The 72089-nt window shown below is 40.0% G+C and overlaps 2 long non-coding RNA genes across 2 annotated transcripts; one reads left to right on the top strand and one right to left on the bottom strand.

Moving 5' to 3' along the window:
* The first annotated feature begins 9478 nt into the window (after positions 1 to 9478).
* On the top strand, positions 9479 to 13062 carry LOC103466735 (uncharacterized). The gene is made up of 2 exons (XR_533978.2): positions 9479 to 9702; positions 12716 to 13062. It is a non-coding gene; the product is annotated as an uncharacterized LOC103466735 (long non-coding RNA).
* A 28643-nt stretch (positions 13063 to 41705) lies between these two features.
* LOC145551872 (uncharacterized) lies at positions 41706 to 71733 on the bottom strand. The gene is made up of 3 exons (XR_014087730.1): positions 71602 to 71733; positions 54248 to 54351; positions 41706 to 42621 (listed from the first exon to the last, which is right to left on the bottom strand). It is a non-coding gene; the product is annotated as an uncharacterized LOC145551872 (long non-coding RNA).
* Between the last annotated feature and the right edge of the window lie 356 nt (positions 71734 to 72089).

The following is a 72089-nucleotide window of genomic DNA, read 5'->3' as shown; positions in this document are numbered from 1 at the left end:
TGGGGAAACAGTAACACCAGCATTGTGAGTAGTTTCTTCTTCTTCTGTGGATTGTAGGAAGCAGCTATGTTTTGCGTCATACTGAAGAACAGATCCGTTTTCTCGGTTTACACGACAACGGAAAACGGTACGTTTCAGAAACATCGCACTCTGGAACCCGTTTTTAATCTGTGCCGTTGTCAGAGAAAACATTCGGTGGTTTCGTGTAAATGCGCACTACAAACGCAACAAAACTCTTCCGTTTTCCCCCGAAATCGTTGTCGTGTAAACGGGGCCTGAGTAAACCCAAATGAAAATACAGAGACTACTAATAAGAGCAGTTTAAATCAAAACAGAAGCACAAACTGTCGATTATTAATCAAAATATAATAATTATCATGGATCAAAGTTCTTCTTACTGCAGACAAAACCATGTAATCAAACTCCAGTCCGTTTCCTTAGAAGGTCAGGTTCGTTTGGTGAGAAACTGAACTAAAAATCAAATTGTTCTGCCTAGAAAACTCAATCCCAGTTTGGTTAAGTGAACTCTGGTGCCGTTCCAATGCAAATGTGACCGGCGGAGACCGCTCCAAAAGCAGGAAGTGAACTAAAGCACAGGGCATTCTGGGTAAATACAACCAAAACAAACATGCTAGTAGGACGTATGGCTCCTGGTCGTGCAGAAATCCTACAGGTGCTAAAATCTGACACCACTCCATTTTTGTTAATGTTTCATGAAAAAGGAAGTTGCGCTCAGTGTCTTCTTCAGAGGTTTTCGCGTCATTTTCTTCAGTGGTTCTTGGTGCAGCGCCCCCACAGGCGAGGAGGGGAACCGGTTTTTCAAACGGTTTGGTTGGTTTGACACAGTGCAGTTAGAAAGTGAACCAGAAAATGTAACAAATGTTTCAATTTTGGTCTCAAGTCGAACCAAATCCACTGGACTGTCAGTGAATATCGGTGTGTAAATCTCTTTTATTTGACCTATTAAAAAAATACCTATTCCATTTTGTAATAAAGATGTTGTACTATCATAAATAAATCTTATCCATTCGTCACTGAACAGCACATAGCGCGGTAAAACCAACTGCTGGGTTGCTAGGTAACGGGGCTGGGCTGGCTGTGGTTGCTAGGAAACGGCGCACTGCCTGTGGAATGTGACATAACATTCTGGACGTTTCTTAAACGGCTCACTCTCATAAACCAAAAAAAAACGGCTTGGTGTTTAGTTTAGAAACAGTAGAAACCAAAATGAAAATATACAAACATCCATAGTTAATTTCTTTTAAAGGTCTTTACTTATAAAAGGTACTTTTAATTTGACAAACAAGCTTCAGTGGAACAAATACTGTTAATTTCCTGAAAAGGACAGAATGTGAAATAAAGAAGTTTATGTCTGAACCCTTTTGGTTTGAATTTAATGCACCGAAACATCGAGACACAAGCTTGAGGCGGACAGATCATCTGTTTGTTGACTGGAAGCTATCTGACCTGTCTTTGCTAGACTGCAATTTGATAAGAAATAATACCTTGTGTGTGTGTGTGTGTGTGTGTGTGTGCGTGTACGTGTGTGTGTGTGTGTGTGCGTGTGTGTGTGTGTGTGTGTGTGTGTTCATCAGCGGCAGGTCTGTTTCCAGGTTGGTGGCGTCGCCCGGCCTGGGCCCCATTACCGCCTTGTCAAACCAGCTCACATCCGCCACAGGACAAACAGATCCAGCAACACATTTAGGAGCCGACAGACAAACGAAAAATGAGCGAAACGAGTCGAATTCGCTCACTTTTTCCCCTTATCTGTGTGTGTGTGTGCGTGTGTGTGTGTGTGTGTGCGTGTGTGTGTGTGTGGTAAACCTCGCTCCGATTTGTTGGGGCGGATTAGACACAACGGCTCATCAGTTAGCGCTTAGCGCCACACCCACACTCCTACAGCTGAAATCGGTTAGACTCCCCGAGGTTCATTTGGAGCTAGCTCATTCTTTCAAAGGTCATTAACCACAATTTACACACACACGCACACACACACACACACTTCCAGCGCAGATTAAAACCTGCAAACACACTCACACAGACACTCTCAAACTTCCACACCATTAGGCTCTTGAACCAGGCGAAGGACATGTCAACTGCTAACGCGAGAAATTAATTCCAGACAAAACACTCGTCGGTTGGCAAATCAGGGAGGTATTTAAATGTTTAATTTAAATCCTAATATATTACACCCACGTGCAGAATTAAAGCACTCTTCTTTGTTTCCAAGGAAGAAAAGACACGATATCATCCAGCGGCATATTTGCTTTTTTTTTTTGTTCTCAACAATAACACTGGAAGTTCTATAAAACCTGAATAAACACAGATTTTCTGTTTGGTTGTAAATTGATTTTGCACCTGCCGTCACGTCGCAGCCCAATATCAGGGCTGAGAAATGTTTCCGTTGCCATGGCGAGATCAGACTTGGCTGGAGAAAGGACACGGCGCCATCGGCTGCAGGCTCCAACAGGATGCTCCGCGGAAGAGGAAGGAAGTGATGCAATAAAATCTAATTGTTTCGTGCATTTCTTCTGTTTGGTCTTTTATTCTAAGTAAATCCAGAAACATGCGTATGTAAAGCAAAGTACTCCCTGAAAATCAAACATTTCAACAAACTTGACTCCAATTAAAATTCATACCCTCGTTCCATTCTTGATTTCTTTATGTCTTGTGATGTAATTTCTAGTATTTTAAAACTTTCTTGACAACGTTTTGCTGAAACAGATACTTAGATTCACAGAAATTTTTTTTTATTTTTTTTCTCACTTTCTGAAGTTAAATCCGTCCAAACTTCTCCTGTTTGATGTTAGTTAAAATCATTCATAGTTTCTAAATGCCAGGAAACATTTTGGAGATTTTGTTGTAGCTACAAGGCGGAGCTAGGTCCAACCAGGCGTTTTGCTCAGCTGAATGGTTGCCATGGAGATTAGATGATTTCCCAAACACCCATGAAGGAATCAAAGCGACTCTCCAGGTTTGTTTCTGGTGAGGAAATAACATTATAACATGATGGAAAGCTAAAAAAAAAAAGCTGATTTTACGTACAATTACTGACTAAATGTATCTACACTGCAAAAACACAAAATCTTACCAAGTAATTTTGGTCGAGTTTCTATTGAAAATATCTTAGTGCAGTTGGAATAAGAGAAAACTAACATATAAATAACTTGTAGCTTGTTTTAAGTCAGTATTTTATTAATATTGATGGAAAAGTTCTTGTTGCACTTTCAGATTATTTCACTAAAATATGTTGTTATAAGTGAAATAATCTGCCATTCCAATCAGCACTGCTTTATAATCAATATCATATTTCTTGTTGAAGTTATTTTTAAGTTAATTTTGTCTTATTTCACTCGACCAACATGCTTTTGCAGTGCAAACTTCTGAATACAAAGAAAGTTACAAAAAAAATATCTAAAAATGTTCTTACCAAGTTTAGCGAACAGAAATAATTTTGTTAATTCTGCCTGAACTAAAAAAAAAAAAAAAGTTTGTTTTTGATTTAACTTCCGACAGTAAGAAAAAAAAGAGCCTTTTTATCCAGTTTATGTAAGCAGTAAGGAACATGCAGATGCTGAAGCCAGATGTTAAGTTCAATATAAATAAATAAATTTGACGTTGAATGATGTGAAACAACTTCTGGAGAAAAAAAACACAACTTCTCCTTTTTCTAAAACGGAATGATGTTAGTTCTCACCGTCACTGGAGCCGTTATGAGCTGCATTCATGTCGACGTTTCTTTGTCTTCATGAGGTTTTACTTATTCAGTTTTCAGTTTTATATCTAGCAGGTTTACACACGTCAGCGTGAGCTCAAACGTTTTTTTAATGATGGACCCGACCTTTTCATAGTTCTCTCTGTCTGCAGTGAAAAAACATCCTTGGGTTGAGCTCTAAATGAGAGAAAAACCTTCCCCAGGTTGAGCTCAGAGGTTTTAGAGGAATAAAGTCTTACAAAGTGAAAACCTACAAGGGCGAATTCCACCTACTGATGAATTCAAAGCTGAAATTGTGTGCAAGGTTTCCTGACAAAGGCCGTTAATGTGTCACACAGCACATCGATGTCCAAAGGAGGAAAATTAAAGCGACACGCATTTATGAAAAGCTTCTGAAAAAAGTCCTAGAAGTCGTAACTCTTAAGCAAACCGGAAAGAAAAGTTACCCAGTTAGACGAATTTTCAGAAAAGGACGAAGAATGTGGAGAAAGAAGACAGAGAGACAAAGGCATTACCTCCCATTTTCCTGAGCAGATGACAAGGATAAAATAATTATTATCACACAAACAATAATCCGTCTTTCCGGCGCCGTCTCCCCGTAGTCGCATCCATAGCTGCAGGCAGATAATATACTGGACTGCCTGAGATGCATTTGAATATTTCTTTGGCAGGAAATCACATTACTGGCTATTAAAAAGTAATTATTTGTACATAAATTCCCTGCAAGTTTGAGCCTAGACTTGGCAGATGCTTGTGTGTTTTGTTATGTGTGTGTGTGTGTGTGTGTGTGTGTGTGCGCGTGTGTGTGTATGTTTGAGCTCAATGCTAAGGCAGTTAGCGTGTGAGGCGTTGTGGTGTTGTGTTTATTAAAAACGCAGACAGCCTCTCCATCATCAGCAGCAAACACACACACACACACACACACACTCTCACACACACACACTGTGTCAACGAAACTATATTTCATAGGCGCATGATAATGTAATTACCAATACTTAGCATAGACTCAGAGGAAGAATGGAAAGAATAGCTACAAAGAGGAAGCAGAGTAAAAAGTTTTAAGTGAGACGTTGTGTGAAGAAAATGTTGCAGAAATGATTTTGGGTAAGAAATTTTTAAAAAAGTTCTTAATTATGAGTTTTTGGTTGTTCTGAACAACAATAAGCTGTCAAAGTTAGCATTAGCATTAGCATGCTGGTGTGAAGGCTAGTCCACACACGTAGCTGGATATCTGGGAAAATAGATAGATTTCACATGAAATCTCTAAACATGATTATAAAGTTATTTTAATGTCAGTTTCCACTTTGACTTTAAAGCATAACGCAGATAGACTATAAATCGCGTCTTCAGGCGCCATTTTATGTTTCAGTGCAAGTTGTGACATTTTGGGGTAAATTCTGCAATATTTGAGCTAAAATCGTCTCAGTGCTGCCCTCTTTGGGTGGAACAGTGGCTACGTCACACAATCCTGCATTCGTGTGTAAAACTATTTTATTTAGACACTCAACCTGAGTTGGAATTATGAGCATTAAGCACAAAAATAAATAAAAACGTCTCCCGTAACACACACCCCTCTGCGTATCTTGGCTCCGCCCACTTTCATGAACATTTCCAATGATTATCTGTGGGCTATCCTTCCACAGGGAATTTAATTAACTTTAAAAAAAGCCTTTTAATCAAAAAGGCCAAATTTTGTTAGTCAAAATTTATTTGTAGAAGCAATAATGGGTAAAATATCTAAGGGTTATTTGTATTATGCGACAGAATATGGTGTTCCTCAAGGTTCTGTTCTTAGTCCCTTTTTATTTTCTTTAACTTTCTCCTGGTTAAACAACATCAGGAAACGTGAAGTGTTGAAACCAGCTTCATGTCCATCTACAGCAAAAACCTCTTAGTAAAAACGTAATTTTTTTTTTAATTGGTGTGTTTCTGTTAAGCTAATTTATTTTCATAATTCCATCCATCCATCCATCCATCCATCCATCCATCCATCCATCCATCCATCCATCCATCCATCCATCCATCCATCCATCCATCCATCCATCCATCCATCCATCCATCCATCCATCCATCCATCCATCCATCCATCCATCCTTCCTCTTATCCGGGGTCGGGTCGCGGGGGCAGCAGCTTCAGAAGGGAGGCCCAGACTTCCCTCCCCAGCCACTTCTTCCAGCTCCTCCGGGGGAATCCCAAGGCGTTCCCAGGCCAGCCGAGAGACGTAATCCCTCCAGCGTGTCCTGGGTCTCCCCTCCTCCCGGTGGGACGTGCCCGGAACACCTCACCAGGGAGGCGTCCAGGAGGCATCCTGACCAGATGCCCGAGCCTCAACCGGCTCCTCTCGACGTGGAGGAGCAGCGGCTCTACTCTGAGTCCCTCCCGGATGACCGAGCTTCTCTCTCTAAGGGAGAGCCCAGCCACCCTGCGGAGGAAACCCATTTCAGCCGCTTGTATCCGTGATCTCGTTCTTTCGGTCATGACCCCAAAGCTCACGACCATAGATGAGGGTGGGAACGTAGATCGACAGGTAAATCGAGAGCTTCGCTTTTTGGCTCAGCTCTCTCTTCACCACGACGGACCGGTACAGCGCCCGCTTCACAGTAGACGCTGCCCCAATCCGCCTGACGATCATAATTCCAATTTGTGCAAATATATATAGCGAATTGAATCGCAGGTTATGTTGCACCTCCAATAAAAACACAATAAAAGTTACTTAAATCTCCTTTTCTCCACAATTTTGATTCTTGATTTAAAGTCCAGGATGCAGAAAATACTGCATGATTCATTCAGTCGCTGCCATATGATTGTTTTTGTTGTTGTTGCTATTTGAGCTAATTAGCAAATAAACACCTGTACCTGAAGATGTGTAAAAACTTTCAGCAGATGTTGAACTCAACTTATAACTAGTAATAACTAATAATAAACAATATTTAAAGAAAAAGCAGTGAAACTTGTCCGTCTTTCTGCGTTTTGTGTTTCCTGGCTGTAAATCAGTGTCATGATCCGTGTTAACATCTCCCCTGCACACGCTAACGTTAGCGTTAGCGTGTTCAGATGAATACAGTTCTTTCTTCTCGTCACAAACCTTCCTGACCTACACGAGTCGAGTCATGGTGGTTCAGCCTCACAGGAGCTGTTTTTCTCATTAAAATCTGTTTGTTGCTCTCTGGTGGGAGGTTATTGCAGACAGATTGTGCACAGCCTGCTTTTTCTTTGCCGTCTTTGTTATTAGGTGTCCCTCCATCTGGACCTCCCACATTAATAGCCTTTATTAATGTTTAATAGCGGGATTACTCTGGCTGGCTTTATTTGGCTTGGTTTGGGCCCAAAATGAAACTGGACTGCTTGTGTTTACAGTGAACTTTGTTGTCCTGAAATGTCCTTTAAACTCGTCGGCTTTTTCAAAAGGTTTCAGCTCTGAAAGCTGTGAAGATGCAGCAGCAGAAGGACGAGAAAAACAAAACAGACTCAGAAAAACGCCAGGGAAACCTGAACGTGAAATTTTCTGACAGAGAAAAAGAGCCATGATAAAAAATAAGATTACGAACTTTATTATCATGTTACTTTAAGTTTATTGCCATATGACTTTATTATTATAATTTTATTGCATTCATTTTCCTAGTGTGGCACTAATACTCATCATACATCATAACAGAGAAAATGATTAGGACTTTTGGAAAAAATGAATTCCAACTTTAATCTCTGAATTTTGACTTTTTCTCAGAAGTTAAACTTTTTTCTTATGTTTTTAATTAAGTCATGACTTTTAGTTATGCCTAAGCTCTGAATCTTTTCTCATAATTATAATTTTAACCTCATCATCCTGACTTTTTTCTCAGAACAATTCTTTAGGTTTTTCTCAGTGGCTCTAATCCTTTCTAAGTGCTCGAATCACTACACTACATTGTAAACTAATTTGTAGATAGACTTTTGCTTCATGTTTTATAGATTTGGGTTTCATCTGTGCGAAGAAAAACCTTCATAAAGATGAGAAGACAACAGCAAAGGCCTTTGTAGACGCCATTAGCAGCATGAATGAAACGAGAGGATAAAGGACAGTAAATAATGGAAGTGGGGCAGCGAAGGAGTGAAGGCAGAGGAAGACGGAGGCTGGCAGTGTTTATCATCAGGGGTCCTGTTGGATATCATTCAGTTTGGAGCCATAAGGCTGAGCTGGCAGCGAGCTGGATGGCTGTCACACCGCTCTGATTAGGAGCTCGCTGCTGCATGAGAGATGGACTCTCATGGTAAATCGGCTTTGTTGGGATAATTACTCGTTCCTTTCATTTCATCTGGAAATAAAACATTGTGTGTTGCTGCTGCATATGAGAAAACTGATCTTCTTGTGTGTTTTTTTTAAGCAGATTTGAAGTAAAAATGTGTTTAATGGCGAAGACCAACAGTGAGACGAGCAGCACCAACTGACTGGACCTCTGTTAATTAGGTCGGTCAATGAATGTCAATGCTACCACACATTTTATGTTACATACTGGGAAACGGCTAACAGGACAGATTTTACTGACCCTAAGTGGTTGCCATGGATACGTATCGTTACTGCTTTTACCTGTTACATCTACTTTATCAAATGTATTGTCTGGACATTAAGTTAAGTTGGTTGTTGCTGTTGCTTCATTGCTAATATTGGTCACTTTTAGCTTCAATGCTAACGTTTGTTAGCATTTTGTTTCAGTGTTGGGCTTTTGGTTTTGTGGCTGTTAGCTTCGGTGCTAATCGTTTTAGCTCCATCATCAGTGCTGCCTTTAATTACCTTCTAGCTTTAGAAGGTAATTATTCAATGCTAATGTTCTCAGGATGTAGCTTCAGTGCTAATTTTTTTACCATTTAAAATGAATACAGTTAGAATTAAGACTCAGTGCTATTGTTTTAAAGATTTTCTCCGGGTTTCTTTATAATCTAACGTTGTCTCATCTCGCAGGGTGTTGCTAGGTAACCACAGAATAAACAAAGAAAAAATCTACCGTTCTTTAAAATTAATGCATAAATTAACCACTAGGAGTCACTGTTGGCCCAATGAACAAGGAGAATTTTCCAATTAAGCAGTTATTTACATTTTGCATCAACTGTCATTATGCCGTAAAAATCAATTTGCATTTTGACATTAAAGGGCAACTGAACCACAAAACAACTGATTTATGCGGATAAACTGTATAAATTGGACCTTCGGGATGCTGTCTTTAAGTTTCAGTGCAAGTTGTGACATTTTTGAGTAAATTTGTTTAATTCTGCAGTATCTGATCTGAAATCGTCTCAGTGCTGCCCTCTTTGGGTGGAACGGTGGCTACGTCACACGGTCCTGCGTTCAGCCATGAAACCATTTTGTTTAGACACTCAACCTGAGTTGGAGTTACGAGCATTGAGCAAAAGTCTCAGATAATAGAAAAAAGTTTCTTTGCTGCTCGTCGCGTTTTTGAAAAGATTGTCTGAAAAGTTGCTAAATGTAGCAACAAAGTGAGTAAGTTGGCAACAGTGCTTTCCCTCGTCCTTACTGGGACGTGCTGGGCGTGGCCGACAAGGGGCGTGGTTAATGCATGACCACGCCCCTCTTTGACTCTTGGCTCCGCCCACTTTCAAAGATGATCTGTGGGCGTGGCTGAGCTTCCACAGGGGATTGAATGCAGGAGGCAGGGGGATTTTTTGAGTATAAAATATCACTTCAGACATAAAATTAATAATTAATACAGATAATCTGAATAATCTTGTGGTTATTTTGGGTAAATAATCATTTAATCTCCACATAGATGGAGAGCAGGCAGAGTGGGGATCCGGTACCTGATGCTGCAGCACGCTGACCGGATTGTTTGAGCTGATTGGACTCTGGAGATTCTGGGTTCAGAGGCTCGAGGACGGGGACGGACGGGCAGATGGACGGATGGACACTGGATGTGGGCAGATGTACTGAGACCTCCAAAGACCCTCAGAGGAACCGAGGCGGACCCAGAGGCTGGCAGTGTGCCGCAGGTCAGCAGGTGGGAGACGGATCGGCACAAACGGTTATTTATCAGAGAAAACAAAAGCTCATCGTTAGCTGGGAAAAAGGAGACGTCGCTTTAGATCGCTTTTTTTCCCAAGGTTCCAACTGGTTTGTTCAGTTTATCAGCATGCACTGATTCAGGTGAAGGAGGTTTTAGTGATAAATACATGTTAGATTTCCTAACAACTTGCCCACATGCACAATTGGGAGGTGTGTGTGTTTCTCCCTGTGATGGGAGCCGTATTCCAGAAAGAATGCATTAGGTTTGGTCTAATCATTGGAACAAATTTTTAGCTAACCAGCTTTTGATTCTTTAGAATCAGAAGACTGATTCTAATGAGACTAAGGCTGTTTTCCAACCTTATTGCCCACAAGACTCAGTTTGATTGGGGATCAAAGTTGTAACATTTGTTGCTACAATCCAAACTCTTTGAAAAACCTGTTCCCCTCCTCGCCTGTGGAGGCGTTGCACCAAAAACCTCTGAAGAAAACCTGAGCTCAACTTCCTTCTTCATGAAATGTAAACAAACATGGAGTGCCATCAGGATTTCTCTTTTGTCTTCAGCAAAAGACTACGAGCCATTTCTCCTGCTAGCGTTAGGCTAGTGTGTTTGTATTGGTTGTATTTACCCAGAATACCCTGCGCTTTTGGAGCGCTCTCTGGACCACTTCTTGTTCACATATGCATTCAAACTAAACTGAGACCGAGGTTTTGTAGGTGAACCAGAGTTCGATTATGCATTCACAAATCCCCAATCGAATCTGACTTTCTATACAAACCGACTAGAGTTGGATTAAAGAGGACTAAACATGGCTGGTGTCAATGAACTCCATGTTTCTTCCAGAAAATCTGCGTCAGAAAACCCAAACATGACAAACAATCAATGTTATTGGATTGTGGGACAAAAGCCTGAATACCTGGAGAAAAAGCAGACAGGAAAGAGTGCTAACAGCTTTTGTTAGCAGTAAGCTAACAGAAGGTCTAACAGCTACACAGCCTGCGACCCTTAATTAAGTTCTCCAGAGACAAATCCAGGCCATATCTCATGAATAAGTTTCCTCTGATGTTATTATGCAGCAACCAGACGTAGAGCCAACAGGATAACGAACCGTAATGGGGCACCTGGTGTTCATAATGGATACCAGAACACGTCACCATCCAGGATCAGTTTTAACTTCATTGTGTGTTCTTTGATGACGCGCCTTCTTACATCAAACCTTTTGTTTTTACATAAAAGACAAGGAAATACATTTATTATAAATAAATACCTCGTGTTTCTCAGGTTACCTGCTGTTACTTTGGGTGAAACTGCCACCAAACTCTCCTGATGGTGAAATATAAATACCATCCACCGTTTCTTATTTTTATTTTTCTAACAGAGCAAAACAAAAGTAGAAGCAGACATTTATGTGTCGCCCACAATTTTGATCTTCAGTTGTCGTCAGACCTCTAAACATTTCCACTAAAATAACTTTTGGACTCTATAACTGAGAAGGTCTCAAACCCTTTTCCTTTTGAGGTTTTTGGAAAGCAGAGACATCGTCAGTCTGGGCTGGTTTCCTCCTGTTGGCATCATTAGGCAAGAGAGAGACAATCGTTCACGTCTTCCTGACAAGGCTTGGACGGCTGTCAGAAACCGAGGCAGAGATTGGAGCTCAATCTGAGTTTTTTTTTCCCCATCTAGAAAGTATCACAGAGACCTGCTTAATGATTGTATGACCAGAATAGACCAGAGACACAGTGACCCTGTCGTCCGTCCCAAAACACATACATTTGGCTGCTTCAGACAAATTATGCAAAATTCATATTTTCCACAGTTTTGTACTTCCATTCAGCCCAGCATTGAAAAAAAAAAAAAAAACAGCAAGCTGTTTTCTTTTTTTGCAATAAATTAATGTTTTTTGGTGTCTGGAAAATCAGCCGTTTCAGAAACCTCTGGAATGTGATGTCACAAATCAGCAGGCACTGCCCCGTTACCTAGCAACCCCAGAAGGGTTCTACCCATCACCTAGCAACCCCAAAAGCGTTCTGCCTGTTACCTAGAAACCCCAGCAGAGTTCCACTCGTTACATAGCAACACAGAACTCCAGCAGCTGGTTTACCGATGGATGTGCTGTACAATGACTGCTGGAAAGACAAGTGTTTTGTTGTTGACTTAATATCTGGAAACCATTTGCTGCATTCTTGTTGGTTGTGCAGGAGGCTCCACTTCTGATTTTCAAAGATGCACAGTTGCATAATTGTGGATCATTGCGCAGCCATTTTCACTGTAGGCTGCAACGGTTCAGTTGGGGGGCAGCAGCTTAAATGGATTTAGAGCTGCTGTATGTAATTTTCACACAAAATTTATGTTTTTACACATTTGTTTAAACTGTCACCATGTCGTTTGGTTTGAGGCAGATAATGTGTGAAAAAATATCAAACTCCTCAGCCTTCTCCCAGCGCCAACGAGAAACAACCAATCAGAGCAACGAGGCGGGTCTTACCGCTGTCAATCATGCAGCTCCATGCAGTGCTGCTCATTCCCCCATACCTTCTGCTGTTTTCTTGTAACTGTAAGTTGTTTCTCCGCCATTAGCATATTTAGCAGCATGTACATGGTGTTGAGTAACAGCGCTAAGACCTGCCTCCTGCCTCTGATTGGTTGTTTCTGGTCGGGAGCTGTGCATTTCTTCAAACGGCGAAGTAGCTCTGGGATCATCTGTCTCATAATAACCAGTCTTGACATGATGACAGTTTTAACGGATGCGTAAAAAACATGTTTTATAAAAGTGACATAATGCAGCTCATCATCTAAGAGGATGATTTTGTGCAAAAAATATAATAAAGATGTTTTTTATTACATATAGACCTTTCCTAACCTGTTTTAGGAAGCAAAATAAAACACCTTTAAGAAGAGCAAAGCTGAATAAACTTTATTTATTCCTACAGTGTTGTGTGTACGTCCAAAATATCTCTGGCTTCTGTAAACATGCAGTAATTATTGCCGTTTCTGTTGTATTTCCAGCTTCAGTTCTCAGGTTGCTCCTCCTGCAGAAATCCTGCTGCCGTCTGTTGAGAGTTTGTGTGCAAACATGTCGTATTGGCAGCCAATCAGTCGGATTTCTTCCGCCGAAACGTGGCAGGAAACCCAGCAGTCTGTCTCTGAGATCACAGCGAACGCTTGTCATTTTCAAACCCGGACCGTTGGAGAGTCCATTCAGCAGGATTTATCTTTGGACTTGACACAGACGTTTTGTTTATGTGGCAGGATCGTTCTGATCAGCAGTGCGGCCGGAGTATCGGATTACCTTTCCTCAGTCCTTGAGCCGACGTTTTCCAAGAATAAATCGAATTAAATTTTCACTTTTCCGCTCTCAGCAGTGGGTGTAATTATTTAGATTTCTTGTCATAACACCTATCTGACATGTCCTGGTATCAGTTCTGCCAGTTATGTGTCAGATTTGCAGCCTAACCTTGGCCGACTTGATGCGTTTATTAAACACACACTCAGCAGACTGTTTTATGAAATGCCCCGTCATTCAGTCTAAATACTGCAACACAGCACTTCCTGAGTTCAGATGGGACGTTTGGTGTTTTGTCCCTTGCTGCTGCGAAACATTCATCCATAAATTAATGAATGTTTTATTGCAGCAGAAGGATCTCAGAGTGGAAATATTTAGAAAAGTAGCCATTAATTTGTGCATATTTACTCAAAAGAATCCCAGAGAGAGATTTGTTTTCGTTTAACAATAACTGTCATGTTTTCTATTAATACTTTCTATAAGAGAAGGGCAGTAGCTTTCAGGATGTTTTAGATTTGGTTTGATTTGGGACAAAAGTTGCAACATTTTTTACAATTTCAGCTCTTTCAAACTGCACCGAGTCAAATAAACTAAACAATTTGAAAAAACCTGTTTCCCTCCTCGCCTGTGGGAGCGCTGCAACAAGAATAACTGAAGGAAACGACACAAAAACCTCTAAAGACGTCAGCACAACTTCCTTCTTTAAAAAATGGAAATAAAAATGGAGAAGCGTCACATTTTAGCGTTTGTAGCATTTTGCTTTTGTCTTCCGTAAAAAACTGCGAGTCGTTTCTCCCACTAGACTTTAGAGGCGGGTTTCATTTTACATGTTAAAATCTTTTGTTGTATAAGTTGCTTTGTTTGTTTTATGTCAGTTAGGAGGACAGTCCTAATGTTTTTGTGCTGGGTGAAGGTGTGGGACTCGATCTCTATGATGGCAGAAAAGAAAGGAATAAATATCCGCCAAAAAACTCAGAAATTTTCTAGAAAACAAAAAAAGTTCCAAAAATCGAAAATTCGCAAGAAAAGCTCAAAGTTTGAGGTTAATCTCAGAAAATTCTAGAAAAACAAGGAAATTTCTAAGCATCAAAAGCAAAATAAACATTCACAAATCTAGAAAAACTTTTACATTTCTGAGTTTCAAACGTCGAAGATCTTCAGCTTTTGAAACTCAAAAAATATCCAAAAGTTCAGAATTTTCAACTCGGCAAGATAAATTTCCAATTTCCATCCTGCATAAGTATTTATATGATTTTTAAAATTTACCTTCAAATGCCAAGGCCAAACTAATGAGCTCAAGATCAAGTTCAGCAGTTTCTAGCCAACTGGATTACGTTCCTTTAATCATCTGTTAGCTGGTCAGCTAACGGATAACAGGAGCGTAATTTGATTGGCTAAAAGCTGCTCGACTTCATCTGCAAATTTTTGCAGATGAAATTTCAAAATAATTTCTTTGCTAGTGAAAAAAACAACTTTGTAAATCTGTAAATCTGTTTCAAAATTTGGAAATTTTTGACAGAATTTTCTAAATTGTTTTCTAAAAGGTTTCTGTTTTTTTTTTGTTGGAATTTGTGTTCAAGCAGCCTGTAATCAAATTGTTTAGTTGCGTAAAGTTGCCTGTTTGATGTAAACAGGATTTATGAGCATTAATTATAATAATTGTGGTTTTTAACAGCTTTAACAGCAGTTTTGGAAAAACGTGTGAATCTTTTGAAAAACAAAAAGCTTGTTTCAGCTCCCAGAAGTGATAATGACACAAATTTACATGTGTGCCCCACTAACTGCTTGTTTCTGTTGTTGCTCTTAATTTTCACCTCTGATCCGTCTGTTCAGCTGATCTGGAGAAGTTGGATGAAATGATCTCATTCTGTAAAACAAACAGAATCCTGGTTTATAAACCCCATTGTGACGTTAACTTTCTTTCTCCAAAATCAATCATAAATAAAGCTTTGAATTTTATTATTTTTCACGTCACCTTTTTGTAATTATGTACAACCAAGTTAAATTTGGTGAATAATAATTATCATGTAAATTATACTTAACATATGACTTGTGTGACATATCACATTTACAATATTTGCTATTATTTTAGCCTTCTGTTTTCTTTCATTTTTTGTCCTAGAGCATCTGCCTTTCTGTTTGGCTGTTGTGGCTTACAGGGAGGAAGTCTTTTATTTTGAAGAATGCTTAACAGGATCTAGTTTTGTCTTTTGACACTATCTAGCCTTCTGTTGATTTCGGTTGCTTGGTTACGGAACAGCCGTTGCCGTTGTTCAGCAAGTGTACTGTTAAAAAAAAAAGAAATCTGAACAGAAAATGTTCAGCAAATACATCTGAGCCTCCGTTCTAATCGCTCTTTAGCCATTTCCCGAATCAGACGCTACAAACGGAAGCCAACTTCAGCTTCGATCCAGACAGTCAGGAACGCCGCCACAGCTAGAGAACCGAATTGACGTTTCCTTCTGTGCAGCCCCGTTCTGTTTAGGATCCTGCTCAGAGTAGCATGCTGTTAATGGTTTTAACCACAGTACAAAGCAGCATCCATATCCGTGTAGACCAAACATGAAGGGAAACCTGACCAATTCATGTTAGCCACTGTAAAAGCCTAGCATAATATCGCCACTTCCTGGACATAAAATTATCACGTTTTAACAAGATACATATCACGTTTTAACAAGATACATATCACGTTTTAACAAGATAGGTATCACGTATTAACAAGATACGTATCACGTTTTAACAAGATACGTATCACGTTTTAACAAGATACGTATCACATTTTAACAAGATAACTATCACGTTTATACAAGATACGTATCACGTTTTAACAAGATACATAACACGTTTTAACAAGATACATATCACGTTTTAAACAAGATACGTATCACGTTTTAACAAGATACGTATCACGTTTTAACAAGATAACTATCACGTTTATACAAGATACGTATCACGTTTTAACAAGATACGTATCACATTTTAACAAGATACGTATCATGTTTTAACAAGATACGTATCACGTTTTAACAAGATAACTATCACGTTTATACAAGATACGTATCACGTTTTAACAAGATACGTATCACATTTTAACAAGATACGTATCATGTTTTAACAAGATACGTATCACGTTTTAACAAGATACGTATCACGTTTTACCAAGATAACTATCACGTTTATACAAGATACGTATCACGTTTTAACAAGATACGTATCACATTTTAACAAGATACGTATCATGTTTTAACAAGATACGTATCACGTTTTAACAAGATAACGATCACGTTTATACAAGATAGTATCACGTTTATACAAGATAACTATCACGTTTTAACAAGATTCATAACACGTTTTAACAAGATACGTATCACGTTTTAACAAGATACGTATCACGTTTTAACAAGATAACTATCACGTTTATACAAGATACGTATCACGTTTTAACAAGATACGTATCACATTTTAACAAGATACGTATCATGTTTTAACAAAATACGTATCACGTTTTAACAAGATAAGTATCACGTTTTAACAAGATACATAACACGTTTTAACAAGATACATATCACGTTTTAACAAGATAACTATCACGTTTATACAAGATAGTATCACGTTTATACAAGATAACTATCACGTTTTAACAAGATACGTATCACGTTTTAACAGTATCACGTTTTAGCAAGATACGTATCACGTTATAACGTGATAGCGCTCGAAAAAACATTTTTCTGCGTGATAGCAATGCGCTTCCGTAGTTTTACTCATGTAAGTAAAAAAAGTAAAAGTTTTGAAATGTACAAAAAGTAAAAAGTAGTTTTCACCTTCAGGAATTCAAAATGGCTTTCAATAAATCTAAAATACTGAAAAAGTTCTCGTCGTAAAAAAAAAAAGTTTGTTCTTTTGCTCCGTGTCGATGTAGAAACAAAAAAAATACGGTTTAGTTTTTCTTCAAACCAAATCCCAATCAGGATAATCTAGATTTCACCGGTAATCACTCTTTGAGCCAAAATCATTAAATTATTTTTCAAAATAAGGCCACAGATGTAGAATATCTGAATGTTTTCCTGTGTTGTTGCTCAGGGTAAAGTTGTTTTCTCTCAGTCTTTTCTTCTTCTGCTGCTTTGCGTTGGTTGAATCCATCTGAATGGTGAATTATCAATACTATAACACACCTGTTTTTCCATCAAGTCATATTTGAAAATATAAGGAGTAGAAAGTAGATATTTCTCTTAAGATTAAAAGAATAAAAGTAAAAAGCTGCCAAAAAGATAAATACTCAAGTAAAGTAATGATACCTGAAAAATCTACTTGAGAACAGTAAGAAAGTACTTTTACTTCTTTACAGCTCTGCTTACGGGAAGCATTTTGTCTCCTCAGAATCATCCGGAAGCGGTTCGGTCTTGATTAAATGTGGCTCTTTGTGGGATCTCTGAGGTTGAGCGTCCGCCGGGTCCATCGGGTGAGCCAGGCAGATAAAACGATATTAAAAGCAGAGCCGGAGAGAACGGTGACGTTAGTGGGCGGAGGGAAAACTTAAAGGCTTACCCGAAGCTTCGGTCCAATATGAAAACACGGATCTCATCATGGCCTCGCTAAATCCAACTTAATTGACTACAAATCTTGGCCCAACAATCCCCGGCTCTCCATCGGTTTGCCTCCTTCCTCCCTCCACCGAATTATCCTGATGGTTTTAGAGACATTTATTAGATCGGAACCAACCTCTCTTTGTTTTTATGAAAGTTCCCATGTTTACGATCTTCTATGAATTTATTCTTTTCAGCGGTTCGGTGTGTGTTTGAGTGTGTGAGACAGAGGCTTCACACTGGCCTCTGTATAAATGAGGACTGCTCGTGTTTTGATGGAGAGAGCAGCTCATTAATATTCATGAGCCGAGGAAAACATCAACCCAACACTTGACTCGGCCCTCACAGGACTCTGCGTGCGTGTGTGTGTGTGTGTGTGTGTGTGTGTGTGTGTGTGTGTGTGTGTGTGTGTGTGTGTGTGTGTGTGTGTGTGTGTGTGTGTGTGTGCGTGTGTGTGTGTGTGTGTGTGTGTGAAAGAGAGAAATGGTCAACTCTTCAGCCACAGCCCTGCTTTAACCTTTGAGCTTGTTTTTTCCAAGGTGCTTCTGGTTTCACTTGTTCTTTGAGGCGTTTGGTAGAATATTACTGGAAAACAAAAACAATTAGGACAAACAGACGGTTGAAGGAGTCGAGGTCGGCATAGAATAAAACTTTGGAGTGAAACCGGCGTAGTTTTAACGCATTTAAACAAAAATATAAATAAAATTATTTTTTAAATCACATTTAATCTCATTACAGACATTTACATTCAGTCTTATGACCCGTTATGCTTCATAGAACAGGTTAGAATAAGTATATAATCTACACAAAATATGTTCTCCACATTTTTGCACAAAATCCTTTTTAGATCATGAGATTTTAGTCTGGTCAGTTCTGCCTAGTTTGAGCTGTTAACAGCGTATTGTCACTTTAAATCCAAATAAACTGCAGCGGTAGAAGCAACTGGCCAATTGTACTGGAGCTCCTCTGGGGTTGCTAGGTAACGAGAGGAACTCTGCTGGGGTTTCTGGGTAACGGGCGGAACTGCTGGGGCTGCTAGGTAACGGGTGGAACTCTGCTGGGGTTTCTGGGTAACGGGCGGAACTCTGCTGGGGTTTCTGGGTAACGGGCGGAACTCTGCTGGGGTTGCTAGGTAACGGGTGGAACTCTGCTGGGGTTACTAGGTAAAGGTGAAACGCCTGCATATTTGTGACGTTACATTCTAGAGGTTTCTGAAACGGCTCTAGAAGAGTTAAAAGTTTCAACATTTGAGATTCAGAAATTTGCATGTTTTTATGCGAAAGAACTAAGTTTATTCTCAAAATTTAAGAGCTGTTTTTCTCAAATTTTTGAGTTTTTTAAAAAATTTTTTATTTCTGAGACTATTCTCAATATGTCGTTAGTTTTTAGGTACACTTTATTTGAAAGGATGTGCATAAGGCCGACATGATGCTGTCATAAATATGAGAATTTTCAGGAATGTTTATGATTATTGTCATGAAGTGTCATGTGGTAAATGATGACATTTTAAAGAAAAGTTCCATTAAAACTTACATTAAAAGCCCATTACAAGTGTCACCATTTACCGAATGACACTTCATGATAAGATTCATGAAGGCTCCTGCATGTTTATGTCATGTTCATAATGTCAGCCTTATGCACAACCCTTCAAATAAAGAGTTACCCTCCTTTCTTTTCTCTCTACAGTAAACTGTCAGACATTTTCCAGACATGAAAAAACATTGACTTGTTGCCAAAAAACAGCTGGGTGTTTGTTTTTTTAAACGCTGGGATGTTTTTAGAAACAAACGTAGAAAAACCTGCAAAGAGAATTTTTAAAAATACGTCCCCCTTTAACGTCTAAGCAAACTTTTATGAAAAACTTCTGTTTAAAAAAAATGCTAAAATCCAAATTCAAGGCCGTCCTGAAAACAATAACGTTAGAGCTGAAAGATGATTTTACTGCTAAACGGTTTAAGGTTAATCCCTCAGCTTTCTTCCTCTTCCAGGCCCGGTTGTAACCTGGTTTGTCTTCCTCTCGGCTGCCGCCTCCTCCATCATCTCTACGTGTGAGAGTTTGTAGGACGTTTGGAGGAGAAGCCGAGCACAGCTGCACAGTTTGAACTGTCCAGAGGGAAGAGCAGCAGATCAGCAGTGCACAGCTGTCCGCACACCGGCCGGCCGAGGACAGATCAATTGTGAGCATAAAGAGACGGAAAACGGGCGAAGAAAAAAAACAAAATGGGAGCTTAAATTTAAATATAGGGTTCATGTTTTTCTCTACCCTTGATTTGAGTCATTCTCAATTAGTCATCTTTTTGCCAGTCTCTGGGAAATGAAGTGAAGTCGGTGTGTGTGGAATCTGAGGAGCTGAAACGTGTGTGTGTGTGTGTGTGTGTGTGTGTGTGTGTGAGTTTATTAGTGATGCAGACGGGATGGAGCAGCTGTCAGTGAGCTCTGACTCCCCGCTGTCAGAAAGCAGTGATGGAGAAGCTGCAGCGCGCCGACCTGAGCAGCCGTGCAGCATGAAGAGACTCCAGTTGAAACAAAAAGCTGCAGAAAGTCGTGGGACAGACGAGGACACCTTCCTGCAGGACGCGTCTTAATGTCTCTACCTGTGTTTCCATCAACCAGAAAGCTGGAAGCTGTCCAGTTTACACAGCTGTAGTCATTATAGTCGACAAAACACTTAATCTTAACTTATTATGAATTCAAAATATTTAAATATAAACACTTCAGGACAAGCTTTTAGAGCCTCTTACATTTTAAACCATGTTTGATCAAACTAAACAGCCATGATGGAGTACGTATGTCCACCATTAATTCCTGTTGATGCTTATTTTACACATTGCAGTAAATGTAATTTAAGCCTTTTTCTGCCATCTATTGGTTGAAATTATTAATCACTTAGCTAATTTGTATAAGTGCTGTGTTTAAATTCTTGATTTAAATGTAATTTAGAGTTTAGCAAACAGATTTGGTGAAACATTTAACCCACTATAAAGTGGAATTAAAGATATTTTTGCAGTACACAGAGGAAACAATCTACTGCTGCTGTTTAACAGAAAAACTTAATTTGAATTCCCTTTTTCAGGTGGTGCATGTCCACCACTAATTCCTGTTGATGTATATTTAACACGCTCCAGTAAGTGTATGGGAAGCACTTTACTGCCATCTAATGATTTAAATTACGAACGACTTGGCTCATTTGCATATGTGCTGTATTTAAATTATTTAATCTAAATTATTTAAAAGGAGGATTTTTGTTTAAATTCCTTGTTTGAGTTTAATAAACCGAAAAAGAAGCTTAAACAGACAAAAGAGAAGCAGAAAGTTCTAAATGAAACGTTACGTAATGTGTATTAAATATCAAAAGAATGACGGTACCCAGTCGTAATGGATCAGAACCAGCTCTGCTCGGCTTATTAAATAAAATGTTCCTTTTGTTATATTTCTGTCTGTTCTCAATCGGTTTGTATCAGGATGTGAGAAGTTGACAAAAGAGCCGGAAGGTGAGAAAACCTGGTGGGTGAAACTGGCTCCAGTCTTCATCTTGCTGCCAACTCACACCTTCTTCTTCTGCTCCATCATCTCTCCGCCTCCCTTCTTTACCTCCCTCTGCATCCATCCATCCATTCTGCGCTCACATTTCATCCTTTCATTCATTCCCCTTCTTTCCTTCCAACTCATCTTTCACTTGATTTTTTTTTTTATTTCATCTAAAGCTGCTTTTGTTTCTTATTTAGCGTCTCTGACTAAAAAAAGACAAATAAAAAACGCAGTCTGTGAATCTTTTTGTTATAATTTGTTCTGGATTCTAGAAGATTAGGAAACCTGAACTGAACTCCGCTCTCTCCATGAAAACTCTCTCTTGGAAAAGTTTTTAAATCCTTGAACATCGGCTGAATGAAAATCCCTGAATCTGCCAAAAACCTTAACCCAGAAAATCCTGAAAAATCCAGAAAACAAATTCATTATTTGGCTCCTACACTGCAAAAACACAAAATCTTCAAGTATTTTTGGTCACCAGTATCTTCAGTACACTTGAAATAAGCAAAATTAACTTAAAAATATATTTTCAGCAAGAAATATGAACTGGTTTTAAGTCAATAATCCCTTATTATTTATGAAACGTTGCTACTTCCATTATTTCATTTCTAACAATATGTTTCCCATGTTATATATGAAATAATCTGCCAATAAAACTAGTAATTATATTTAATAAATATTAAGAAATTGTTGACTTAAGACAAGCTCCTAAGTTACTTCTGAGTGAGTTTTGTCTCATTTTTAATGTACTAAGATATTTGCAGTAGAAACTGAACCAAAAATACTTGGTAAGGTTTTGTGTTTTTGCAGTGTAGTTGGGTCTTCTGTTGGTTCCTCACCTGGGTTACCTGGACATTTTAAATGGAGTCCATTTCCTCCATGAAAAAAAAAATTTAACCCCAAGAGGAATCATGATTTCAACTTTTAAAGTCATAATTATGAGATATGGGAGCAAATCTCTTTAAATCAGGGGTCCCCAAACTTTTTCCTGTGAGGGCCACATAACTTTTCCCTTCTCTGCTGGGGGCCGGAGTCAGTTTGTAACAGAAAAAGTGTGAAGATTGCAGGAGAGCCTACATGTAAAAATTTATTGTTTTCCAGAAAGCACAATCAAATAACATTCTCTGGGTTCTTCACAGAAAAAAATCCAGGAAATAACACTTTTTATGAAATAAATACCGTATTTTCCAGACTATAAGCCGCAGATATCTCTGCCGCTCCAGGTTTTCCACAACGATGCAGCAGCAGCAGAGGGGGGCGGACACCCAACATTTGAGTCATAACAGGTCAATTGAATATCACATTAATTACGAATGAAAAAGAAAAAGTTGCCAAGTTTAGATTTAACTGAACTGATTACGGTAGTTTCCGAACGGTAACTGTAACAGTAAAAGTGCTGATCCTTCATGTTGCTACTAGCATGTGCTAGATGAAAATAGGAGCTTTCTTCTTCTTTAGATTTCAACGGCAGCTTGCATTCATTATTGTTGCACTACTGCCATCTACTGGATCCTAATATCTATACCTCGAATTCTCATAATGATCCCAGTATTATTAAAAAAAATTAAAAATCTTCTTTTTCCCTCTCAATGCTATTTAACTGATCAACAACATTCTCAAATTTTAATTCCCCATTAAAACCTAATTCCGTTTTAATGGGCGCTTTGTTCTTTTATTTCCAATTTTGACCTCCAATGATTCACTTCCTGCTAAAGAGCCCCCTGGTGGTTGAAGAAAAATCCACATATAAGCCGCATGGGTCAAAGCTTAGGAAAAAAGTAGCAGCTTATAGTCTGGAAAATACGGTATTAAAAAAAAAAAATCTAAATGCTCTCTGGTATTGTTCAGGGGGCCGGACCAAATATGGAGGCGGGCCGGATCCGGCCCGCGGGCCGTAGTTTGGGGACCACTGCTTTAGAGAAACAGCCTGACTTTATATCTCACAATTATAACTTTGTATTTCATATTTATCAACGCATCGGACATTTTTGTAGTTTTATAGAACAAATACAAACATCTAGCAGGTCATAAACGTCACTAAATGCATTTGGATGAAGAGAAAAACCAGTAAAAACAAACTGTTGATGTAATAATACGATTGGGTTTCATTCTCAAAGAGCCAACAGCTAGCAAACAGAGCTAGCGTTAGCAGAAGACACGATGCTAACGCTGTCAAAACAACGACCAGGACAGATCAACATTTCAACAAATTCATGTCTTATTTGCAGCTTAGCGCTTTGCTGTCCGTCGCTTTCGTAGAGAAGAAGCTGATCGCTCAATCAGACGAAGTCGTTCAGAAAATCCCTCCTGATACCAGCAGAAGTTTCTGAAACAGTCGTCCTCGAAGCTCTTCTCTCAAACTAGGACGACTTTCCCCACTGATTCTGGTACATTTCCATGAAAAATCCAATTTAATGGACATTTCAGAGGTTCTGAATGTAAAAGCTTTGGTGGCTTAATTCACCCAACAACCTAATATTTTGACTTTTCCACTTTAAGGTTCAACATCCTTGAACTTGTTCTGCAAAATTTACAAGACAAAAAAAAAAAAGGTGGATCCGCAAAATTGTTTACCTGGAAATCCATGATTAGCAGCTCCACAGTAAATATGGCAACATAAAAGTAAAAAAAAACAATCAGGAGCAGAAAAAACTGAACAGACTGAAAAACAAAGACATCTATCAGAACTGGGAGAATAAATTAAACTTTTCTAAACTCCAAGAAACAAAGAGCACAAAAAGTATCTTTAAGGACTTAAAAAGTGGAATTATATTTTTCCTTAAATACAGTCTTTATGTTTTTTTTCAGCCCTTAAAACACTCGAGCCGGTCAAAGAAAATGTTTTGCTGGGATGAAATGTAAAACTTTAACATTCATAATTCCTTTGGGAATCAGCAAATATGAGAAAAATAAATTTTCCAGCTGAAAACACGACCTTTTCCTTTTCCACTTGCTGGGATTTCCTGACCACAGGAAAGCAGAAGCAGCTCTGAGAAAGTGAAGTTATTGACTAAACTGTTCAGATTTTGGATTTTTACCCCAAAGCAAAACAAGTTCAACTCCAAACTGCAGAACAGGTTATGTTTGTTTTCCCCCCCAAACCTAAAACTACTTTAATTTTATTCATTTCTTGACTTTTCCTTACCTTTATCGGCATTCAGAGCTGCTTAAAAAATCGGATCATATTCAATCAAATCAGCTTTGCTTGCAACTTTTTGAGTCCTGAAACTTTTCTTTGAGAGACTTACTGTAAACTCCACATCTGCCAAAGGAATAAAGTCTCATTTTGACTCGGGTCAGCGCAGAAAGTCCAGCTCAAGGTTGAAGGGTTGGAGAAGCAAAGGCGGCTCATTACACCGACTCCCTGCATTATTTTACACCTATCCTGTCATCTGAGGGCTTGTTGACATGAACACGAGCAATAAAAAGCCCCCATGTGAACACTTTGACATACAAGGACACCAAACACACACGTGTGGAAATACGGAAATGGTCTGGAAACACGCCTCTCTGTCAGGCCAGGCTTTAATGATGCAGACGGAGGAGGAAATAAGACAGAAGCGTGAGCGAGCGTGAAATTCTGCGGCAACAAATGAAGCCGAGGTCATTCGTTTCTAGGCGCGGATGGACGGATGGAGGGGAGGACGGAGGGATGGAAATGCAGTTTGTTTTTTAAAAAAGAAATCTGCATAATTTGTGGCAGATGATTGGCAGGACGGGATGTGGAGGGAGAAGGCGAGCGCGGACGGAGCTGGGCTCTTTAAACATTCATCCTGGGCTCCGTGAACAGGAAAACCGGGAGACAAACAGTCAGAGGAATCTGTGATGTTCGCTGCAGTCGGGCCTGTCACCACAACTAATACCGTAATGTTGCCGTTTTGAGGCCGTTTTCAGCTAATGGTAATAATGCAAGAATCTCAAAGATCAATAAACTACTTCAAGTTCTAATTAACATTTAATAATGGAACTGGAAACATTTTAAATATCCAAAATAAATAAACAAAACAAACAAGACCAACAAATAAAAGGAACAATAAACAAAACTTGAACTAAAGGAATAGTTGAGACCAAAACACCAAACTGGTAGAAAGCAAAAAGGAGATAAATCATATAAATGGAAATTATTGAGCTTGTTTTAATTGATCATGCAGACTGAGCTGCAATGCCCTGTGTTATCTGTCATGGTAAATATGTTTAAATAGACTTAAAATAAGAGGAAAACAGCCGTTAGTTTGAGTTTATGTGGGGGAAATAAACTCCAGATTATGAAAAAATAACTCAAAATCATTCTTTACATACATCTGTTGTCTAAAACTTCTCATCCTTGCAGGTTGCTGGAGGCTTTCAGGACAGGACAGTCATGCAAACCAACACTGCTAATAGCAGAGCTAATTTTCAGCTTAGCCGTTTTTCAAAGCTAAAACTCAAACACTCATTCGCTCACATCTTTCTGGGTCTGGATTTCCCAAAGTCCAAAAGAACTTTGTTTGCTAAAATCTGAAAATGGTTTGTCCTTCAGCAGGATAGTCATCCAAGAACCAACACAGAAATGGTTTAGCGAATGTAAATCTTACAGAAAACCAGAGACAAGAGCATAAAAACCGACCCAGAACTGAGCGAAGGTCTGGTCCAGTCGGCCTTCATCGGGTCCATTCAGCTGTTAGGAAGCTGCTTTTCTTCTTGTTCCAGAAACAAAACTACTAACTTCATTGACAAAGATCAGCAGATTATCCATACGGTTCAGTCTCTGTGTGATGAGACTTTTGTCCTCAGGTGAAACCAGACCAGGACAGGATCTCCAGTTCTCCGCTCTGCGACCTCGGCTCACCTTCCACATTTTCTCTGAGGGACTAAATTACCTCTCTGGACATTTACTAAAAGGCTAATGTATGTCACCACTCTATTAACCTTCCCACTCAGTTCCATTTTCCCACAGGATCATTAGCGGATTCCTAACAGGGAACCTCACCAGCAACACATATTTCAGCCTGACTGCAGTTAATACAATGCAGGCCTTTAAGGTAAATATGGAAGCTGCAAATAAAGAGGAGATGGAGAAAAACAAGTTAAAAACACAAAAAGGGAGTATCTCTTTTCTTTTTGTGTCCAGTCTAACTTGGATTTAGGCTGTTTTCACAACTTAGTCTGGTAGTCTTGGTTCGATTCAGGACCAAAACTGCAACATTCAGCTGCTGCGGTTCGCTTTCACACTGCACTGAGTCAAAGCAACCAAACCGTTTAAAAAACCCGTTCCCCTCCTCGCCTGTGGGGGCGCCGCACCAACAACCACCGGAGGAAAAGTCACAAAAATATCTGAAGACGACACTGAGCGCAACTTCCTTTTTCACAAAATATGAACAAAAACGGAGTGGCGTCAGATTGTACGATTTTTCTTTTGTCTTTGGTAAAAGCTTACGACCCATTTCTCCTGTTAGCGCTAGGCTAACGCGTTTGTTTTGGTTTTACTTACCCAGAATGCTCTGCGCTGTTGTCCACTGCTTTTGGAGCGTCCTGCGGTCCGTTTGGTGCATTCAAACAGTGCCAGAACACAGATTTAGGTGAAACACAGTCCACTTCTGTAGGTCTCACATTCACACCTCCCCAAACGAACCGGACCTTCTGGGCAAACGGACAGGAGTTGGATTAAAGCCGATTTAACGGGGCTTTACGTTGGTCTGACGATGAATGCACCCTGTGACAAACATAAATAATTAAATATTTGTCCTGATTCTTCATTTACTCAAAGTATTCCAGTCACATCTTTGGCTGGTATTTGCAAAGCAGCCAATCCGGGAGTGGCATTCGTTTCCCTCTGCACTGATTGGCTGAAGCCCAAACAGCAGAAATAAGGAAAATATCGATGTTAATTTCTGCTCTAGAGCTAAACTTGCATAAGCTAACATCCACATTTTCTGATGTTTTAATGAGTTTTAAGGAATATTTGGTGATTGGAGCATAATAATAGGAAGTTACATGTGTTTTTAAACGGGGCTTCAGGTGTTTGTGGACTTCAGAAATTATTTTACAAACCAAATTCACTCTGATGTTTGTTGCAGGAAATACACTGATGGGGCTAAAACAAAACCACTGACCTACTTAACTTCCAAAAGAAGGAGGTTAAATTGCATTTGTTTGCTCTTTTTGCAGATTTTTAAGTTAAATATTCTCATTTCTCAATTAATAAATTGTAATATTAACAATGACAAGGAGGCAACGTGGCAGAGAGTCGAGGACAAACAGGCGAATAGAGCAGCTTTCAGTCTCCTCCCAGCTGGTAATGGGCTTCAAAAACACACTGAGAGGGTTGTGTTGTGCTAAGTGGCGATTGATCACCGGGTGAGTGTGTGTGTGTGTGAGTGTGTGTGTGTGTGTGTGGAGGAAAACACAGCGATGGTTTAACTGATCCCGTCAGACACACACAGCCGTCTCACTTTCGTCCTCGCCGTTATCTTGGCCCCCCTCCTCCTCTCCACTTCTGGGTGAAGAGTGGATGTGCTCTGCGTCGCCCTTCTCCAATCTGCCTCCTCAGTGTGTGTCCGCCGCTGCCATGGACACAGCACACACACACACACACACACACACACACACACACACACACACACACACACACACGTTCTCCTCCTCCACTTCCTTCCTTCCTCCCTCCTTTCCTTTTCATCGTCTCCACCTTATCTGTCTCTTCATTAAACCTCGGCCATCTCCTCATCGCCTCCTGCTTAGCGCTCACTTATCAGAGCCGCTTTCAGAGCGCGGGGGATCTGAGGAGAGGCGGCTCAGATAAGACCTGCGAGACAGGAGTGTGTGTGAATCAGAACCAGGAGTGTGTGTGTGAATCAGAACCAGGAGTGTGTGTGTGAATCAGAACCAGGAGTGTGTGTGTGTGTGTGTGTGTGTGTGTGTGTGTGTGTGTGTGTGTGTGTGTGAATCAGAACCAGGAGTGTGTGTGAATCAGAACCAGGAGTGTGTGTGTGTGTGTGTGTGTGTGTGTGTGTGTGTGTGTGTGTGTGTGTGAATCAGAACCAGGAGAGTGTGTGTGAATCAGAACCAGGAGTGTGTGTGAATCAGAACCAGGTGTGTGTGTGAATCAGAACCAGGAGTGTGTGTGTGAATCAGAACCAGGAGTGTGTGTGTGTGTGTGTGTGTGTGTGTGTGTGTGTGTGTGTGTGTGTGTGTGTGTGTGTGTGTGTGAATCAGAACCAGGAGTGTGTGTGAATCAGAACCAGGAGTGTGTGTGTGTGCGTGTGTGTGTGTGTGTGTGTGTGTGTGTGTGTGTGTGTGTGTGTGTGTGTGTGTGTGTGTGTGTGTGTGTGTGTGTGTGTGTGTGTGTGAATCAGAACCAGGAGTGTGTGTGTGAATCAGAACCAGGTGTTTGTGTGTGAATCAGAACCAGGTGTGTGTGCGTGTGAATCAGAACCTAATCTTGGTTTGAGAGGCTTGGTGTCGGTCGGCTCTGTGAGATTCGGTGAAAATGTGTTTTCCTTCAGCTCAGCTGGAACTAGTTGGAAGCTCTGGAGAAAATGAATGAATGAATGAATGAATGAATGAATGAATGGATGGATCCATTTATCATCCATCCATCTTTTGTTCAATTTGTGCATCAGACGAACCATCCCTCCATCCATCCATCCATCCATCCATCCATCCATCCCTCCATCCATTGGCCATTTAACGATTTATGGTCTGTTTTGTTGAATGTAACTCCTAATTATCCGCAGAAATCTGTGGATGTTTTTGAAGGAGATCAAAGAACTTTGAGCTTTACAAGATTAAAATCCAGCTGGTGGGAATCAATGCACAAAAGAATGAAGGCGTTTGATTTAAGACTTTTGCACAGCTCTTGCTCAAACTCCAGACAGAAAGTGAGTTTAAAGCCTACTGTGGTGCTGCAGAATCGGGGAAGCAGGAGAGGAGAAACGTTGGGGAGGGGAGGATGCGGAGAGGAGAGGAGGCGTAGGAAGACGTGGACGTGTTTGTGAGTTTCGCATTCAGCCGCTGGCCTTGGTCTGCTCTCATGTTCGCCGAAGGCTGAGCCTCGGGACGCCATGAAAGGACCCCAAGCAGGAGCGCCGCGCCTCTGTGTGTGTGTTCAGAGAATACACACACACACACAGGCACGTCTCCTGGCAGCCTTGGGTGGCTGGACCCACACACACCAAAAACACACTCTCCTTTTGTCCGTTTCAAACAGCTTCATAGAAAAGTAATAAAGATAGCTGAGCTCTGACAGCCAATTCCACATTTTCTGCAGCGAGTTTTATTTTTTCCATCTTTCTGATTCACACCGATCCTCGGCTCCGCTCACAAAGAATACAACAAACCAGCAAACCCCCCGCGAAAATACCCCCCCCAATATAAAGCCCCCATCCCCACCTTGCAATACAAACTTTCAGAAGCTCCTGGACCCCCAGAAACCCTTGGGAACCTCCAGACACCCCCAAGAACCCCCAAGACCCCAAGAAACCCCCAGAACCCCTGAAGCCCCAAAACCCCAAAGACCCCCAGGATCCCAGAAACTCCCCGAACCCCCAGAAACCCTAGAAACCCCCAGGAACCCAGAAACCCCCAGAAGCCCTAGAAACCCCCAGAAGCCCTAAAAACCCCCAGGACCTCAGAAACCCCAGGACCCTCAGAAACCTCCAGAAGCCCTAGAAACCTCCAGAAGCCCTAAAAACCCCCAGGACCTCAGAAACCCCAGGACCCTCAGAAACCTCCAGAAGCCCTAGAAACCCCCAGGAACCCAGAAACCCCCAGAAGCCCTAGAAACCCCCAGAAGCCCTAGAAACCTCCAGAAGGCCTAAAAACCCCCAGGACCCTAGAAACCCCAGGACCCCCAGAAACCTCCAGAAGCCCTAGAAACCCCCAGGACCTCAGAAACCCCCAGAAGCCCTAGAAACCCCCAGGACCCCAGAAACCCCTAGGACCCCCAGAAACCCTCGGGAACCTCCAGACACCCCCAAGACACCAAGGACCCCAGAAACCCCCAGGACCCCCAAAACCCCAGAAACCCCCAGGACCCCCAGAAACCATCGGGACCCCCAAAACCCCCAGAAGCTGCCAGGACCCCCAAAGCCCCAGAAAGCACCAGGACCCAAGAAGCCCCCAGGACCCCCAGAAACCCTTGAGACCCCCAAAACCCCAGAAACCCTCAAGACCCCAGAAGCCCCAAGGCTGAATGTAACTGAACACCAATGAAATTTTAAAATTTGGTTGCCAGTTTCTCCTTTTTTCTTTTATTTCTTCTATTTTCCCCTCTAAGCATCTTTCAATCTGCTTCTCTCTGCTGTTCATGCTGAGTTTGCCTCCAGCTCTCTGTCCTGGTGTCTGTCCCTCTCAGCCTGTTTTTCTTTTCTCTTCTCCGTCTTTCGATCTGTTTTTCTCCTCGTTTTTCTGCTCTTCCTGTGATGTCACCTTCGTCTGTTTTACGCCTGATCTTCTCTCCCATCTCCACCTTCTGTCTCTGTTGACCCATTTGATTTTTAAAATTTTTTAATCCAGGTCATAAATCCTAGTTTTTCTAACAATGTTTTGACATTGTTTCGATATCTAGTTATTTTTTATTATTTCCAGAACAATGAAAAAAATATGAGAACCTCTCCAACCAGTGCGGATGTGGATTTCAGCAGCTGCATTTCATCAATTTGACATTTTAAAAATAAATTACCTTCATATTTTGAAAAACTCTTGTTCTTTGATAAAATGTTTTCAGTCGTATCAACATTTTTGTATTTGTGATCAACAGCAGGATGTTACTACTGGCGAAAATGACAAAGAGGACAACAGGAAGTGGTTGGAGGATGTTTTGTAATGACTTTTCGTGAGAAAAAAAATATTCACGTCATTTTAATTGTGTTTTCTTTTTAATAGAAACACTTAAATTACAAAACTGTATATTTTTTTTCCACTTTAGCTGAATACCAACAAAATTCTGTGGACATTTGTAATGGAAATGCAGTTTTTGGATTTCAGTGGGTTTATTTAAATCTTCATTTTTATACAACTGTTTACATTTACAGTGGATTTATGCTGAACCATCAGAAGCTGTAAAGCTGCATGCTCCAGATGAATTATGTCATTTATGTTTAACTCAATATTAGTTGGGTGTTATGGATATTACAGCCTGAATGTGCAGCTCTAACAAATTCAAAACAATTCAAAGTAGTTTAACAAGAACTCGTATTAAAAATCATTGAAACCTGGAACTAGAAAAGATCTAAAGCTCATACAGATTTGGGAGGAAACACCTGTGAAGGTGTGAAAACATGTTGGGCAGACTTTCACCGATTACAATCGATTCTGTTGATGTTGGAATTCAAAGAACTGAAACAGCTTGTGAGGTTTAGATCCAGGTGTGTTTCATTAACTGCCACAGACTCAAACACCTTCAGGCGAGAAGACCTGAGGCTCACAGCGCAACACTCCAGGTACGAACACGTCTCCTCTTTCTTTTTCGGTTAAAACCCTCTGAAGGCGCTTCAGCTTTCTGTCAGCCACTAATGCAGGAAAGAGGGGCTCAGTGATGAGTGTGTTTCATTTAAAGTCTTATTGATCAGTGCAGGTAATTATGCCCATTCGTTAACCTGCCTCTGTCTATTTGTGAGCTGCAGAGAAACGCCGGAGTGGTGCCATTAAAGACTATTTGTGACCTAATCAACAGACGGATGAGTTTCTGCTCGTGCTTTCAGTTCTGCATGAAAACGTCTAATTCAGACTGAACGACGGCGATCCGGGTGTTTTAATGTGACATTCAGAACAGGGGCGGAGCTAGGACTGGCTAAAGGGGCCAAGGCCCCCCGGTTAAAGCTGCAGCAGGCGACTTATTTGTTTTTTATTTGCTAAAACTGTCACTTTTTGTGACAGGAGGGTAAGAGACAGATAATCTGTGGGAGGGCGGGGTGGAATGGATGAATGAATCAATCAAATTTTATTTGTATAGCACATTTCAGCAGCAAGGCATTTCAAAGTGCTTTACATAATTAAAATAAAAACAGCATGGGACATTAAATAAACAGTGAGAAAGAGAAAGAGATTTTGAGAAAGAGAAATAAAAAGAAATGAATAAATAAAAACTAAAGATAAAAACATTAAAAACATTGAAGACATCGAATGCTCCCACTTCGAACTAGAAATCAAGCTTGTGTACGCGCTGCTCTCTGCTATGCTACTGCTTCTTCCTGATAGCAGAGCCTGTTGTGAATGCTAAGGCTTGTTAGCATGGGCGGATAAACAGTTTTCTTGTAAGTTGTTTCTCCACCATTAGCACATTTAGCAGCACAGACACAAGCATGATTAACAGCGCTAAGACCCTCCTCCTGCCTCTGGTTGTAACTCTGAGTGGTGCATTTCTTCAGACATCAGCAGCGCACAAACCTAATCTATACTAACTTATTTTATATTTCTCTTCAGTCTATTTTGTTCTTAATTTAAGTAACATTTCTGTTTTTGTAATTTTTCTTAATATCACCATCCATAGTTTATCAGAAACATATTTTGAAAAACAACAATAAAACCCTGTAAAATCTTTGCAGCATCATCATGAAAGAGTAATACAACCTTGTTTACATCATGTTCATGTAAAATATCCCAGTTCTGTTTTCTCAAGCATCTTTTTTTACGTTTATATTTATTTTCACAGAGGTAAAAACCTCTTCAACGAAAAATGAAACAGGAAGACGGTCACTCATGTCTGCTGTCAGGATCCCACTCATCTTTTTCCATCCAGGACATTAGTGAAGATTTTATCAATGCAAATCTACTCAATGAGTTGATTAAATCACTGTTTGTATTCGGTTCGTTCAAATGTCCAGTGTCTATAATTACATTTCTATGAAGGAATGTTTGGTTATTGCCGTTTCTGTCAATATTTTATCAGTAAATACTTTGACACTTTAGATACACATTTTAATTTTCAGCCTGTTGAAGTTTTTTTTTTTTATTCTGGAGGATCTAAAACAGAGGTGTCAAACTCAAGGCCCGGGGGCCAAATCTGGCCCGCCGTAGCTTTTTATGTGGCCCTCTGGACTCCAAATTACATCAATAAGTCCTTCCAGTTTTTCACAAATCTGCAAAAATCACACAAAATCAACAAATTTCCACATTTTTTTCCCTGATTTTACTGCAAATTTTCTCAAAATTGGTCAAAAACATTAAATCCGTAACTGATACAGCGAGTGATAAAGAGTCACATTTAACATAATACATTAGCGTAAATACTGTAAAATAACAATTACAAATATTTCTTAATATTCACCACAAAATCTGTCATTTTGATTGCAAAAATAAACACTAAAATAATCTCAAACCCCGGAGGAACAGCTATTTATTGATATTTTAACAGTTTTATTGGTTTTATCAATAGATTCTGGTGCAACCGGCCCTTTAAGAACATTCAGATTTTTGATTCGGCCCAAAATAAAAATGAGTTTGACACCACTGATCTAAAAGCTGCAGGGCGTGACGGGAGTTACAGCAAATCCTTCAAACCCTGATTAACAACCAAACATAAAAAGATCCAAACCAAAAATGTGGAGAAGTAAGAGGGTCGGGAAGACGCAGTAAATGGTTCTGAATAACCAGAATGCCTCAGCTTGCTTGGAGAAACGCAAACAGCAGCTTCTCCGTTTGTTTCAAGGTAACATCCACGTGTTGCCATGGTGTTGGCAGAGAGCGCATCCACCTCTGTTTAACGTCTCATTTCTGTTTCACTCCTCTGCTTTACCACAAGATGAATATGACAAAAAAAAGAAAAACAGAAATGAAGGAAAAAATCATGTAAGTTTTGATATTTTGTGTTTTTTCAGAACCTACAGAAGGATCGTGGTATTTTGTTAAAACATCTGGTCTCTGTAGACGTTCACAAAACAGATTGTTTTAGTAACGGAGTAATCAAAATATTTGATTAAATAAAATATTGACTCATGGTTGAATTTAGCTAAATATTTTAAATATTTTATTTAAAAATGAGTAAGTTTGTTGTGTGTGTTGAAGTTTTGGTTACCAACTGTTATAAATTAGACATTTACATGCTCTTATTTTGAAGAGGGGTAAGTCTATGCAGCCGTTCCTGTTTCCTCTCTTCATGTCTGTCTCTTTTCCAATAACTATTTCAAACCAGAAACATACAGGACACTAGCGGAACAAGTCAGCGTCGGGCCGGGGGGCGGGCCAATTACCGGGCCCCTAACGAATCACCGGGCCCCTTGGGGGGGTTAGAAACGAAACTGAAACTGTTGACTTTAACATTAAATACACCTTTCTCAACAGGTGAGGGCGCACTTTTTCCATCTATAATCAGACATTTAAGCGACTTGAAACCATTCCTCCCTCCCTGGCACCTCCAGACCCGGGCCCCCATCCGGCCCGGTTCGGGGCCTATAGCTCCGCCCCTGATACAGGAACAAAATAAAACATGGGCATAGAGAACAAGTCATTACAACAATGTCTAAGGGCTGTGCATGTACAAAATTAAATTGGTGCTCAAGGATGTAGACTTTCAAGGCTAGTGTTAGCATTAGCTTCCATTAAATACCATTTTGGTTTAGCGCTGTAGCGTTAGCAGAAACTGTATTCATGATTAATGTTTTAGGGTTAGCATAAGTAGCTAACCCACCCTCTCGAATACATCATGACCTGTTTTCATGCAGATCACCGATTGCTGCTCTGCAGCCACAGGTTCCAAAGTTAATATCCCGACTTCCCAGTAATGGACACTAATTGCTTTTTCCACCCCTAAATGCGTGAGGAGTCATGCCTCTTCAACATCACTGACAGTCTGGACTTTGTTGTGGCTCAGCGGAGGAGAAATGCCACTTTCCTGAAGAGGCTGACCTTATCAAAACTCACAATCGCATCAGGAATGCTGCGTTATTATGCTGATGTTCTCCATCCTGTGGAACATGAGCTTTCTGAACCCGCTAATGCGTCACGTGGCTCTGTGGTCAGGAAACTGCCAACTCCACACCATCAGCACAACGTCATTATCATCTGCTCAAAGTGTGTTGTTGTTGTTAATTAATCCAAGAGGTCATTCTACTGTGATTAACTTTAACTACTGATGGTTATTTGGTTGCTGTTGGAACCCATTTCACAGAAAATGTGTCCTTTCTTTCTCCAACTTTAAGATGGATCTGATTGAAATGACCCAAACAATAAAGATCGAGCTTAAAGCAGGTCACTATATTTAAAACGGTTATTGTACTATTACTTATTAGGATGCTTTAAATTCAATTATTTGCTGCTGGTTACACCCGCTGGCTCAATGTTTACACTCGCATGTGAAAATTGGTACAAATAGATGCGCAATTATACAACCGTACATCTTTGAAAAGCATAAGTGGAGCCTCCTGTACACAGCCAACAAGAATGCAGCAAGTGGTTTCTGGTAAGCCAACGTCAAAACACTTGTGTTTTCCAGCAGCCCTTGTGCAGCACATAATGTGGTAAAACCAGCTGACCAAACATGCTGGAGCTCAGTTTTGGTTGCTAGGTAATGTGCTGGACATCACTGTGGTTGCTAGGCAACAAGCAGCTCCTGATTTGTGACGTTACACTCCGCAGGTTTTTGAAACGGCTCACTTCTATGATGGCATTAGGACCATTGAATATGGAAAAAAACTGAAAAGGAGGCGTAAATATGTTAGAAAAAAATGAAATGTTGAAATTATTCTCAGACAATTTTTAGGAAAAAGAAAAATTCAGAGTTTGAAAAGTAAAAAAAAAAACCCTTGGAATATTTTCTGAGTTACAAAAGCAAAAAACGTTCAACTTGTGTAGCATTGTACGGCGCACACGGCGGTAAAACCAGCTGACCAAATGTGCTAGAGCTCAGCTTGGGTTGCTAGGTAACGGGCGGAACACAGCTGCAGTTGCTAGGTAACGGGGAGTGGCTAGTGATGTGTGACTTTACATTCTAATTCAGACACAAAAAACATTAATTTATTGCCCAAGAGAAACACCTGACTGGTGTTTTTTAAGCGCTTGGGTTGTTTTTAAAGCACACCGCTGAATAATCTGGAAAATATCACGTGATGGTGTTGAAAGACTTATTTTCCACTGCAAAAGCAATACGCTTTCATGGGAAGATGCACCTTAATATTCTTGTTTTCTTGTCTTTCTGGATGGAAATACACTTTTAAAACACACAGTCTGAGTTAAGAAAACAATGTCATCTAAAGCAAACCCAGATAACGACGCACGCTCGGCTGAACAGGTGATTGAGACCAGATTGATCAGCAGCGCTGCTGCTGCTGCTGCGGTGAGGATGTTGGCACGAACAACAGAGCTGCAGAGATGTTCCACTCAAACAGTAAGAGACTGGAGATTCAGCTGGTTTTAATGAGGAGAGTCCATCTGCTGGATCTAAAGAAAAGAAACAAACGGTAACCTTGCAACAGATCAGTGCAAAGATTTTACAACTGAAACTCAGATACTTAAACAGTACAGATTTTACACGACACAATATGGCTTTACAGTGATCATGTAAAGCAGTAATTACAATTTCTGAAGGATTTTATATAAAAGCTAACAGGAAAACAAAGCATTTGTTCTGGTGCCAACAACTTAATTAGCAGAAAATTATCCTGTAAAACTTAAATATAAAGATAAAAACACACTTCCCCTGGTTTCCTCTGAGCTTTCATGTATTTTACGTTTCACTGCTTCAGTCTGATGAACTCCCGCTCTTTCACCTGAAGGTCAAGGTTCATGAAGAGTGGAACATCTCGTCTCATCAGAGCCGCCCGTCTCTGTTTTGCTTCGCAGCCAGCAGGATGTTTAGCTCCTGTTCGTTTTATTTTCCAGCACAGTTTCGTTTCCTCCGCAGAAACACTCATTGGTGAAGGAGGTTAGCACACCCTGACCTCGCAGGATAAGCTCTGCAACTCACCTCTGGCTGCTTTTGTTTGGGGAAAATTCAATTTATTACTATTCTGGGTTCATCTGCAGAGAAATTTAAGGTTCTGTCTTCGGTTCTGGTGATGGCAGAAACCGCAAAAGCAGAACCGCAGCAGAACTCTGCTTGCAGAAATCCTCTAATATTCATGTTCTGAAACATACAAACACTTCAGCTGTTTTACATTTTGCAAACTTCAGCATTAAGCTGCAACGATTATTCGAGATTAATCGATAATGGAAATAATCGTCAACTTTAGCAATCATTTATTTGAGTATTGAAATTCAAAAAAAGGGCAATTTGCTCAACGACCAACACAATCAGAAGTAATTAAGTCAAATATGTACAAACAATATGTACATTTTGCTAATGGCCTTCTCTGTATGGTCCAGTTAACGATTAATCGATTACTACAAATCAACCCTAGTGTAGTTTTTCAACACACTGATGTTGTCTGAAATAAGCATCTTCCAAACAAATATTTAAATATTATTTAACAGTCATTTTCAGTGTTTTTTAAAAAAAAAAAAAAAACAGAAAAATGTTGCATAAAATTAAAAACACAAAACATACGTCTAAATAAATTCTCTGTTTAACTTTATTCTTTAAGGCAATCAACTTTAAAAAGTATAAAAAACAATCCCAAAGACATCCATTATTATTATTAATACTTACTAGGTCCTGGTTTGAATTAATTACAGACTTACTTTATTGTTTTTTCACAAAAAATGGCAGCAAAAATATTAGAGTACACAGAATAAATACTGAAAAACAATTACATTTAAATATATAAAGGTGTTACTGGAGCAGGTAAAAAGAAAATAGATAATTTTTTTAAAATCTAGAAAAAATATAGAAATTATAATATGGTGACTAATATGTATAAAAGGGCAAATAAAAACTATACAATCAGTAAAGTTTACTGTTCTTTAGCAATGACGTAACTATTAAGATTTTATTTAATTGTTGATGTTTTTGATGGATTTTTTTCAGGTTTTCAGATTAAGTTTATGAAGATTATCCAGCTTTTCCATTTTAAATTTCATCCGTCCACTTATTATTATTATTTTAATTTTTTTGAGAAACGATGTAAGAATCCGGGCACCAGGGACTCGTTTTACGGCCATCTGCAGAAATCTGGCTGCAAATTTAATCAAATAAAATATCTGCCAAAAGAATGTTTGGTGGATCCGAAACAGCGCAGAAAATATGTTCCAAATATATTTAAAAAGTTTTTAAACCTGCACAAAACACCGCTTCAGCACATTGTTTTGTTCTGAGGAAGTTATAAACCAACAAAGCCAGAAACTTGGATGATTTAAGACAGGAGTACAGCCATCAGGATCAGTGCTGCTGCTGCCGTTTCCTCGCCTGCCTGGCCTTTCCACCGTATCGATCAGCGTCTCCGACAGCAAAACACAGACCAGAAAACGCTTTGTGATATTTTGGCAGGTGAGAAAGATGGAGGCAGAGAAAAGAAGAGCGCAGAAAGGGGAGACAAGGTGGGAAATGAGGTGAGGAGGAGGGGCTGGTCTGTTTGAATTTTCCATTAAAAGAATCATCTGCTGCAGCGCGGAAGAATAGAAACGGAGGGATGGATGAAGAAAGGAGGAGGAGATGAGTTAACATATCTCTATCAAACTCTGACGCAGCGGCAAACTTCATTCAGAGTCGATGAAAGCTCCTGGAAAGGCTGAAATGATTCTGTTAAACCCGAACACCTGGGTAGCCGCGGCGCCGCGAGTTACGGACGGCAGAGCGGAAAAAGGCCGAATGCTTGGAAACAGATGGCAAATATATGCTAATGGAAACCAGGAAGTGGGCGGAAAAGTGAGCAAAAATACAATATATATCTGTATAGATGTTTTATTTTATTTTAATTCATATCCAGGATGTAAAAGTGGGAAATAATCACCTGTTTTTATAATTCACACAGGAAATGGCACTAATGACATCCTGGCTCAAACTGAATGCAGAAGATGAAGCAAATCTGCTGTAAAATATAAAAACATGAACGTCTGCAGATGTTCCTGCTGTTTCTGTTGGTAAGCTGAACTTAGAAAGGCTCTTAAAATTCCTTAATTATGTGTTTTTATTAATCCCAAACTGACCTTTTTTATTCATCATTTAAGTTTTTATCAGATTTTCAATTTAGAAGTTGATGTTCTGACTATGTTTTCATTTCATTCATTTCCAATTAACCTGACAGTCATGTTTTTGGACTGTGGGAGGAAACCGGAGTACCTGGAGAAAACCCACCATGCACAGGGAGAACATGCAAACTCCACGCAGAAAGACCGGGGCCGGGAATCGAACCCAGAACCTTCTTGCTGCAAGGCAACAGCTCTACCAACTGCGCCACTGTGCAGCCACTTTTTCCACATGAAGATACAAATTTAGATACAGAATTTTATTTGTAAAAAATTATGAAACCCATGTATAATTTCCAGCCAAATTCATATTTCAGTTTCTCCGTTGCCTAAAATCCCATGAAGCTAAAATGTGTGAATTCAACCTGATAAAATGTGGAGACGTTCAGCGGGGTGTGAATACTTTCAGGTTTCTCTGCAGCCTCAGATGGGTGAATCAGGAAGCTCGTCTGATTTGAGCCGGTGATTCATGGAGCCTCCTGGGTTTCTCTCAGAAGCATCCAAATGACCCGATCGACCAATCAGCTCGCTGACATTAACGCGCCGCCTAACCAGCAGCGGCGTTCCCGGCTGCACCGGCAGCTCTGCAGGCGCTCGTCGCAGCTTACAGACAGAAATACAGTCACGGCCAAAAGTTTTGACAATGATTCAAATGTTAATTTTTACAAAGTCTACTGCTTCAGTTTTTATAATGGCAATTTGCATATTCTCCAGAATGTTATAAAGAGTGATCAGCTTAACAGCAATTAATTGCAAAATCAATATTTGCCTAGAAAATGAACTTTATCCCCCAAAACACATTTCAACTTCATTGCAGCCTTAAAAGGACCAACTAACATCGTTTCAGTGATTGCTCCATTAACACAGGTGTGGGTGTTGATGAGGACAGGGCTGGAGGTCAATCTGTCAGGATTAAGTAAGAATGACACCACTGGACACTTTAAAAAGAGGCTGGTGCTTGGCATCAGTTTCTCTTCTGTGAACCATGGTTACCTCTAAAGAAGCACATGCAGTCATCATTGCACTGCACAAAAATGGCCTAACAGGGAAGAGCAGCTAGAAAGATTGCACCTCAATCTATGGCATCATCAAGAACTTCAAGGCTCCATTGTTGCCAAAAAGGCTCCAGGGCGCCCAAGAAATACCAGCAAGCGCCAGGACCGTCTCTTAAAAGTGTTTCAGCTGCGGGATCGGGCTACCAGCAGTGCAGAGCTTGCTCTGGAATGGCAGCAGGCAGGTGTGAGTGCATCTGGTGAGGCGGAGATTCTTTTAGCAAGGCCTGGTCTCAAGGAGGGCAGCAAAGAAGCCACTTCTCTCCAGGAAAAACATCAGGGACAGACTGATATTCTGCAAACGGTACAGGGAGTGGACTGCTGAGGACTGGGGTAAAGTCATTTTCTCTGATGAATCCCCTTTCTGATTGTTTGGGACATCTGGAAAACAGCTTGTTGGGAGAAGACGAGGTGAGCGCTACCACCAGTCTGGTCTCATGCCAACTGTAAAGCATCCTGAAACCATTCATGTGTGGCGTTGCTTCTCAGTCGAGGGAGTCGGCTCTGTCACAGTCTGGCCTAAAAACACAGCCATGAATAAAGAATGGTACCAGAATGTCCTCCGAGAGCAACTTCTCCCAACCGTCCAAGAGCAGTTTGGTGATGAACAAAGCCTTTTCCAGCATGATGCAGCACCTTGCCATAAAGCAAAGCTGATAACTAACTGGCTCAGGGAACAAAACATAGAGATTTTGGGTCCATGGCCTGGAAACTCCCCAGATCTTAATCCCATTGAAAACTTGTGGTCAATCATCAAGGGACGAGTGGACAAACAAAAACCTAGGAATTCTGACAAAATGCAAGCATTGATTGTGAAGAATGGATGGCTATCAGTCAGGATTTGGTCCAGAAGTTGATTGAGAGCATGCCAGGGAGAATCGCAGAGGTCCTGAAGAAGAGGAGTCAACACTGCAAATATTGACTTTCTGCATTAACTCATTCTAACTGTCAGTAAAAGCTTTTGTTACTCATAATATGATTGCAATTGTATTTCTGTATGTGATGAAAACATCTGACATACACACATGAAAACCAGAGGGCAGCAGATCATGTGAAAATATAATATTTGTGTCATTCTCAAAACTTTTGGCCATGGCTGTACAAATACTCCGTCTGAACATTAAAAAACCTGCAAGAAATGTCAGGTTGACGGGGATCCGGTCCCCTTGAGCTGGATTATTGCATCTCCAAAAAGCACCGGGTTAATCCAGAATAAGTTACCTTTCATCAAATACAAATGATGCTCTATGATGAAATGACAAGGAGTTAATGCAGAAAACAGCAATAAAAATACAAGAATTATCTAGAATGTTCTGTTATCTAGAGTATTATCTAGAATATTCTGTGGCCCTGTACACACTTAAAAATGTCAGTATTAAATTAACACCCAAAAGTGTCTATGTGTTCAAGTCAGCAGGTGTTAAAGTAACACTTTTAAAAGTGTTAAAAGACAGACACCCATTTTTTTGTTAAATTAACATTGGTCTATAATACTGAAATGAGTTTAAGAAAATTTCTGTGTATTGTTTTGAATGTTTTCCACTGGATTTGATTGATTTTGACACCTTGTGGGTTAATTATTTTCTTTTTTAATTATATTTTGTGATCAACACTACACTGGTGTTACTTTAATATATTTTAACACCAGCACCGTTGTAAATGTTAATGTGACTCTGTATTGTTAAATTTAACACCAGCTGACTTGGACACATATAGACACTTTTGGGTGTTAATTCAACACTGGCATTTTTACTGTGTAGGCGTCTCCACAGGGCCACATAAAACCTCTTGGCGGGCCGGATTTGGCCCTCAGGCCTCAGGTTTGACTCACGTTCTAGATTAAAGCGGACTGAACAGGGCTGGTGCTAATAAACTTTAAGTTTGACTGAATCATTGGATCAGAAATGGAGTCGTTTACCTTTATTTGTAAAGATATTCCTGTTTTAATCAGGTTCTAAACTAAACTGACAAAAACAGACAACTTGAAACGGCGAATCAACAGTAAATCTGTTTGCTTTGAAGAAATAAGGTCACTGCTGACTGAGTTTCTTAGAGCATGAAGGAAATTAAGAGAATGATGCTGAAACTTTCTTTTTGTTTTTCTGATATTTGTATTTATTTACTTTGGGGATTAGGTTGTTTAGTGTAAATCTGTCACTTATTTTGCATTACATAATGTTAAAAAAACAAAAAAAAAACTGTGTTTGTTGATGATGTGGGAATCTTTTCCCCTTAATTTGTTGTCGGTTTAGAGGGACTTTCTGCTACTTTTGACGGCAGGAGAGTCTGAACCGGATCAAAACGAGGAATTATTAAAGATTCTGTCATCTTCTTCCTCCTCCTCCTCCTCTTCCTCCTCTGCCATCGGCCGGCCAGAACGGTCCTGAAATGTCATGTCCCGCTGCTAATGAGGTGGGAGCGTGTGTGTGTCTGCAGGGGTAAGAGGAGTTTAGAGCTCGCATGTCCACGGTCACACACACACACACACACACACACACACACACACACACACACACACACACACACACACACACACACACACACACACACTCTGACATTTAGCTGCACCATAGACTCTAATTTTGTTTCAGCGTCTGGCCTTCAGTCCGGCCACTTCTGTCGCTCTTTTCTCCCTCCATTAAAAACACTCTTATTCTGTTATTGCGTCTCTTTATTGTTTCATTGGTTTTTATCGCTCTTCGTTTTTATTAATAAGCAATCCGCTGCTTTCTGCTGAACGCCAACAGCCCATCGATTGCAGCGATATGAACATAAAGTCCAGGAGAAGCTGGTCTAGTTCAACTTGCTGCCGTTTTTCTGATTTATTCCTCAAGATTAACCGGATCAAACTTTCCCATGTCTATAATCAGAGGAATAACGGAAAGTTTTAAAAAGACTGAATGTTTGACAAACATCCGACACATTAACTAATTTTGCTGGAGAATCAATTTGCTGGTTATTCTCCAGCAAGTTGATTCTCCAGCACTGTGAAATGTTATAAAAATGTATCATTTAAAAAAATAAATTAAAGTTGTTTCATCAGTCATTGGATAAAAGTGTTCAAATTTTAGTTTTTAGATGTGATCTGAAGGGTTTTTATGCATCGTTACCAGCAAAGTTGCAGTAGTTACATTTACTGGAGTAACTTTTTTGAAATGTACTTTAATAAGTATTTTGTACTTCTTGCTTTTATTTGAGTAATTTTATTATAAAGTATTTCTACTCTCACTTGAGTACAATTTCTGGATTTTCTACCCACCAAATGAAAATCAAAAATGTTTAAACCAAAGATTTACCAGACACCTGCAGTTAAAGTTTCATAAGTTTGACTTATTTTCATTTTCATCCTTAAAATACCAACATTTTCACCTGACTTTATATTTTGATCCATTTACTCTGAACTTGAGTAGAATTTCTACTAAATACTTTTTTTTATTTTTAGTTGGTGTAATTTATTGGACAGATACTTTTTGCTGTTCTCTTCACATCTCTGTCTAACAGCAGAAAGCTGATGTTCTGCCTGCTCGCTCAGTTCTGTCACTGATTGTGTGCATCGATGACTTTCCGTACATCAGTGATCGCTCCTCTTGGACCGTTACTGTAAATAATGCTGCAAATAGACGAGAACAGAAGTCTGAGCTTCAGTTATGAAATGCTTGACTTTACCCATCTGTCTTTTTGATCTCCACCTCTCACTCTCTCTCTCACACACACACACACACACACACACACACACACACACACACCCCTTCATCCTTCATTGCTATTGTTCCACACATATGCAAGCCAGCACTTGCGCTGAAAAAAGGAAAATAAAAGGCTGTGGGAAACTGCACTTCCTCTCCATATGCCTCGCCTGCCCTCATTAAAAGTGATGGGTGCACGTCACACGTACATGCGTACACACACACGCATCAAATCACATCATCTCCAACTGTCATATTAGTAAAATATTAATGCTGAGCTCCTCTGCGTGTGCATGTGTTTCCTCTCGGGGGGGCGGCTTTGTGCCTGGGTGGGGATTAGTGACAAAGATCTGAGACCTGGGTGGTCATCTTGCACCGATTCGCAGTAATTGGCAAAAAGGGAAAAGGGAAGAACGATTCGAAAAGGTGACTTCTGAGAAAAAAACGTAAAAATGATGAAACAGAAACAAGCCGATGCTCGGTTTACGTTTCCATTGTTCTCTGCAGACTGGAAATGATGAAAGTATTTAGATGCAGGCGGGACGAACTGCAGCCTGAATGAAGCCGTTTCACATTAAATCAGCCTGAGAGTAAAAAACAACACATCAAGTGGTCAAAACTGAACCGATGTTAATGTCAGCACCGCAAAAACAAAAAAACTTACCAAGTATTTTTAGTCTAGCTTCTAGTGAAAATGTGTTTGTACTTTTAAAATAATACTAACTTATAAATAACTTTTCTGCCAGAAACAGGAGGTTGTGGTTTAAGTCAATAATAACAAAATGTTGTTATGGTAAAATACATAGAATGACAACGGCACCCAGATCCATGTCTGTGTGATATGAAGGTGATGAGGCGGTGAGCAGCGCTGCACCCCACACCGACTAACTGCATCTTGGCACCTAAAATAAAATGATCATTTACGCTGGGTTATCTGAAAGTAAAACATCTTCTAGCACATTATATTTATTCTATACTTCCACTAACATGAGGGATTCCCAAGCCGTTCCTTGCCCAGTCCAATTCTGACTGGGCACTCCAGTCCAATTCTGATCGATTAAAATCTCGCCTTCCACACAGTTTAGGCTTTCTTCCATTGACTTGGATTCCTCTGGTAGAATTTTTCCGCTGTTTTAGAATCATATTCTACCGTTAGTTTTAGTAATGGCACATATTTTCAATGAAATTTTTACCATTCTTAACATGTCCGGGGCCGCACACAATCATTTCAAGGACCAGAAATGGCCCCCGGGCCACACTTTGGACATCCCTGCCCTGAAGGTTTTAGGAGTTGTCACTAAAATCTCTAAGTTTTTTCTTGCCTGTGTGGAATATTACCAAAAGTCATCGCAGTTTGTGCCCCAATGGAGAAAAATACATCAAATGGCAAAAAGATCTTCAACACGACGCTAAAAAAAAAAAAACCCGACATTCTCCCTGCACAGCCGGATCATTTCTTTAACAGATATTTTTGAGAAGAAATGATAGTTATAACCCCAAACCCTATTTGACAAGTGACCTCTCAGGGATACACGGTGCAAACAACACTGCATCAATGGTTGCCATGCAACGCAGATGGCACCACAAGTAATAACAAGCAACCTTTCGAACGGGCCGGCTCACAGGGAAGCGCCAACCCCAGGGGCTGCCGATCGCAACCAGCTGCAGGTGAACATGGAGACAGCACATTTTTCTCAAACCTAATAAAGTCCTGAAGTAACACAAAGAGTAAGACGGATCAAGGGAAGCGAAACGGAAAGGAAAAAAAAGAGTTGGGAGAGAACCACAGAAGAAGGATGAGGGATACCTTGAAGGAGAAGCTCGGTTAAAGAAGACAAAGTGTTATTGCCGTTTGGTTCCACAGACCCGAGCAGGGGGGCCTCCATCTTTTTCCTTTCCTCTCACGCACACAAATACACACTGGGGGGCAGGCGGAGGACGGCTCTTTGGGCACCAAGGTCTTCCCTCTCACTAAATTAAAACCATTAATAACCAACTGGGAGAAGAGGAAGAAAGAAGGCATGAGGGAGACGGATGGACGGTGGAGAAACAGATGTAAGAGGAATGGTGCGATTAGAGGATCGAAAGTCTGCTGCAAGTGAGGCAAACTGATGGGAAACCTGAGGACTAAAGCAAGATGTGCGGAGAAAGGGATCAAAGTTTCAGGAACAACATGGTGCTGCATCGAGTTAACCGTTTTCTGGAGTTGATCAATTTGTTTCAGCAGCAGCAGAGGAAACACAGCTTCACGTGCAGGGAAAAACATCGTTAAAGAATCGGGGTATTTCAAAAATGGCAAAAACAGACGACCTCTCACACAAAATGGTCTCAAAGAAGGAAAATCAGGAAAGACGAAGAAAATATGAATGGAGGTTAAAGGGGGCCTATTATGTAAAAATCACATTATCCACGTTTTTATAACTCCATTTGAGTTTCTACTGATTATAAAAAAAAAATCTAAGTGCTTTAAAAAAAAACAACCAGTTGGTTTTTTGACAATAAGCTAATGTTTTTAAGTGTCTGGAAAATGAGACAGTTCAAAAACCTCCCAGTTGTTAAGTCAAGTTGCGCCGTTGCCTAGCAACCCCAGTAGAGTTCTACCCGTCACCCAGCAACCCCAGTAGAGTTCCACCCGTCACCTAGCAACCCCAGTAGAGTTCCGCCCGTCTCCTAGCAACCCCACCAGAGTTCCAGCCATCACCTAGCAACCCAACTGGAGTTCCAGCTGGTTTTACCGCTGCATGTTTTGTTGTTGACTTACCATTCAGGAACCACTTGCAGCATTCTTGATGGCTGTGCAGAAGGCTCTACTTCTGCTTTTCAAAGATGTACGGTTGCATATTTGTGCGTCTGTTTGCAGCTATTTTCAAGTGTGAGTGTAAAACGTTGAGTTGAGAGGTTTGGTCAGAAGCTTATCTTGATTTAAAGTGACAGGGGGCCCTAAAACATTTACTACAGCAAAAGTTTTAGTTTAGTTCTAGTTACAAACTTGGACTAGAACTAAACTTGGTTTATGAGTTGCTTGTTTCAGTTTAAATTTCTCCTTATGATAAAGAAATAAATATGACTGTTAGAAATTAGCAGAAATACTTGAAATTCTCCATCATGTTGAATCTTTTTGATTGAATTATTTAGTGATATTCTAACTTACCGAGTTGTTATAGAGCTTTTAAATCAAATCATTCTGTTTTGCTCCACACATTTAGTAATAGAAAAAGCACAAACTCAAAGAATATAACTCCCTGATAAAACTGAAAGCAACATTTTGGTAATTTACAACAGGTCAAAACAGATTCTAACCCCATTAGGGCCCCAAAATACTTGGTTTTCATAATAATTTAGATTTCAAATAGCTATTCCTAGTATCTATTAATGAAAACTGATACAGTGTGTACTTAGTAATTAGTGAGGCTGGTATAATAAAGCTTAGCAGGGTGTAAAAACACCTTTGCTTTCTTGTAGTAAAAGCTAGACGCGCAGATCAAGGTTAGCGATGTTGCCTAGCAACCGAAAGCCCTCCACATCACTTTCTTTCCTCTCTCTGTTGTTCACATGTTCATTTATGTTCATTGAAATCTGCCAGATAGTTCACCAGTTTCATAAGCAACAGCAACCTTGAGCCAGCTCACTGAGTTTTTCATCAACACACAAAACGCACCGACACACACACACACACACACACGCACACACACACGCAGAGCGTCCTCTGAGTGTGTTTGCTGCCCACAAAAAGATGTTACAGAGTGTCAAACCAATATCTGTCTCCTCATCGCTGCCTACCTCTCCATTTTCAGCTCAAGGACGAAAAAAAAGGGAAGCAGGAGGGAAAATAAAAAAAGTTAGAAAGTGATGGAGAGAGCAACCGACAGGAAGAAACTAATGAAAAGATGAGGTTTTCATGTGAATGCAGGCAACATGGTCAATAAATGATGAAGTTTCACTCATTCCACAGAGATATAAATGTGGGGCTCAAACCAGGCAACGTTTTAAAGAATTTAAAAACTAAATGTCTTTCATAATGGATTATTCACATGACTTTATATAAAAGGATGCAGTTGTTTGGTTTTTCTCGTTAAGACATTTTTGATCAGGATTTGAGAAAGAGAGATTTCCGTCCATATGTCTCCCACTAGCGCTAAGCTAACATGTTTGCTTTGGTTGTATTTACCCAGAATACCCTGTGCTGTAGTCTGCCTCCTGGTTTTGGAGTGATTTCTGGTCCGTTTATTGTTCACACGTGCACTGAAACCGCATCAGAGTTCACATCACCAGAACGGAGACCGAGGTTTGTAGGCAGACCAGATTTTGCTCTTTTGGTCCAAATCAGAGTTCGGTTAGCATTCATACCTCCCCAAGCGAACTGGACTTTCTAGGCAAATGAACTGGAGTTTGATTAAGAGCTGGAATTATTATGACAGTGAATTGGATCTATAAAAAATGTGTTAACCATTCAAGTTTTTTTATACATTATTAGAAACACATTAAAATATGAAAATATAAAAAAGATTAAATTCATTATTTAAATAAGAAAAACATTTATTGCCTAAAATGCAATAGCATCGTTCCTCTGGTGAATGTTTGGCCATTTGAAGTAAAGGATGCCTCTTCACCTAAAAAAAATACTTATAACTTTTAATGTGTAAATGTTTTTAGTTTAATCGCTACTCTGAAGATGTTGTGCTTTCAGCCATAGTTTGATTAAAGTGGACTAAACAGGACTGGTGTGAAAGTAAAAACTCACAATTGATGAGAAACTACGACTACAATACATCAAAATCTCTGACATTTCCACACATCTAGACCCATTTCTATCAGTGCGACAGCAGATTAGGAAGCTTAATCACAAACTAGGCATAAATTGTGTAAGTTTTATAAAACTATGTAGGTGTGCAATGACAATAGCTGGATTTCCATTACAAACTTAATTAATATTCCGCCAATGTTGAAAAAACACAATTTTTTCAACATTGCGCTGCTTCTGTTAAATAAGAAACAATTAAAATCACATGTGAATAAGTCATTAAAAACATGCATCGCCATCATCCTCCTCACACTTCCTGTCATCTTCTTCGTCGTTTCTGCCAGTAGTAACATCCTGTTGTTGATCATGACTCGTGTGTTTCCACCTCTGCAGTTTTTATTAAATACACTAATTTGATGCAAATGAAAAAACACCTCATCCCAATGCGAAAACATTTTACCCCAAAAAATGTTGTTTTTTTTTTTTTTTTCAATTGGTGTGTTTCCATTAAGCTAATTTATTTTCGTAATTCCAATTTGCTCGATTCTTTGGTGAATGGAAACTCAGCCAATGAAGCTGAACTGGAGAGAAAACAACTGGCGAGTCTCCAGATGGGGATTCAAACCCGGGACCTAAAACATAAAAGTAATTAAAAGCTAAAACAATCCAGTGTTTACCGCTGATTACATTACATCCTTAATAAAAAACTACAAGTTAAATGCAATTTAAGCTCACATTATCTACTTTGAATTTCCCAGTAATTTCATTTGTTTTATTTTATTTTCTGATTAATTTGAAGGAGCAGATGAGCAGTTTAATAACCGCTGTGTTGTTTACACTGTAATTAAAACAAAGTCTGCGAGTTATCGCTCTTTATTTGTGAGCTCCGCTTGTTGTCATCGGTCTTGAACAGAAACTAGAGAGGAGGGGGGAGGGAAGGAGCGACGCAGGAAAACAATTAAAACGGCACAAATGTCCATTAGCATTCTGCCTGCATTGTTTAGCAGCGGCGAGACGCGCCGTTGTGTGTGTAATTATGTTATTAGGCATTTTAAGAAACACATGCGCGTGCAGTCGCTTCATTCTGCCAGTGATGTGTCGCTGATTGCTGCACTCAGCCGTTTTATTAGGCCTAATTAAATTACCGGTATATCTGGGGCCCGCCGTCAGCCGGAGCAGAGGCAGCGCCACGAGGAGCACAAGGCGGCTGTGTTTACAAGCATGTGTGTGTTCGTTAGTCGCTGCTCAGCTCAGAACGAAGGGGGGAAATTTCCCTACAAGAAAGGAAAGGAAATCTTTAAATAATTAGATTTACCAGAACAGCAGTTAGGGTATAATTAGGAACAGAGAGATACACGGTTTCATCCGCCTCGCGTCATCCATCTTGATGACTTTGTGCAGCATCAATAGAAAGTGGGATTGCGAGCGGATCGGCGCATGCACACGTCTGTTTGTGTTATTAGCGTTGGGCCGCAGTTGTTTCTCTGTGTGAGCGCTGCAGGGACTCCCCATCATTACTCACTCCTCCTCTGGAAACTCTCCATCTCTTCTTCTCAAACTCTCCCTCCATATTTCTCTGCTTCGTGTTTCCCTCCTGCTGGCTTCGGTTTTTCCCCCCCACATGCGTCTGCTGCTTCTTCTTTGTTGCAGGCTTTGTACTTCTGCTTGTCTGCGCCGCACCAGGAGGGCAACACTGAGGCAAATTGGGAAACTAATTGAAGGCCCCCAAAGGTTTATTTATATGAAGTAACTGACTGCTTTATTAAGTATATATCAGCCCAACTACATCCTAATAAGTATCTAGTTATGCTATAAAATTTAAGACAACACTGAGAGTTTCACACTTTCGATTGGGGACCAAAATGTTGCATTTCCAGCTGCTGCAGTTTGCTTTCACATTACCCCGAGTCAAATGATCGAAACCAGTTGAAAGACCTGCTCCCCTCCTCACCTGTCGTGGCCCAATAAAGCTGGGTTTCCATTACAAATGTGCACAAAATGTTGTCAATATTCTGCTAATGTAAAAAAAAACACAATTATGCAATTGAGGTGTTTCCATTAAACAAGAAGCACAATCAAAATCAGACTTGAATAAGTTTGTTCATGCAATAAGTAATTAAAAAATATTCAGCTACATCGTCTTCTTACAACTTCCTGTTGTCTTATTTGTCGTTTCTGCCAGTAGTAACATCCGGTTGTTGATCACATGACTGCTGTGGTGCGAAAAAAGTGTTTGCGTTGGAACTGCACCACAATTCACTTCAACAAAACAGAGGCCACGGTTTGTAAAAGACCCAGAGCTGGGGGGTTAGCGTGTGCGCCAAGAGTGCATTCATACCTGCCCTGTTTAGCTTTCATCCAACTCAGGCTTGTTTGACTAGAAAGTTTGGTTCATTTATGGAGGAGTGAATGGCTTTGACAACATTAGCATGTAGATGTGCTGTGGAATAAGGTGTGTTTTGATTAGGTTAAATAAAAAAGAAAAAAAAAGTTGACCCACGCACCACCGACTCTGACAAGTAATCAATAATCTGGTGATTAAATTAGCCAGTCAACCACCGCTGTGTTCAGGCGATCACTAATTAATGATTGCAAAATAAACATCAAACCAGAAAACATAAAACTGTAATGGGCTGAACGTCGTGTTCTTTGTGTGGGAAATGTTTTTTGGTGTTGGATCCTGATAATTTGTGGCATTATTGTTAGTCAGTTGCTATGGGAACAAGACTGTGTGTAGCGTAACGACACACAGAGCAAAAAAGAATACGATTTGAGTTGAATCCAGTGTTTGTTCCATGTCGTTTCTCCGTTTGCTGTGGATCGTTGCACTAAATGAATAACACCGACATCTCCAGGTTTAGTTAACGGATTTGTTCTACCACAGCAACCAAGGATGGAAAAGATTCGTCCTTTTGCCCCCAACGTTTTGCACAAGCGCTAAATCTCCATACGTAAACAATAACATGCAAAGTGTCAAGTCACAAGAAATAATGTCTCAAGGAACGACAGGAAATTGTATTCAAAGTCAAGTAAATTCAATCGGTCATACTGGGAATGCATGCAGCGACAGTGGAGAGGAAAAACTCACCACTCAGTAACTCAATAACCTGTGATGACTTTCTTAATCTCCTTGTTTTGCTAGAGAAGCTGATGTTTTCTGAAGGATTTCTGAAGGAATGTATTTGTTTACAATACATTCAGTAAAGCCTGACATGTCAAACATGGAACATGAGTAGACGGGCAAATGTCACCGGAGTTCGCAGAGCCGCTGAGGTGTGCGGTGCGAGTCGCTGCTCGGAGACAAATCCCACATTCAGCACACAGACGCACACTTGTGACCCAGGGTGTGCCGATGAAACGTAGACGGAAGGTAATTAAACAGGGATCAGGCTGCTCTTTATCAAGGGCTCTTCACTGCTGGGCTAAATTAACCTCTGCCCACACACACACACACACACACACAGATCCTATACTGGAGAGCGTTGTTGAGGCGTACCGACACATGGACGCCGATCGTGTGCTTTTTCCTGAGGAGCTCTTATTTAATCATGCGATGAATAACCGTGTTTACTTTTTTAATTGTCTGAGTCTGAGGAAGGGAAGAGATTTACAGAGATAAAAAATCTACTTGTTGGATCAGGAGCCGCGTTCGGGAATTTTCCTCGATTCGATGCTGCGAGTTGCTCACAGCCTGACATAAGAAGCATCCAAGCATAATTAATATTCAATGTTTACTTTTGAATTGTTACATTAAGCCTTTATGAGCAATGAGAGACATTTTTATCTTATAAATATGCTTTTATTCTCAAAATGTCTATATAAATTTTTGTATTTTTTGTATTTATAGCCGTCTGCAGTTTTACAATGTTTTTTAAGTCCTTAACTTTCATGGTATACAAGAACATGTGTTAAAGTTGACCTATTATGAGTTTATGACTTATGCAGAACGTGTTATTACCGTGTTTCCCCGAAAGTAAGACAGTGTCTCACTTTCTTTTTATCCCCAAAAGCCCCACTATGTCTTACTTTCGGGGTATGTCTTATATTGGAAAAGAATTGTCGAATTTTTTGTTTTAACCATAAAATTAACATTTATTAACAACCTGAACAGTATTTTATTACTGTATTTTAAGCAGGAGGCGGCAGTGACAAGTGCAGGGGACGGTGGGGTGACGTATGGAGAGGGGGACGGTGCGGTGCCGTATGGAGAGGGGGACGGCGCGGTGACGTATGGAGAGGGGGACGGCGCGGTGACGTATGGAGAGGGGGACGGCGCGGTGACGTATGGAGAGGGGGACGGCGCGGTGACGTATGGAGAGGGGGACGGCAGGGTGACGTATGGAGAGGGGGACGGCGCGGTGACGTATGGAGAGGGGGACGGCAGGGTGACGTATGGAGAGGGGGACGGCGCGGTGACGTATGGAGAGGGGGACGGCGCGGTGACGTATGGAGAGGGGGACGGCGCGGTGACGTATGGTGACGTATGGAGAGGGGGACGGCGCGGTGAAGTAAGGAGAGGGGGACGGCGCGGTGACGTATGGAGAGGGGGACGGCGTGGTGACGTATGGAGAGGGGGACGGCGTGGTGACGTATGGAGAGGGGGACGGCGCGGTGACATATGGAGAGGGGGACGGCAGGGTGACGTATGGAGAGGGGGACGGCGCGGTGACGTATGGAGAGGGGGACGGCGCGGTGACGTATGGAGAGGGGGACGGCGCGGTGACGTATGGAGAGGGGGACGGCAGGGTGACGTATGGAGAGGGGGACGGCAGGGTGACGTATGGAGAGGGGGACGGCAGGGTGACGTATGGAGAGGGGGACGGCGCGGTGACGTATGGAGAGGGGGACGGCGGGGTGACGTATGGAGAGGGGGACGGCGCGGTGACGTATGGAGAGGGGGACTGCGCGGTGACGTATGGTGACGTATGGAGATGGGGACGGTGCGGTGACGTATGGAGAAGGGGACGGTGCGGTGACGTATGGAGAGGGGGACGGCAGGGTGACGTATGGAGAGGGGGACGGTGCGGTGACGTATGGTGACGTATGGAGATGGGGACGGTGCGGTGACGTATGGAGAGGGGGACGGCGCGGTGACGTATGGAGAGGGGGACGGTGCGGTGACGTATGGAGAGGGGGACGGTGCGGTGACGTATGGAGAGGGGGACGGCGCGGTGACGTATGGAGAGGGGGACGGTGCGGTGACGTATGGAGAAGGGGACGGCACGGTGACGTATGGAGAGGGGGACGGTGCGGTGACGTATGGAGAGGGGGACGGTGCGGTGACGTATGGAGAGGGGGACAGTGCGGACGTGGGCAGGAGGTGGCGCGCAGCTAGATGAGAGGGAGGCGGCAATACCCCCGTGTTTCGTCTTACTTTCGGGGTACGGCTTATATTAGCCGACCCCCCTGAAGCCCCCGATACGTCTTACAATCGGGGAAACACGGTACATATTTTGAACAAAATTATTCTGAGAAAGTGGGATTTGTGATTCTGGTTACATTCAGACCTGGGTGTGGCTAAAAAGTGATTGCTTTATAAAATGTTTCACACTAATTTAGGAACTGGCAGAGCATGAATCCAGCATGAATCCAGCATTTCTTTCATATTTAAATTGCTCCATTCTGTCACCTTTAGCTTCCTGTTTGATCTCGGTGGCGCCGTGGTTCGTCTCGCCAGGCCAGGTGTCTGTTTTCGTCGGAGAACTTTGCTGCTCTCCACAGCTGTCCGACCACCTGTGGAGGTGAGACAAGAGGGAAACACAGAGGTGAGGCGGGAACAGATGAGGAGCAACACGAGGGGGAGGGGGGACAACAAAAGAAGAAGGAGAGAAAGGGGAAAAACAGCTGGGAGGAAAATATGATTTTTATTTTATCTTTTAATTTAAACCACTTTTAGGTATTTGATCTCCAATGTTAGCGTTCAGGATAGAGCAGATTGCTCTTTAGCACTTTAGGGTTTTGGCATCGGCTGTCATGACAACGGATCCAGGTGATGCTGAAAACGGGAAAGCAGTGATGAGCCGCACTGCTCTGCACAGGCCTCAGGTTTAAAAGTTTAAAGTAAACCGTTAAGGTTAATTTTTCTGACCAGGTAACAGAGGTGAGCGGAGTAGCTGAACGCGTCAGTCGACCAAGAGCAGCGAAAAGTAAAAAGAAATGAAAAACAATTCAAGGAAGAGGAAAAAAAGGTGCAACTTTTCATCAGAAACTGAGGTACTGTTTGATTAAAAGATCTGATTTAACTGACGGAGCGTTAAATGAGTCGAGAGAACATAGCTGGAGTTCCACTCGGGTTGCTAGGTAACGGGCTGGGCTTGGTTGGGGTTGCTAGGTAACAGCGCAGAGCCCGTTGAAAGTGACTTAAAAATCAGGAGGTTTGTTTAAACCTTATGATTGTTTAAAAACTAGGGCTGCTGTAAACGATTATTTTAGTAATCGAGTAATCTATAGATTTTTCTTACGATTAATCGAGTAATCGAATAAAAACAATTATGAAATAAAATATTGGTAAATCTTCCATAACACCAGTGTTACTATCGGATATCAACATCAGTCTATTTTTTCCACCTTTGAGCTTCCCTACCAGTTACTTTTTTGTAGACCGGGGGAGCAACACGGGATATTTACGGCTCCTCCGTTCAGAAACTCATCTACCAGCCATGTTCCGCCTCCCGTTTGTTCAGACCGGGATGATATAAGTTTATTGTGCGGTTCGTCCATAAAGCTGCTCTTACCCTGTAAGCATCAACCCTCAGCCGCCCGCCGTGTTCAGTCTCTCCGCTCACCTGTATAAATCCTCCTCAGCTTCTTCCCGCCGTTCAACCAGCAGCTCCGGAGCAGAAAGGCTGCCGAACTCCCGGCATCGCGCCGGTCATTTTAAGGATGTTTATTGGTCCCACAAAAACGATGAAAACCCGGAATTATCACCAATCAGTAAAATCCCCGCGGGCCGAACTTGAAGATTGGACGTTATGCCGCTAACACGTAGCTTCCGTCAACAACTCAGAGGCGGAAGTCAGAGCTCCGCGCAACGCAAATAATGTTCCGGCTGAAACACGGTGCGCTAAATGATAAAACATAAATTAACGAAGCTTCGAGGCAGGTCAATTTTCCTCGAGGAATTTTAATAATGAGATACTCGAATCACTCGAGGAATCGGTTCAGCCCTATTAAAAACAAATCAGGTTTTAAAACAAACGGCACATTTTTCAGACACCAGAAAACATTCATGTGTTAGTTAGTACATTAATGTTTTATTTTCTTTTTAAGCGCTCCGGTTGTTTTTAGGAGCAGTTGAACGATGGTTTTTCTGGAGTTTTTGCCAGAAAAAAACTCAGAAAGTAGGATTTTTCCTCTCGCAAATTTTTTACTATTGGAGCTCAGAAATTTCCAAGATTTTTCTCAAAGATTACCGAGATTAATCTCAAAAGTTCTGAGTTTTTTCTAGCAGATTTTTGAGTTTGAAAGTCTAACAATTTGTAATTTTTAAACACGAAACGAAAATTTCTGATAAAGCTCAAAATGTAAATTTTTTTTATTGTAAATGTTTTGACTGTTGGAGCTCAGAAATGTCCAAGTTTAGTTTAGCAAATTCCTGAGATTAATCTGAAAATGTATTGGTGGAAATTTGCTCCTTTTTTCTAAGTAGAATTGCCGTAATGTGCCGTCGTATAGCAGAGACCCAAAGGAAAGTACAAAAACGTAATACGCAACTTCAACTCCATCAAAGTGGGTCCATTAAACACCTTTTTGATGCAAGTTTAATCCTGCTTAGTGATATCGAGCGTTGATCATCATCTCCGCAGTTTAAAATGGACAAAATGGCGCCCAGATATAAACGGACTCCTCCATTTGAGGGTTGGACGACTGGTGAAGAGCAAAAACAGAAAAAGTCACCAAGATGCCTTCAGATCAGAGATGTGCTGCTAAATTTGAATAAGTTTGACTAGAAATCCATTTCAAGCTAATGAAGGTGATTACGCAGGAAGACGTTTTGTGACCCAACATGAAAACGTTGTAATCATGCGCTGCAGCAGCAAGGGAGGATTTCAGGAAATACTCTGCAGACGTAGCCCTCTTTGATGTGAATAACTGACATGTTGCAGAATATTCCCCTAATGACCATCTAAACTAGGACAAATCTGATTATTTACAAATTCATGAGGCGCCAGCCGCTCTGGATGTTGGATTTCACTCCAGGAAATTCACAAATGTTGCAGCCTTTGATGTTACAAATTTAGCGCAAGCTGCAGAGATGACAACACGACTTCTTCTGTTAGCCGTTAGCAGGTACAGATCAGCGATCGCTAGAAAGGGTTAAAGAGATGTCTATTCATTTTTTGCAAGAGGAAAAAAAAAAAAAAAAAATCCCCTATAGGGGGGGCCGTAATATTCAATGTTCTACACCAGTGGTCCCCAAACTACGGCCCGCGGGCCGGATCCGGCCCGCCTCCACATTTGGTCCGGCCCCCTGAACAATACCAGAGAGTATTCAGATTTTTTTTCATATATTGTATTTTCCGGTTTATATGTGGATTTTTCTTCAACCACCAGGGGGCTCTTTAGCAGGAAGTATGTCCTGTAAACTGTGGGTGTTTTGTTTTGCATGGCGCATTGCTGCCATCTGTTGGACTTTTAGGGAACTGCTTGACTTTTATGTTATTAAATCAGTACGGTTGTTTGCTAGCGGTAGAGCAGATGAACACGTGTCTGTTATGAACGCCGCAGGTCGAATTCTTCTTAGCAATGCCTGTAAGTAGCAGCTTATACTTCAAAACGAGCCTTTATGTTAACATATGTTAAAGTTACTTTCCCTCAATGGAATATATACTAGTCAGTCCCAGTGACTGTTTCACTAACGGTTTTTGCCCATGTGTTTTCTGGGTAAAAATCAATCGAAAAACGCCCCCCCACCCTGTTAATTTCCGGCAGCGCAGGTGATAAACGTCCAACACTTTTTCTGTTACAAACTGACTCCAGCCCCCCACCAGAGAAGGGAAAAGTTATGTGGCCCTCACAGGAAAAAGTTTGGGGACCCCTGTTCTACACTATGTGCACGAGGAAAGCTGCTGTTTTCTTATCCTGCTTTCATTTAAACCTGGTTAGAAAACCGGACCGATTCGCGCCTCGTCTTTACAAGCAAGTTAAGTTTCAGTAAATCTTCTGTCTGGTCGCCTTAGAGCAGCAAACAGCTGCAGGAAGTGAGGGAACAATATGACAGTCAGCAGATCAGCTGACGATGGAGAAGCTTCTGTCGAGGCATGACAGAAACACTGGCAGTTGGTTCTGCGCCTCAGAGTCCGACCCACGCTGCGCGGTTCTGCTGAATCAGTTACTGGTTGCAGTGGAAAAACACAAAACACAGAGGAAGAAAAACTCTGAGGCACTTTTTTTTTTGGGTCACGTCAAAATCATGGATGTTCTCAAGCAGCCGGTTGTAGCAGAACGTAAATGATAAAACTAACAGTTCGAAAATTAATAAATAGCTGAGTCTCCTTTCTATACTTATTGAGATTAAATAATATTAATTACCAAATTTCTCCCGAGTTTGAAAAGATGCAAATTTGCTATGAGATTTGAGATTAATCTCAAAAGATTTCTAGATAAATCTTGGAAATTTCTGTGTTTGAAAGACAAACATTTCTTAGAAAACCTCAGAAAATATTAATTAATCTCATAATGTTTTTTTTGTTTGAAAAAGAAGACCATTCCTGAGATTTATCTAAAAAAATTGTAGCAAACTTTCAACATTTGACTTCAGAAATTTCAGTTTTTTTTCTAGACCATTTCTGAAATTATTCAGAAAATTTCAGAATTTATTGGCGTAAATTCACTCCTTTTTCTTTCTGCAATGACCCTAATATACAGAGTAGATAATATTAATTACAAAATCTCCATACATAGAATGGATGCACCTTAATGTCAAGCAGATCCACCAACAGGTGAGTGAAAACAGAAACGCTGCTCCTTGTTTTTGCTGCAGGAAGCCAATCAGAGGACCATCAATGTTCACCGTTTGCTCCATTAAACTTCCTTCCTTCTCCTCGGCTGAGTCTCAGCTTCACGTGTTCAGCTTCCTGCTAATTGGCTGGCAGTGACCTGGTGTATCGGAGCTGATAAAGGCCACATTTAGGACATTAATGAGATCTGACAGACACCAGCGTTAATCATTTAGAGCCTAATCAGCGGGTCAGGCCAGCCCACAGGCGCAGCGCCCGGCAAAAACAAGCCCACGCTGCCATGCACAGCGCGTCAGCCACTGAGGGACGAATCAGATCTGAACACACAAATCCTAATTCAAGATGGAAGAAACCATCAAATCTGGATATAATTTAATCCACCTGCAGACTGGAGGTGTGTATATTTTTGTATCAATCCAATTCCAAGTAAATACAAGTCCAGAATCTCCAATACTGATACCAATATGATAATTAATATTTAACATCATCAAACTTCTGAGATTCTGTGGTTTTCTTCATGTTACTTTGTGAAAACCTTGGACAGAATTTAAATAAAGTTTACAGGTGTCTACAAAATACTTGCATGATAAACAGAGAATGTAAAAACAAAAAATTGTGCAGGAAATTATTGTTTGAGAGCAAATCAATGCAAAGAGTTGAGAAACTTACGACGATGTATTAGGGTCGTTGTAGACAGAAAAAAATGAGTAAATTTTCACCAAAAAACTCTGAAATTTTTATACAAATCTCAGAAATTTTATAGGGAAAAAATTGGAAATTTCTGAGCTCCAAAAGTTTTTTTTTTCTTTTGAATCTTTCTAGAAAATGTAAGAGTAGCCTCAAAATTGTTGCTTTTTTTTCAAGCAAATTTTAATCTTTTGGAAATCAGAATCTTCCGAGTTTCTTTCTAGAAAAAGCTGAAAGAAATCTCAAAATGTTCTGGAGAAAATTTACTCTCTTTTTTTCCCTTGTACTTACTGTGGCCGTAATACAGCATCATAGTTTCATCCCTGCACATTTTTTTTCCCATTTTTTCCCAAATATTCCTCATTTTTATGCACATTTTTTAATTGTCACACTCGGTTGCACATTTCTTTGAATTGCAGTTTGATATTCTTTCATGACAGCACAGTATTTTTTATTCTTATGCTTTAAATTTGCTCTCACTGCAGAGTCTTATTTTTCCTTCCAGGTTTCATATTTGATCTTTGTGTGAATCTACATGCTTCGACTTGCCTCCCACTTTGCTGCTGACACACTTGAATTTCCCCACTGAGGGGAAATAAAAGTTATTTCTATGCTATTCTGTTCCTCTATGTTGAGTTTATCATCTCTTCCTGGCTGCATTTTGTCACATTTTGATGTTTTATCCATCCGGAGCAGCGGACTGCAGCTATAGAAAAGGCTTATATAAACCACTTTTAGCCGATCCGCTAACAGAACCTCTTTTCTTTCTCAGGTGAGGCGTGATATTATCCTTGAGTTTAGCATGAGAAATGAATCTGTGAGGCTTTTAACGTTCAGCCTTGGTCACTATGACAACTACCCAAAGAAATCTAACAAAGAATTAGACATCGCAGATGAACGGCTCAAGCGGTTTGTACAAGCGAATTAAAACTACTTTGCTCTTTCTGTTCTAATCTAGGACTTAAAAACAAAAGGTAAAACTTTAATATTTGTCATCCCATCTTCGCTAAAACAGAAGACAAAGTGAATGAAGCTTCTTGGCTGCAGACGAGATTCACTTTGTCACAAAAACTAACTAAAAGGTAAAAATGTAAGTCCGACAGGCGATTTTAAATGTAGCCGCCACAAAATGGCTGCTTACCACGAGATTTATGAGTCAAAACGTAACGTCAGAGACACAAACACGTCCCCAGTTTTTAGTTCTTACTTTGCATTTATGATTTATATGAGCTGGAATTTTGTTCTTCATTAGAAAATATCTAAACAAGCGATAAGATGGATTACCAGCAATCAATGTACAATGAAGTATAATGGACATACAAAATAAAATATAAATAAAATTACGAGAATAAAGTGACAATAGTAATATTGAGAGAATAAAGTTATAATACTGCAAAAATGAAGTCATAATATTTAAAGTCTTAAAATTACAAGAATAAAATTGAATAAATTCAAAAACAAAGACATAATATGGGAATAGATTCATAATATTTTGAGAATAAATTTATGGTATTTTGAGATTAAAGTCGTAAAATTACGACTATTCTCAAACTTTTCTCCCATTATACTGTCGTCATCCTTGAATCCGTCGGATTTTATTTGTAGAGCCGTTAACTGGAACCAAATGCCACACAAAATGCGTTAAATAAATAAAATAACTCACCAAAATTAAACTAAATAAACTAATAAATTATAAACTGGGGAACTGAAAAAACACCAGAAATGTAAAAACATACTTAGTCATTCTAAAGCTGTAAAAAATGTAGTTTAACTGAGACAAATAAAAATTTACATTTCCATGAGTGATGGAAATAAATCAAAAATAGTGAAACATTCAGATGGATTTGATCAGAATGAGAAGCACTAAAATGTTGAAACTAATATACTTGTGAACCCATCTATTTTAGATTTCTGATTAATATTTGATATTCATAGTAATTCATGATCAATGACATGTTTTGCTTCGTTCACCTTGGCGGATGTTATTGTTTTTCTCCATTTTAGCTCGCCTCTCATCCTAATCTGGATTTTGCTGCTGTTCCATGTTTTCTTTACCTCTCGTCCCTTTTCATCTTTGTCCTTCCCTCGCCTCCCGTCTCCGTCTCTCCTCTGTTTTCCAGCTGTTCATTGAGCTGTGTGTTTATCTGACATATTGAACCGCTTTGAAGCCAACAACCTTTCAGCTTTTTCCTCAACAGTCAGTTCTGCTCTGCTCACACAGCCGTACAAACTACTGCAAGCTAAAATAACGGGTTGTTAAATATCGCAACATAATAACTTTAATCTCGGCCGTTGCTGCTTTTGAGAATGCTCCTTTTCTTCTAAAAACACTTTAAAAAATCAGTTAACATAATGCCACTATTTCTAAAACAATTTGTCATGGAAAGGATTTAGATGGACGCTCAAAATTAAAACTATAAAAAAAGAAAAAAGACAGATTTATGATGACGTATCACTACTCTTACTTCAGTAAAATTTCTGGATTCTCTACCCACTGAGTGACATCATCAGCTGGAACAAAACAGCAAACTCTGGTCTGCCTACAAACCCCAGTCTCCATTCTAGCTGAACACACAAAACTCTACAGCACCTCTACATGTTAAGGTTGTCATAGTCAAGCTAGCATAGCTAACCTACTTCTCTCTTCCTCGCTAGGTTTTCAGGCATAAGAGTTTGCTTTTTTGGTCCGCATCAGAGATCGATTGCCAATTCACACCTTCCCCAAACGAACCAAACTTTCTAGACGAACGAACTGGAGTTGGATTAAAGCGCCTGAACAGGACTGGTGGGAATGCAGCGTTAGCATTCACACTAACCCCAACTATGATTCGCCTACAAACCACAGTCTCAGTTCTGATGAAGTGAACACCAAGCGGTCGGCTCCAAAAGCAGGAAGAGGACTATGGCGCAAGGCATTCTGGGTAAATATAACTTCAACAAAGTCATTAGATGGGTAGCTCTAGTGCAGTTTTCCAACCCTGGTCCTCAAGGCACACTGCCCTGCATGTTTTAGATATTTCTCTGCTTTAATATGCCTGATTCAGGTGATTGCAGTTCATTAAACACTTGTCAAAAGAGCCACAGCCACAAAAATCTGATGCCACTCCATTTTTGTTTACATTTCATGAAGAAGGAAGTTGCGCTCTGTGTCTTTTTCTGAGGTTTTCATGTTGTTTTCTTCAGTGTTTCTTGATGCAGCGCCCCCACAGGCGAGGAGGGGAACAGCTTTTGCAGTGAGAAAGAACTGAACCAGCTGAAAAAGTAATAAATGTTGCAATTTTGATCCCCAATCAAACCGAGTCTACCAGACTATCAGGTGGGAAAATAAAGTCAAAGGTATTAGGCTTCCACAAAAAATCCTACCTATTTTATCTCTAAGTTCAACAACATCCATAAAACTTTCCCATTGCAGCATAAACTTTGCGTCCAAATATTTAAACCCTGCTGCAGATAGGAGTCTTCCCGGTCCGTTCTGTGTTTTATTCAGTGTCTCTGGCAGCAGATGTATTAGCGTTCCTCGCCGTGCCGGCTGTATATCATTACCGTTAACATCTGCATAAATCTAAATAAAGCTCTAATTTCAGTGTGGATTCAGCACTGACCTCCCTTCCTCCCTCAAGCCTGCTTTCCGATTTGCATAAATGAGTGATGATTGTGAGTTTATGGGTAATATGCAAATGAGCCAATTATGATTGATCAGCTGATTGATGGCTGCTGTCTGTGCAAAGCATCCGACCTGTGAGCACGCACTGCTTTGCGCTTAGTCACTCTGACAAAAAAAGGTGGAGAAGAGGAAAGTAATGCGGATCAGCAGGTAAAGAGGTAATCCTAATCCCTCAACATGCCCACATTTTGTTTCATCAGTTGTTATAGATCAACACAATAAGAGATAATAGTGAAGTGGATGGACAATGACGGAGTTATCCATCTAAAATGTGTGGTGTGTATTTTTATTTAAACCATTTTACTCTGACAATAAGCCAAAAATCTGGCCTCTGGACAGGGAAGAGACAAGAAACCCAAGTAGGTTTCAAGATTAGTACTGTTAAAAAGTAAATCAAGAAAACAGAAATGTTTTCCTGGTTTCAGGTAACTGAAAAACTGTAACTAACTGGAGCTACATTGTGTGAAATTATAAATACATTAATAAACATGGAAACAGAGGATAATGTATTTATTAGCCTTCAAAATGAAGTGAAATCGTTTCATTTTTGCCAAAAAGCTGTCGCCAAATTACGTCTTTCATTAATCCTCCCAGATTAGTTCGCAAAATGGCGGCAGTAAAAGTTGCGAGAAAACGCCAGTCAGTTGGTTGTTCAACAATAATGGAATTCATTTTTTGAAAATGGCGTCTTCCCAATCGCTTTATACATAATCACACTTTGACCACCTAAAATTTAACCAAGGTATGAAAAAACTAAAACTAATAATAATAATTTAAAATTAAAAATAAAGAAACTGAAAGTGACAAAAACAAAAGGTTAACCATCTTGGTCAAACATGTAAAAAAAATAATTTAAAAAAACGCAACAAACTTCAAATGATTCAGAAATGAAAATTAGGAATTGTAAATATAGATGTCACCCAGAGCAAAAAAAACACAGAACTAGACTGAATAGATCTGCCCTTATGGATCAGGAACATCGTCACGATAACCGATCTAGATTATTTTCCAACATCAGACTGATACAGATATGAAAAGGGTAGTATTATTTATTTTTCAGGCACATCAACTTAACAACTTCAGTTGTTAAAAAAATGCTACAAATACCAAATATTGCTGAAAAGAAATTTTACTTCCTGATTTAATGCCTTGAAATTGGGCCACTGTCTCTTTAAAACCTCCTGCTCTTTTTGAAACTTCAGGAAGTCATCACAACATGGCTCCTCTATTAACCCTTTAGCTACATTTTTACCAGCGTCAAACTGAGCTCAGCAGGTGTTTGCTAATTGCTGCCGGCTAGTCTGAAGGAGCTGGATGGGGGAGGACAGAAGCTCTGAAGCTTGGAAACTGCAGCTAAGAGGAGGAGCTGCACCTCGAAGGCGGAGCTAGCTCCAACCAGGCGTTTTGCATAGCTGAATTGTTGCCATGGAGATTAATATGAACAAATCAAGGTAAAACTCCAGGTATGTTTTGATGAGGGAATAACACTATAAAATGAATAAAAGCTGGCAAAAAGTCGTGATACTGTCCCTTTAAAATCAGATTGGTGCATCTCTAGCTCCAGCTCTGCTGAATCCTTCAGTGGATTTGGTAATCTGGGTGAAAGGTCGTTTTTTTCTGTGCGAGTTGTCTGGATTTTAATCTCGGCAGTAAAACATGAAGAGCTGCATGTTCCTGCACAGAAACTTCAGCCTCTCATGCTAATGCATTCAATCTGCAGAACGCTTTGATTTCTTCAAGGGCGCCGGCTCAGACACGCCGCCGCCGCCGCATAAACACGATGACACAGATCTCTCTCTCTCTCTCTCTCCTTAACGCACGGTGAAGCTCGCTCGCCCTCGGTCTCTGCCGGGTCAGAGTCGAATCCTGGCCTGACGGTGTAAGGAGCGTCTCAGAGGTGAGTGGGAGTTGATTGAGTTTGCTCAGCTTCAGCCCATGGGACTGCAGACAATATTACAGGACACACACACACACACACACACACACACACACACACACACACACACACACACACACACACACACACACACACACACACACACACCTGAGGAGCAGCCAGCGACTACACACTCAATTTAATCAGAGCTTATGTCTATGGAAGTGAACATATGTGACCTCCTCTGTTTCTGCTCCTTCCTGCGTCTCTTTCTGTTTGACTGTATTTGATACTGTATGATAAAGAAAAACAAAAATAATTCATGTTTAAATTATGTTTTTATGAACGCAGGATGGTTTGAATATGAAAAGTGATCAGAGGGTGAAGTCTGAAGGGAGGCAGAAACATTTACAAACTAGACCCATGCTAAAAATTAAAAATTAAGAGAATATAATTGTAGTATTGCAAGAATTCGTACAAGAATAAAGTCATAATATAACAAGAATAATAAACAGAAGAAGAAAATTGTCGTATAGCGAGTATAAAGTCATAATACTACTTTTTTCTTGTAATACTACAATTTTATTCTGGCTTTCTACTTTATTCATGTAATATGACTTTACTTTAAGAATATTACAATTTCATTCTCAAAATATGAATTTATTCTCATATTATTTCCAACTTAATGTACAACTTAATTCTTGTAATATAACTTCATTCTCGTACTACTTTATTTCCAAAATATCATGACTTAGTTGTAAAACAACAACTATTCTCATATTATTTCAACTTCATTCTTTTAATATTCTGACTTTAATCTCGTAATGTTTTTTTTTCTTAGAATGGGCCTAATACTGCGTCGTACTACATCTCTAAAACGCCACAGCAAACTTACATGATTGCTCACAACTTCTGCTTCTGTTTGCTGATTGGTTTAAATTCTATCAGAGGAATCCAAGTCAATGGGAGAAATTCCAGATTGCACAAAGGAGTGAGATGAGAATCTAGCAGAATTACACAGGAAAACATCTCTACTAGAGTGTTTATCTAATTTTTTAAGAGGTAGTTTCTTCAAAATTTTAGACAAAATCTCATGACAAACTACAGCTTGTGCAGAATAAATAATCTACAAAGTGATATCAGAAACTAAAATTTGGTCTGCAGTTTTCATCCAGTGAATAGAAACAGATTTTTTTTTTTTTTTTGAGCCGTCGTGAAACAAAAGCTCAAACCTAGAAAATTTTCGGAAGGTTTCACACTTCCACCATCTTCTGCTTGTTTCGACAGAGAAAATGCTCAGAACTCCATATTTTTGTTATCATTAATAAGAGAAGAAATCTTCACAATACAAAAAAAGAGAAAGAAAAGTGTGACCAGGACAACATGCTTGTGTGGGCGTGTGAAGGTGTCATGTTACTACATCAGCTCCGGATGGTGTTTGTGTTATTAAAATCTCTCTCAGGAATAAAAATCAGGTGTTTTTTTTTTAACAGAAAAGCCTCCAGATTACCAGAGTCATAATTCTCCTTTTTCTCCACCACATATTTTCTTAAATCCATCTCTTCCTGCCTGTGTGCAGCTTTATTCAAGCATAAATTTTAATAACTTAGCAAAAAAAAAAAAAAAAATTGGAAAAATGAGAGATCAGAAGATTTAAGTAAAAAATTGTTCTCCTCTGCAAGAAGAGCTCATAAAATTAGAATATCATGAAATAGTTCAATATATTTTGTCACTTCGTTTCATACAGTGAAACTTGCACTACTTGGATCCAGTGGAACATTTCAAGCATTTATTTCTTATAATATTGATGATTATGGCATCAATATGCCATAATTGGGCTTCCTTAATCCTTGCAGATTAAGGAAGCCCAAAATTCAGTCTAAAAAATGTTGAATATTGTGAAAAAAGGCGAGTAGTATGTTCAGAAAATTGAGTGGAAGGAAAAAGTGTAGTAGAGAAAGGTGCAACATGGGTAACCGAAGCCTTGAGAGGATTGTGAAGAAAATCTGTCCAGGAATTTGGGGGCATTGATAAGGAGCCTCTGGCTTTAAAGTTGCAGTGTGTAACGTTTATTATATTTTTTTTACATATTTGTTGAAACTGTCACCATGTCTTGACCATATGATATGAGATAGATAACCTGAAAAAATGTAGTTCCTCTGCCTTCTCCCACTGCTAACTAAAAACAACCAATCAGAGCCAGGAGGCGGGTCTTAGCGCCGTCAATCACTCCTCTGCAGCTAGCAGAGCCTGTTTTGAATGCTAAGACCAGTTAGCATATTTCACACTTTTTTCATAAAACTTGCGTACTGCCGCTTAGAGAACCAGAACTGGATTGTGCAAAATCAAAATACCACGAGGAAAAACACACAAGTTGCATAAATGTCTGAACGACCATGCAAAAAAAAGAAATCAATCAGATTTCACAAAAAAAATAAAATAATAATGTTAACTGTGCATTAAAACCTGCAGCGTGAACGTAGCCTAAGAGACGTTTAAATCTTGATTTTTCTCCTCTTTTTTTCCTCAGTTCCTCTGAAGTTGAAGCTCTTCCTGCCACCCAGGAACATCGTCGGCGTTCACCTTCATCACAAACCCTCCGGCTAACTATGAAAATGTGCAGTCAGAGTCACCTTTCCTCTCACCCTCTCTTTGCCTCTCTCGACCTGCCAGCCTCGGCTTGGCTTCCTCCCCGCTCCGTTCTCTCTAAAAGGTGAACGGTAGCGGTCACTGTCGGCAGATTTGCCCAGAAAATTGAATCAGCCAGCAGGTCGGGGGGCCAGGAAGGCACAAGTGCCAAGCTCGCCGACGCTGATTTAATTTTGTGCATATGTGTGCGTCCGGATTTGTGTCTATGTGCGTTTCGTGTGTTTCCACCCTGCAGAGAAATGCTGCAGCCCGGTTTTATTTCCGTCTGAATGCGAGGAAACGTTTTGTCAGGCAAGAAGAAGACGGACAAAAACACTTTCCACACCCTGCCTGTGTTGATCACCACTCTGAGCTGTTTGTCGGACCATAAAACCTCCAGAACAGATTATTATGTTCTCTGATTGTGGAGAATTATTTTTTTGCTTTGTGAGAATTTTTTCTCTTTTTATGGCGAAGTCTGTGTTGAAATCTCAGTTTTCTGCTCTCCAGTGCGCCATGGTCTAATTATCGCTTAGCAACCCTTGAAAAGAGGCTTTTGTGGAGGTTTGGACCCTCAACAAAGCGCTGAGCAGTTAGGATCTGCATTTAAAACCTCAGAAATGATGCTTTCCTGTTCATTTGAAGGACTTTTCCAGAATTAAAAGCTCCCATTTTTTCATATCACATCGGATTTTAATTAACAGAAAATATATGTAAAGAATTTCTTCTGTAAGTATTAGGGTCAGAGTATGAGAAATGTTGTTTAATTACAAGAATATAGACTTACAATTAGCAGAATAAAAATGCAATTTTATCAGAGGAATGTCTTAATTTGTTGTTTTGATCAGGAAAAAGATTCTAGGTTTACTGAGATCTGAAGTGATTCTTTCAAATTCCTGCTGCTGATGATGATAATTTGATGCTGATGTGTTAAAATATGAAGTATTTTCTTATTTGTAAAAACAGTCAAAGGGAAATGTTTTCATTTTTCTTATTTTTTGTGTCGAACTAATAAAATTACCACTTTGTTCTGGTAATATTATGAGTTTATTGTATTTATTTGGATGTTATTGTTATGCAAATTTATTCTAGATTTACTAGGTAAAATGTAGCGTAGCCCTAAAACTTCATCGTAAAGTTGATTCAAATTCAAACCTCACATAAATAGAAGCTGGAAAACAAGATGGCCGCCCTGAACTGGGCTCTGAACTACGGAAACCCAGAGTCTATTGGTGGAAAAACAAAATATGATTCTCTAAAAAATAAATCTTCAAAAACCAAAAATTTGCCTAATAGATTAAATTAATTTACCGCCCAGCTCTGGTTTCCACAGATATTTGTTTGTTTTTGATAAATTCCAATATTTTTAACGTTGGAAGGCCTCCAGCCAATGACCCTAATGTTTAATTTCCTCCACTTGTTCTCTTTCAGGACTCTGACATCAATGCAAATGTTGATTAAATCAAAAAGACGAGTAATTTTGAACTTAAATTTTGTTTTTGAGTTAATCTCTGAAATATAAAGATCTGTTTTACTTTAAAGGAATGCTCTCATGTCTTTCCAGTTTTGCAGCTCCTATAGGTTTTTCTTTATTCACGTTTTCTAAATGCAGGCAATATTTTCGACGTCTTTATGTGTATTTTATTTATTTATTAGGGTTCAGGTAGATGCCTCATTGTAATTTGAGTTATGCTGAATTGTAATCAGAGACACAGAAACACAAAGCAGAGGCAGCAGTGCAGCAAATGTCTGAGTTGGAAATACAAAAAGGTCATCGACATAAAATAACATCACTAAGGTTGGAATAATTACTTGTCATGTTGTCAAAAGGTGCTTTTCTGGGCCACAGTTGAAAATATCAACTGACTAGGAAATAAAACTACTATAATTAAAATTAATTACGTGTCATGCAGTCAGAAAATGCAGAAAAAAAGTACATAAAAATATATCAACGTGCTCATTACATTAGTTTTTCCTCTTACGGGTTTTATTTGTACTTTATTGTCAACTTTGCTGTTGGAACTATGGAAAGAAATATTTCAGTTCAATTTAGCTAATAAATACTTTATTCAACTCAAAGGGAAATTTAAATGTTAATTTATACTAACCAATTTTCTTCAGAGTTGCTGTTGATGGCAGGAAATGTAACCAACCAATGGTTACATTTTTATCTTTCTTGTCTCTGTCATGGTAAAAATAAAGAAAATATTTAGTCGACAGCTGATTTTGTCTAAAATTTTTGTGATTGGTTGACTCAAATTTTGAGAAAATGAGAAAAATGTAACACATTCACGTTTTTTTTTTGTTTGTTTTGTTTTTTTACAGTCTTCTTCAAAGGTTTTTGTGTCGTTTCCTTTAGTGGTTCTTGGTGCAGCGCCACCACAGGCGAGGAGGGAAACAGTTTTTCAACGGGTTTGATTTATTTGGCACAGAGTAAAAGAGAAACGCAGAGAAAATATAACAAATGTTGCAGTTTTGGTCCCAAACAGAACCGAATCTACCGAACTATCAGGTGTGGAAACGTGAAGATTTTTAACATCAAATCTGACTCAAATATCTTAATAAAATTTCTGCATTATCGCAGATTTCAAAGTCACAGCAGGAGGAAGTTGAGTTGTTGAAGAAATTATTTCCTTTTGTTGTGAATCTGAGACAGAAACAGAAAAAGAGAGAGAGAGAGAGAGAGAGAGACAGGCGTCTGCCACGGAGAGAAACAACCAACACCCAGACAAAAAGACGATGAGAAAGGAGATAAGAGAGGCGCCTCAGGCTGTCAGGAGGACCAAAACAAACACCGGGCTCCATGTCGCCGAAGGGCCCGCTTCAGCCTGACTGACACTAAATTAGACCTTCGTCTGCTCAAATCAGAGCTACAAAACACTGTCACAACATCAGCTCCACAGCTTCTGATTTACTGCCTTTTCTCTTTCCACCTCACATCCATCCCTTTTTATCCCGCCTCGGCACCACCTTTACATCCACCCTACAAGCCCCCCTCTTCATTGATTGTGCTGCCCTCTTCACCCCTTTTCTCTCATTCATAATTGAACAGCATTAACTGCAGCGGAGGCCGAGCAGCGGTTTAATTAGCCGCCCGGCCTGCAGAGACTCGGCCTGTACTTTCACTGCTGCAAAACATACATTTAACCGCAGCCCAGACTTCAGAATACCGAGAATTGGTCCTGGGAGTCGAAGGGAGGCTCTAATTTATTGGTGTTATTGGGCAAAAGTTCCATAATGACCTTTCAGGATCATGTAATTGAAGTGGTTTGAGTCGTCCAGCTTTGCTTGGCTCTTTTACAGGCTTAAGGAGAAATCTGAACCCTGATACGGCCGTCTGAGATCTAAACTTCACTTAAAGCCTGTTTTGGTTCCTTGAGGACTCCAAAATCAAGCCCAGATATCTCACCTGAAAATATGCGGAAAAGGACCAGGGGAGTGATTTTCAGTTGTTTCTCTCATGCAGCAGTTTAGAAGAAAATAACTAATTAATAAAGCACAAATAATTAATGAACTGGCAAATATCTGTGTTTTCGTGTTTTTGCACATTAAAATGATAACAGACATGTTACTAGCTCCTGCTGTTAGCTGACTCACAGAAACATTATGTTAACTACTCCTAAAACTAGTAGACAGGTTACAAACTATTGTTAGCTTAATGGACATTGTGTAGTACACAACTGATGCAGAGAAACGCTGTCAAATATTCATAAAACTATAATAAAATGCTTCTAAAGTTCACAAAGTAATGAAGGATTTTCTACAAGATTTAGTTAATAAACCAAAGTAAGATAATATAATTAAATATCTGCATTTTAACATGTTTTCTCACACAAAAATGACAACAGACAGGTTACCAAGAACACAACTGACACACAGAAATGCTACGTCTAACTACTCATAAAACTAAAAATAGATTTCCTATAAGAGCTAATTAATTAACCAAAATAAGAAGACATGGCTAAATATCTGCATTTTAACATGTCTCCTCACACAGAAATGACAGTAAACAGGTTACTATCTTCTGCCGTTAGCTTAACGGCTATTAGCTAGTACACAACTGATACACTGTGTTTGTCTAACTACTCACAAAGTTCACAAAAACAAAGAATGATTTAATCTAAAATATCTTAACATTGTACAGACTATAATATTTTGATCAGCATTACCTGAACATAGGGGGAAAGACTCGAGAGGGATTTCCGATTGCTTCTCTTATTCTGCAGTTTAATACAATGAGAGGACAGCGCGAAAGCCCCCTACTGGTGACTGGTGGTCACTACCAATCAAACCCAGAAAAGGCTTACTAGCTGACTACCGATGTAGTGATTGTAATTTTCTTAAATAAAATGGTTCAAACATTAATACAACAAAAAATTTATATATTTTAAACATTTTTCATTTTTTATTTACGTTGTTTTTAGCCTTACATGAATTAATATTTATTCTGAACCTTTTTTTTACTGTCAACTCTTTTAATATAAAATAAACTGTTTAAAATATTTTAGAACTGCACTGGAGACACAATAATAGTTTTTCAACTTACCACACATCTCATGTATGACCCTTAAAAACGAATCTGTACTGTCAGATTGGGGTTTTTATTTTATTCTCACTTATTAATCAGGCCATTTTCTTATTTGACCGTTGAGGTAAA

This window comes from Poecilia reticulata, chromosome 6 (assembly GCF_904066995.2).
Source record: "Poecilia reticulata chromosome 6, P_reticulata-male-v2, whole genome shotgun sequence".
NCBI classification, from domain to species: domain Eukaryota; kingdom Metazoa; phylum Chordata; class Actinopteri; order Cyprinodontiformes; family Poeciliidae; genus Poecilia; species Poecilia reticulata.
This window is presented reverse-complemented; position numbering and strand designations above follow the sequence as displayed.